Raw genomic sequence first — 72,089 nt, 5'->3', positions numbered from 1 at the left:
GACGAGGCAAAGAATAACCAAGTGCATAAATCTTCCTCCTCTGTTTCCACAGAAAGCAGAGTAAGTTAGTTTCAGTGAGTATTTAATATGACAAACATTTTTTACCCCACATTGAAATGAAAAGCATGCTAAAGGTGTTTTCATAGCCCCTTTACTGGAGACAAGCAGGCTAAGCAGGTAGCGTCCTACACTGCTCTGCTAAGTTGTGACAGAACCAGTTGTCAGTCAACAACAGAGAATCTCAAGAGACTCCACACAGTTGTCAGCCAGTACACACATGCACTATCTTGCTTATGCTGACAGACAGCACTCTGACATGACACAGAAGAATATCGTTCATTGATTTGCTCTGAACTTTCCAGAAAGAGGGAAGACTCCAGAAACATATGTGAATAATATCCAAGACCTACATCATCCATAAGGTTAGATCTGCCTTTGAACATGTCAGTCATAATTGGCTTTAGAAGTCTTTTTAAAATTTGCAAGCATTAAAGCCAGTTGTAATTTAAAGTTAAAGAAGAAAGATAAAAAACATTTCATTCAGCTACTTGTTTTCATCCAGGGTGTTGTTAATCAATTTAAGATATCTGAAATATAAAAATTTGCAAGTAAGCTTTAAATAAGCTTACAGTATACTGTTCAGACCAAAGACCATTGTATCATGTCAGGGTGTCAGTGGTTAGGTATCTTTCCCAGCCACTGCTAACATTAGCATTCAAATATTCAATGTTTTATTTATTTATTTTTAAAAGCCAGATTAATCTCTTTGTGAAAGCCTCTGTAAGTTTTTATTGGGTACAGACAACATTTAAGATACTCAGCTACACCCAAATGGCAAGGAGGACTTCAAGGGTCTGTGGGTTTTTTTCACATTTTTCAGATTGGGCTACAGATCAGGTCAGCTGGGCTCCTTTCAGTTGCAAAGACAGAACTGAAGACAGATTTCTTTTAATCATTCTGGAAAGCACTTTACTAAACAAGAGTTAGGTCAGACACAGTGCTAAAACCTGTCCACACAAACAGAAAAGGCCACTTAAATGTATAGAGAAGTTTCATTATTTAAACAAAAATCATCACAAGTTTATTTTCTAGAGTTTATACAACAAATCTAACAACTTTTTGTACATTGACTGTAAACTGGATAGCTTCACTTTCCTTTTTTTTACAGGCTTTTTTTGCTTACTAACAAAACAACATGGGGGGAATGTTTTCAATATGTGAAGATTTAAAGACATATCTCTGAAAAAGTTTTTAATCCCTACTTATATTCTGAGGAATTCTTCAATTTTTTTAAAAAAATTCTGACAATATCTTAAAATCATATGCTTTATGGTATGAGACTAAGAATTGTCTTGTTATAGTTGAAATAATTTATGATCATCTACTCAAAACATGACCTTTCAAAAGCAACTTCATAACACTGGAAGTAGGGAAAATGAATCACAGATATCTGATGCATTGTTTCAGACCAAGACATAAAACATTCCAATGCTTATTAGGACACAAAAGAATTTTTCTTCAAAACACTACTCAGAGTCAGTCTGGAAACAAGTGATTTTCCCACCCACATAAGTAGACAAGAAAGAATATCTTGTGTTCTCTGGGTCAGAACCTATCCCTTAGCTTGTTCAACTACTTTGATGTAGTTGTATCAGAATTAACAATTCTGTTCTGCAGAGATGTGTTCAGTTCTATCAGAATAGTTTTAGAAGCTATTTCTTCTATATTTAAAGAATATTCTTTTAAAAATTATTACTTCTTGGACATTTATATATAATTATTCTTAATTGCCCTTAACCACTGTAGTATTTTAACACCATTTTATGTCTTTCCATGGTTCAAAGACTCTGGTGGGATTTAATGCTTTAAGATAGCATCCTGTGATGACTCCAACTCTACTAAGTCTTCTTTGATGGAAATGTACTTAAGAAATAATTCATATTGCCATGGTTTTACAGTTACCAGTGTGGTCACGAAATAACCCAAAGTACCATGTGTTGTATCCTTGAGAATGCATAGTGCAGCATCAATAATCTCTCAGTGCCCACAGTAGGCCAATGATTAGTCCCACATAAGAGTAGAAATTAATTGTATAAGTTACTTATAGAGAAGTATGGTTACTCAGCCCAGTTCCTTCTGCATACTTTCTTCTGGGTACTGTTCTTCAGTCAGAAGGGAAGCTGGCAACTTTTTGCTGGCATAGATGGGTACAAAAGTTACAGAAAAACCTTCAAGTTGACTGAAAATATACTTATAAAAACCAAACCAAACCAAAAAACAACAAAAAAACCCAACCAGGCAAAACAATAAGAGCTTTCATGGCACTTACTCCCTGGTATTCCTCCAGTAACATGACTGACATTAAATAAGAATGGATTTGGCACAAAACAGGTCTGAATTAACCCAATGTAAATCAAACCTAGGTTAAAGCTGCTCAGGGAGGATCATTTTCAGAGTAAACCAGTGAAAGATTATGGCATTGACTAAAATGGGAATAGAAGCAAAAGTGTCCTTTGCTTAGAGGCCTACTCTTCCAAAAGAATGCAGAATATGGTTTCTAGCAAACTTAACAGGAAATTAGTAACAAGATAACGTAGTTTCTATATCTTAATATAACTTTATTTGATGACAGCTAAATTGAAAGTAAAACTCTGTTGTGCAATCCTGTTAATACCTTCTTAAAAGAAGGGGAAACAAGGCGGGGGGGGGGGGGAGGATTCTAATAACTTGGAAAGAAAAGCCAAATAAGGGTCAATACAAATGAAATGAACTATTAATAACAGTAAAAGTGTTGTTTAGGCACTAATTTGTCTATTTTGCCAGCTATATAGAAGCTTAACAGACATAATTGTAACTGCAATAAAGATCTCCTGTTTTGGGAATGCAGGAAAATCTTTGACATGAAAGCATCCTTTATAAAATTGTAAGATTATTGTTCAGATTTCAATTACTATTGTAATTCAGTTAGGTAGAGTGGAATATTCAAAGCTCAGAAATAAGTTAAGAGTAAGAACAAGAAGGATAAAGAACAGACAATTGTTAAAGAGGATGTATGCAGAAATTTATAGGAATAGGAGTTACGAATCAATCCTTGTTAGGGAAACAAAACACAAACTTAAATTGAAGATTTCAATATTACTCAAAAGTTTGTTGTTATTCTTTCTTTCTTTTTCTCCATTTTGCTAAAATATAGTTTAATATAAATGCAGATTTATCTGTTTTCCATGGGACTTACCTTAAAACTGCTGTTTCCAAATGCAGTTTGCTTGGAATACCACCAACACCATCACAGAAAAGTTAATTGCCTTTATAGTTGCCTGGCAACTATTTCTAAAATGAATTATATTTATGGCGTTTACAATGCACCATAACCAGACCCACAGTCTTCTCAATTAAAGTAACAATAACGACATTAGTAACACCACCTTTGACATGTATATAAATTATTTACTGACATGTAAGGAACTGTTTCCTACTTCCTCTAGGGAGCCAAAACTTTATGTCTCTCTCTGAAGTATCTAACCTTGCACCGACAGGGATCCTTGGAACAGGAAAGTTCATGCTTGTGCAATTTTTTGTTTATTTTAGTTTTTTTCTGTTTAATAACTTAATGAAAATTGCAGTGATGAACAGCAAGACATGAATACTAAGCAACCTGGACAGCTTGTATGCACCATGATGCCCTGTATTCCTTTCCTTGATGCTGGAGTGTTCAGTGGGTTGTTTGCAGTTGAAGTAGGCAAAACCAAACCCAACAATGAAAGCTGTACTATACACTTCAGAGAACATGCTACATATGCCTTTTTACAGATCCAGTCAATGTACCCTGAATGTCAATGTTAGAATTGCTTTTCCCTTGGAATTTTGCTTATACTTTATTCAGCTGCACTATTGTAGTGACTTCTTCATTTATGAGCAATTGGTATAAGTACCTGATATAGGAAAAAAGGCAGCAAAAGTAGAAAGCACTATTTAAATACAAGTAATACATACTTCATTCAAATAATATTTTATAGGCTACAAAAATATAGCCAGTTGAATTAAAATTTGCACTAGTAATTTTTCCTGAAAGAATGTTGCCTTAAATGTCTATATGTTCTTGTCAGTTGTACTTCAGAGGAAGAATAAAATAAGACTTATTAAATAAAAGTGGTAGCAGACATATTGCGTTATTCTGAATGCTTTATGAATAGCAATTTGGAACAAAATTTTATTTTCCTGTTTGTTAAATTTAGTGGATTCTAATGAAATAGTTATCAATATGGAGCTGTTATTGTGGGTAACTTTTGCTAGCCTCTTCAACCCACAGAAGAGTCAACTAGTAGAATATCAAATTTGTACACTTTGAATGATTCCAAGATCTACCCCTCTTGGTGCTGAGGTCAATGACAATGGTTTAAGTCTGTTCACTATCAACTGCTTCAGAGTATTCATTTTCTAATGATTTATTTCTCAGTTCTACCTGAGGTTAACAGTAATACTTCATATTTAGGGTCATAGAGTGGCATCAATTCAAAACTGGCTACATGCAAATACATAAAAATGACAGACATCTTATCTCACATTTTTCACTAGGTTTTTCATAGAATTCTCTGGGAGGTTTCATGACAGAGTAGTATGACTAGTTCTATTAATAATACCTAATATATTATGGAAATCCTTTCATCTTCTTTGTATTATGCAAACTATTGCATTCAGAAACTCAAGAAAATTTAAATTTTCTAACATCTGTAATCTAAAACAAAAGCCAGACTTCCAGAAATAGGATTATTTATAGCAGAGTTTGCTTTATAAAATGGTTGTAAGAATCAGTGAGAATTAAGACAAAATGCAGAAACCTGCATAGTCAGTAGGAGGTCTGTTAGTGTTATTTGTTATATGTACTTATTGAACTCATCAACGTTACTTTTCAAATTTGACCCTTGGTTCTCATTGGTGATGGATCATCCAGTCAGTCTCATACCCTCAGGGATATCTGCCTTTCAAATAATGAAACCAAGAAACTTTGTCCAGCATCAACAAATCATAGTATCAATATGTTATATTTCATTACATTAGAATAATACCATATAGCTAAGAACACACATTTTTCTTATCCTATTAACAGATATTTTCTGAAGGAAGTTAGGAAGTTATACAACTCATTAGTGGAAATTAAGAAAATAGAAATAATGTGAAAATACTGCTTTCTAACAAAAAATGCAATATGAACTGCTGCAAACTCATAAAAGCATTCTCACGACATGTTCATAATACAAACGATTAAGTTATCAAAGTTTTACCATTTACCCTATTGCAGATGCATTTCTTATTATGATTTTAAAAAGCTTTTCAGTATTGAAACAGTATAATCCTTGAACTTTTTGCATTTATATGGATTTCTAAATAAAAAAATAAGAAAATAAGAAAAAAACCTTTAACAAACTGAAAATTTTGAAAACTTACCTGGTCATGGTAAGCAAAATTCCTACCACATCTGTAAAACAAGCTATGCTTAATAAGGTATTAGAATTAATACTACCCAATAGTAGAGAAAAGGACAGAAGAGAAAAATCTAGCTAGATCTAACTTAGCCATATACTTCAAATACTATCTGTTTTCTGTTCTTCAATACTTTTGCTGGGTATTTCAGGCTGTTTTCCTCCTTACCAACTGCATGATAGTAACTCATACTTTGTCTCTGAAAAGAAATATACACATTAAACAGTAAACTCACAAGCTCGAGACCTCTCAGCCTCTGTTTGCTGTGCTCCTCTTGCTTCTCAGTGTTACAGACACATGTGTAAACAACAGAATTTCCTGCATCCTTTTCTCATCTGCACTATATTGGGACATGGCCAATGGAATTATTTACAGCATTAAGGCCACCCCACAGTAACTTGAAAAAGATTCCTATTGGTCAGGCTTTACCAAAACTAAAACCACATTTTTCATTTAAGTCATTTACACAATATAAAACTTTTTTGCCATATTAATCTTCAATGAGTATTGCTTTATTCAGTTTTTATTTCTCCCTCCCTTTCTAAACTGAAGACTGTGACCCCAGTCCCTCAAATATTATCTATAAGCTTAAATTAATTATTCTAATCACTGTAGTTAAGTTCAAGGTTGGGTGGATTCTTGTCACTACTTGCTTGTAGTATACCCCCTGAGTTTTAAATATCCTACAAGACTAGTCTTTCCCTCTCTATGACTGTATATCATCTAGTTAGTACATGAATTTTTGTAACTGACTCAGTAATTAGCCAGAGGCTGTTGGACATTATTATGAAAAAATGTAGTATGTTATGTTCTTGGAGATAGGAAAAGAATGTGGTGAGGAAAGGTTAAATATATGGAATTTGAAAAGCTTATTTCTGAAAAAATGAAATATCTTTGCATTAAAATTTAGAGTTATAGTATTAAAATAGGAAGCAATAAATATTTCTTTAAAGAATATAAACTCAAACATTTTTGTAACTGACATGTGACAAAGCAGGACACAACTGTCCCAAGGCCAATATCACAGGCCACCTATATGGCAAGTCCTTGAGGCATAAAATTGATACAGACACAGGTGAAATAATTTGCCATAGCTCAAAAAAGCTAAATATTTCTAATTAAAAAAACCTCATCATGTACAGAATACCGACAATTCATGTCACCATCTCAGACTGAGAAGCCAGATTTCCTTACTCATAGCTTTAAGGAACATATCTCTACTTCTGTACTAACACCCCACCACCTTTAGCAGCAGTATAGCAGGCAGTCTTTTCATCATGACTAGTAGCTATGGCTGCAGGACTCTTCACTTAAGTAAGGAGATTGCCTGATACTGGGATTTTATGATTTTTCTTTTAATTCATTTTAAGGAAATGAACAAGCTAAACCTTCCATTCCCATCAGCTACATGGACATTACATGACTCCCATGACTGACAAAATCTATTCCACTACCAAGAGACAAAAGACATTCAATAAAAAAAAGATTAAAACCTCCCTAGAAACTTCTATTAAGAAACAACAAAAACCCCTCACAACCAAAAAAACAAAACAAGGCAAAAAAGAAAAAAACCCACCCAAAACAAACAAAACAAAAAACCCACCCAAAAAAACCCCAACCATAGAAAAAAACCCAACCATAGTAAAACAATACCCATAGAAAAAAAAAAAAGCAAAACAAAAAACAGCACAGCAAAACCAAATCCTAGTCTGTATCAAACTAAAAGCAAACAAAAAAACCACCAAAACCCAAATCTAAACAATAAAATAGTAAGACAACAGCTACTTGATGTGTTTTCCATGGTTTCTTTAGAAACTACATATATTTCACCTTCCGCTAGAATACTCTCTGGCTACATTCTGTTATCCCTGCTGTAGGAAATCAATTCACATTTTAAAAATCAAGTTAAAGACACATCATAACTTACACGGTATGCTATTCTTTTGTAGCTAGTCACATTTAAACCCATTCACGAGATACAGTACTCATTTTCCACCATTCTTAACTTACTGCAATCTCTGAATGTGTCCAAGAAGCCCGTTCCATTGTCCATACAAATTCTCATTTTCTAAAGCACTTGATACTCATTCGTTTTATCTGAGAGGAAGCTGAATAACTTTGATCACAACTGAAAATATCTTCACAAATGAAGATCTGTAGTAACAGATAATTTACCATTCAAAAATAGCAAAAGAAAATAAATAGAAAAAGTGTCAGTACACCACATGAAGGAAGCAGTACTATTGGAACTGCTGCTAAGTGTAGGCTGAATTCTTTGCCACAGAGGTCTTAAAAATCCTGAAAGCCTCTTTTTCAGTTCTTGTCTCCTGAACATCTATTTTAAGAAAAAGGACCACTATCACTGACTGCTTTTTGGGAAGGAAAACTGTACTCATCAGGAAAAAAGGCACAAAAAAGAATTATGCATAATAGGCCAATAGTAAAGCTATAACTAAAACTCAGGTTCTATTCCGTTACCTTTTGCAGTAATCACCAATTCTTGGAGGAATTTTGATTTTATACCATTGATAAAGACATATTCAATTTAATTAAAGAAAATTACACTGTAAATGTAGAAAATCGACATGACATTGTATAGATGAAACTATGCAAATAAGTTTTACAAACAGTAATTAAATATATCATCAACTTCCGTAACAGAATCAAATTAAAAACAAGAACCAAAACCCAACAAAACCTAAAAACCTCATACTAAATAAACCTGTGGATTGCAACTCTTCAAGACGTTAGGGAACTACTAGTGAAAGTATTATGAGGTACTATTAGGGAAAGGTAGAAAGGATTTGATAAGCTATTTAAAATGTTTATTGAAAAAAAAAGTGGAATAGTCAGCTACTTTTATATTTTCACTTGCAAATATATTCTTCTTCAGTCTCATCTGACCATTGACTTTGATCTTAGGGGTTAGAGCTATCACTGTAGTAATTACAGAACAGTTGTTGCCAACATGCAAGTTTGCCAACACATGATTTTCACATAGGGAGCTGAATTGTCTTCCTAGAAGTCTCCAGGTGTAATGTAAATAATTCTAAGTCCATACTAAGAACACCCATAAGCCCATCAAGAGAATGAAACTGTGGTCCTTACTTTTGTAGAAAACTGAACTGAGAAAATATTATAAAGTCTGCAAGTGGTATCAATAATCTAGAACAAATATTTTGATACATGGTGTTAGCTATCAACTGAACTGTTTCACCCCTGACTAGTGTGGGATAGACTCCCTTCTCTTTGAGTGGATTTGAATTTTGGCAGCACTCCTGACCTGCTTTTTCCAACATCCACAGAGAAGCATTAACAGAACATGAAAGCCAAATTTTGAATTTTTAAATTCAAGACCCATTCCTTTAGGGTCACAAAGAAGAGACCTGATCCTTTTCAGGATTATTGAGCTAATAAAAAAGATTATTTAATTTGTCTCAGAGGAGAAAGTTAGAGCAAATCTTTTTCAAGACATAGAAGTTAACAATATTTGTTATATTGATGCAATTTCTTTAGCAGATATAAAAAATTAAATCACATTACTGTGCAAGCCAAAACCAATAAAGTACTTCAAGCTCAAACAGCACTAAATCAGAACGTTCCTATTAACTTAACTGGAAAATAAAGAGGGGTATGAAGCACTAAAATTGTAACCTTTTGAATCTGGGCTTCCTTAAGCATTCTCAAAAAGCATAAATAGCCCAGTTATTCTTTGTTGAAGAAATTAATTTTTAATCATACTATTTTATACTATTCCACACAATTTCACACAAGTGAAGCAATAAACATCACAATACATTTGAAAACATAAGGATAGAAGGTCATCATTTAGTGTACTGCAAGCCCAGACATGCTCTCTTAGACAATGAAAATAAATAGAAGACAGTTTGACAGTAAAAGGTACATTCAAGGCATGAAGGAAGAGAAGATACAGGCAAAGTCATATCATCTTTAATATCAGCTCTGCAGCAGCAGCAAAGCCTAAATTTATGTAAAAAAGGCGCAAACCTGTTAAAGAACAATTAGTTACAGAAGGGATAAGTCAGTAACAAAACCCACCAAAAATAAGACGCCACCAGTCCTCACGCATGGACTAGTCAGTGTGGAAAAACATGGTGCAGTTTTGTTTGTTTGATACAGAAACCCGGAAGAAGACACAGTTAGTACAATTATTTCCTAGAATCTTTAAAATTAGAAATTAAAGAAAAGGATATTTTTATCCACATTTTTTTCTAAGTTATAGCATGTACTAAAAAAAGCAATCATAACAAAGCTTTGCTTCTATAGCTTTTCAATACAGCAGTATTAATTTGACATCATTAATTAATAATACTAACGTAAAAACTTAAGTAATGATCTTTGAGCAAAATAATTATCACATAGCAAGAGCATTTGTCATAAAACCTTCAAAGCAGGCAACAAGGTTATACACTGACAAAACTGAATTACATGAATAAAACCACTTTTGTATTTAACACCTCTCTCCTAGCTACGTAACTTTAAAACAAGCAACACCAAACAGCAACATCATGAGAAAACATTTCAGTTTTATTCTAACATAGTGATAAAGCATAACAGGAAGAAGTTTATCTAGAGATAATACTTTTCTCAGCTTGTTACTCCAATTCTGATTTCACCTGTGCAAGTTGAATTGATTCACAGGTACAAACAGTCACAGCAGATAAACGTAGACAATTTATCTTGTACAGGTCTGTGCTGCTGACTGAAGTTCTTTGTTTATTGGAAGTGAAACAAGAAAAGAACTATATATTACATTTGACTGGTGTTAGGCTATTCAATACTTCACACCATGTATAGCAAAGTTGTGGTGAAACTACTTAAAGATTCACTGTAAATATAAGCTTCACCCTCTGTTGTCAATTACACTGTAGTGAAAATTAAGACAGAACACCTGAAACTGGCTTGCTCATTATAAGTATACTTCAACAAGCCTCAACTTGGCAGAACTACCACTGACTCCCAATATCTAGAAAGGTAAACACAGCAGATTATAAAATAAACTCTAAATTTTAAGATTTCTGTACACTGGAGGTTATTCCTAAACAGTAGCATAATCTGAGTGTTTTAACTTTGAAAAATAAAACAACAACAAAAAAGTCAAGAGAAGCCAGCTGAGTTATTTCAAGTGTTTGTGATATTATTCCAGGTGTCTCCTGACCAGTTGACAGTTATCAAAGAAGTTATAGAAACTGCAAGAGGACAACACTCAGCAATTTTAAGACGAGGAGTGGAAGTAAAAATGTAAGAATAATTGTTCTCCATTTGTGATAATTATATTATTTTCTACTGAATGCATATAGAAGTGTTTCTGCTTTCCATATGTTACAAATAACTTTGCAAATCAGTTTCTAAATAAATTCTCAATAAATGTATTTCTGGTACATCTGATAGAGAAAACCCAAGTGCATCTTCATAATTTATATTTATGACTACAATTTACTATTTAAGTTGTTGGAATAGCAGCAATATACTTTAGAGGATTTTTAAATGGCATCAAATTAAGAATAAAATAAGCTGTTTCTTTTTTTATGAAGGAAAAAAATATTGTTTCTGGTTGATATTTTGATATAAAAAATTAAAAGTAGTTGAGTCAAAGAGATTTGGTTATGCTTGCTCTTCAGTGTAACCAGAGTGTATAGAAAAGCCATCTTGCAAAACCTTTCATTAACTGCACACAGGTGTGATGCAGTTATGAATTCTAGATTTGTTCATTAACACACTGATCAGAAAGACATGCATATGTGTGTGCAAAGACAAAAAAGACTTAGCAGAATTTTTAATTTCATGGTCTTCAAACACAAAAACCTAATTTTTAATAAATCAGTACTAATCAACACATTCCTATAAAAGAAATCAAGTAATCTCTACATATATTTCTGATTAAAAACATTAAAGGTCCCACGCTATAATAAAAACTGTGAAGGCTCACTTTTTTAGGGAAAATATTTTTATTGATGAGTCATTCATATACTTTGATGCCTCAGTTTGTTTTCCTCAGATATCAATTATAAATATTTTAATTTTTTTTTTTTCAGAAAGGGTTGACAAATACTGCAATGAAGTGTACAAGAAGTATGTGTATCTTCCAACCCTACGCTGGAAGGGCTGTGGGAGGAGAGGCTACTTTGCATCCTTAGAATGCTACTGTTATTAATGAGTAGTTTTAGAAACAATATTTTCTTCCCCCCCCTCCTATAACCTAAGAATAATAGTATCTTACAGAAGAATACCTCTGCTTCATACAGACGATTGTAACAGCAACGTGATGTGACTAGTGTTTCATCAGACCACACCTAAAGCAGGGAAAAAGTCTAAAATTGTATTATAAACCACCTATCCCATTCTGAAAAACCAATTATTTCCAATTTTTCACAGTACATGAAAACTCATTTTCCTGTTTGATACAGAAGTAGTTATTTCTTTTACTAGGATAGCATTGCTGCAGGTATTCAATATTCAAACAGCAACAGGGTCTGCCACAAATACTTTAATCACTGTAAATACAGTTACTAAGTTTAAAAGTTATGGTTTATTCACTTTTACAAGCAACAGTATCTCTCTGGCCGTAGGGCAGCCATTTTCAATAATGAAAACATCTTGTATCTTCAGCATTTTAAGTGACAAAATTTGGCAAGATTGAAGGTTCTATGTTATTAATAAAAAGAATGTTTTCATTTAGGTTTCTGAATATCTGGACTTCACCTGTATCTATTTCAGAAAAAAAGCTATCATAATTAGGTCTTTCAATCAGCAGATTATAAATTACATCTGAAGAAATATGTGTCCCTGATTTTTTCCTGTACTCCAAATTGAAAATTACTATCAGCAGCATACTGATTTCTAAGTTAGTGTCTTGGCATCACTTCCAGGTCAACAGAAGTTAATAATGCCATAAAAAGCATGAATGCGTTTAAGACCTTGCTCCACATTCCTTTGATGACTTTGATTAGGTCAGTTGTTCTTACCCAGGATTAAAGAAAAATTAGAACTCAGATCCCATCTGTAGGTAGGAAGTCAAGCATGAGTTTGGTTTTCGGTCTTCGATAGGATCAATGTTATTTGTTTGTTTTTCATACACAACTAATATCTACAACAGAATACTTGTATCTTTCTGCAGTTTTCATTTACTCAAGGCTATTCTGCACCAATAAAGCATGATCCCAAATGTATGTCTTTTGTATAATTCAATAAATAATTTTAGTTAATAAGTAAATTCTCAGTAGCCTAATGAGAAACAGGAATCTCTTCTTGCAAGCTTTTACTTTACTATTTGTTAATCTACCTGTTATTGTAAAAACTAATCACAGCTTCAAAACAAAGACCTAGACTATCACATGCAGCATAAGACAGTAGTACCATGAAGAGATACACAAACTACTTTGAAGAGTATTACTGAAGAGAATAAAAAAAAGATGATGTATTAGTCTGGGTCGTGTCAGGCACATGTCTTGAACTAAGACTGTGGTGCAAATCACTTTTCAGTTGTGACAGCAGGAATAGTATTCGTGGCTGTACTTGTATGTTACAAATAAACTGTAAGTACTACAGCATACCATGCACTAGAAGTCATTGTAAAAGACAGTTGACATTAATCTAAAGACATGAATCTTCATTATGTATTAAAAATACTCTTTTATTAAATGTACTATGCACAATTTTTCTGTCTTTCCATATAGTTTCACAGCCATTTCTATCAACATTTTAAAGTTTACCTGTCAGTAATGGTCTGAACAGATGAATACCCATGAAGACAGTGTGATGCAGCTAAGGGTCAAGATTGTCATAAATGTCTTGCACCTAAGATAACCCACATTTCTTGCAGTACATCTTTTTCAAAAACCTCTTCCACAGCATCCCTCAGTAATGAGGAGCCCCTTGCTAAACTATGCTATTCTAACCGTACCCTTGAGAGCCCTAAAGTTAAAACATATGAAAGTGACTGCTATGGGTTAGCCCGAGAAGTACATTCATTTTTCAGGAAATTATTCACATTACTACTGAGTTGATTGAATGGTTATGTTCAAGGGAACATAACAATAAGAATTCTGAGTCCAGTTTAAATTTATTTTCTATACTAATGAGACTAGAGATTTGATCATGTTGTTTTATGACTTTTTTTAATAAAATTGAAAAGGCCACTGTTTATTACCTGCATTCTGGGCTTGTCAGGGACTGAAATGTCTTCATCTTTTCTAAAGGAGTACTACAGACTGATGTGTATACATTAAAAATGTTTAGTCTCTCATTTAATGATTTATTTTACATTTTAACTTCATCTTTTCAACAGCAAACTGTTCACCACAATCTTGTACTGCTTCAGAGTATTCTCTCAATATTGTATTCCGCTTAATCTAATCCTTTATTTATTCACAAATAAGTTCAGTGTTCTGTTACATGTTTTGTGACCAAATTACCTCTCCAACACAGAACCTACACACACACACACACACACACACACTTCATGCATATATCTGTGGATATATTTTAGTTAAAATTATAGTCTGACTACAAATTATTTTAATTTTTGTGAAAAGGGAAATTAGATAGCAAGCTGATATTCACTGAAATTGGATATGAAACCTACTACGACCTGATTACCATTCCTGATGGTTATGTGTATAAATAAAAGAAGGAGAATATAGAAGTATATCAAGCAGAGATAATTCAAATTAATGAAAAATATTCATAAACCTGATACTAATATCCTTTCATACTCAAAAAACCACTCATGAAATAAGAACATCTTATCTTTGACATGAGTAATTTTCTTCCTTACTGGCCTTAGCAAATGTTAAATCTTAAGACGAGACACATGACAACAGGTTATTTAAAATCAACCACTTACTTTTGGCTTTAAACTGTTCTTTATGGGGACCAAGACCTTACATCTGGGTAATAATTAATGAATTCTGTTTTATAAATCTAAATAAAATTGTAATTTGACATGTTAGTCCTTAGTTACTAACTTTTCCAGTTTCAACATCACATACAGTTAGAACATATTTTATATGTGCCCGGCTGGCTTGTGGCCTCCAAGGCTAAATTATACCATTTCCACATTAAAGATGGAATACCACTTTCAGAGTACATTTACCTTACTTTATTTTATCTAAGAGATTATTATCTTCCAAAGGTTGAAATTCTAAGCAAGATGTGGAAATGGCTCAACAAGATTTAATTAGCAAGCAGAAGGACACAGAAACTGAAAAAAGTGCTTTCAGCAGATTATAATCCTGTAGATATCTGATTTTCATGATGAGTGAGAACACCTGCATCACTATTAGCTTTTACTGCATTTCCTGCTGGGGCTGTCCCTGGGCAGCTGTGGGGAAGATTCAGCCAAGTGTAGATCCTTTCTGGCAAGGAATGCAGAACCACTAAAGGTGCCTAGTTTGAATACCTTGTACTAGAGACCTAGATTTCTCTATGAGCATAGGAAGCAACTTTGTTCCGATCCACTCCCAGTCACTTACTACTTCCCCTTAGTTCTTTGACTTGTGCAATATCTCTATAAGACACATGACAAAATTTCCTCTCCTAAAGTTCATTCCATGTTTGTTTGGATTTTTTTATATACATAGCTGAGCATACAGTTAATTTGTACTAGTATGGTTTACTAGCATATAATATTAGTATAATAATATCTGAGGTATGTTTGATTAAGTATATTTTCTTTGTCAGATGATAACTAGATTTAACTGAAGTCAGAAAGAACATTTATAGGAACATCTTAACTGCTAACTGAGGCTAAAAAGCAGAAAAGATTATGATTATGCTGATATTTTATGCTATTAAGGATTCACTGTCAACCAGTACCAACAGTGCCGCCAAAGAGGTGGTGATACCTTGCTCCTACTTTAAATACAGTACTTTTAATGTTTGAAGACACTGAACAATTTTGCATTTTGCCAACTAGATTTGCTGTTCAAGTTCTCCTCAAAGCCTTGTTAGGTGAAAGATCACCTAAATATATGAAAGAAGTAAGATCTTTGGGAGAGATAACATATCTTCAAAAAGCTTGGCCAAAATTATTTTTTTTTCAACAATGTAAAAATGTCTAATACAAAATGTTAACTACGTGTTTGAATAGTGTCTTTCTTACTCAATATTTATGCATTTATGTGTTTTATAATTCTTCTTATGGCAGTCCAATCACCATACTAACATAACTAAATACACAAACAAACTGAGGTTTATAAAAGTCAAGAGAATACAACCTAGAAAGAGAATAGGTTATCTAATATTAAACAGAACAAGGCTACAATCAGGCTTTCCGTGTGTTTCCTGAAGTAGACTACAGCTAAAGTTAGAAGTTATTTTGGTACCTCTTTTTTTCCCTATGAGCACATAACCAGAGTTAGCTCAGGGTTTTTTCTGCTAATAATATTAATATTCTAGAAGAGGTGAAATGGGGAATTTTAATAGAAATAGCTAATAAAGCAGTTTAAAGAGTATGTTATCTATATGAAATTGTGATGAAATCAAGAAAATCTTTCTTACATAAAATCTTCTACATATGCTATGATACAAGCAATTTAAAACCTTGCAAAACTGAACTCTATTGAGTTATGAAACAACTAGATTTTTTGAGAATATTTTTTGGTTTATATTATTGTTCATGTAATATTTAAAATAACTATTTTCCTATATATTTATCTTTCTTTGTTCTGACAGTGACCAAACATTCTCTAGGAAACACTTGCTTCTGGAGCAATAACTGTGCTTCAGAAGTCACTGTTTATAAATATAATAAGGTATGAAACTACAGATTCAGATTCTGACAAAGAAACCTTAGCTATAGTTGCACTAAAATGATGGCTGTTGTCACCATGGCAAAATACAAAGAGAAAAAATGTAAATGGAAACTTTTTTAACTTCCAAATAAAACTGACTCAGCAGTAAAAATGTTCTGGCACAATTTTCAGCACACGAGCTATCTTTTCCAAACATGTGAAAAACATCGGTTCTGCCACCTTTTGAAGACTGGATATAAGGTATTGTGTTTTCAGATGTTTTTTGCTAACTTATACCACTATATTCTGGGAGGGATACATGTTTACAGATAGTTAGAAACATATTCTCTTTCAGCTTGTGGTTTCTGAATGGGAAAAGATTAAAGCAGCTCCTAAATGAGTTTCAATAAAACTTTTTATGGTTTAGTTAACAGTCCTGATTGGAGCTGACTATTGAAGCTGAGACAATGGTATAGGTACTTGGGCTTCAGAATAACCTGTTTCAAATGAAGGATACCAAGGAAATTTGATAAATAGTTAAGTAACTCTGTAAATTATTTATCCATGATGATGTTTACAAGACTTAAAAATTAGTAACAAAAAATGTTTTGCTGTTCTGTGGAACACTATGTACCTTATGCACTGTGAGTCAGACTATTGTATCCAAACTCAACAGTACTGAGTGATCATATAAAGCATTTGTACTGTCATAATAAGCATAAAAATCAAATAACACAATAAATAACCCACAATTCTTGCATGGTTCATTTCCAGAAATTAACACTGTGAGCAGACACTGAAGAGTGAAGACGAACCATGTTATTCACTGAATTCCACCCAGTCTGAACTTGCCATGATACTGGGACAATATAGAAGTATTTGAATAATAATTCAATCTGTGTGTTGTAAAGCACAATAGATAAGGAAACTGTTTTAGTAGATTTTGGCTGGGGTGCATATAATAGTAGATCTCGGTTCTTTGTCCACAGATTCCAGTTCTTTGTCCACAGATTCCAGCAAGAAAACCCAAATCTCTACAAAGTAGATTTCAACAAAAGGAAAAAGTATCATTATTCTCATCTTCCCATAGAGAAATTAGGTGGCCGGTTACTTGATTTTGTTATACTTACAGGCATCTCAGTAGTAGAACCATAACAAAAAAAAAAAAAAAAAAAAAAAAGTACTGCATTGTCCTGAGTATCAATGCAGTAGTACTAACCAATCTATATTACCTCCCTCATGGTTAAATTTCACCTGCTCCTTGAATCGATACTAATATATTCATTATGAGACTGTAACATTTCTTTTGGACATCCTGTGCCTTGATGAAGTCCTGCACGTAGGATTTTAACTGCTAATATTCTCTGAATACAGTTTTGTGCATGGTGTCGTGGCACCACGGGGGCTGGGGTGGTGGTAAGGGCTCCCCACGGGTCTGTCAGGCCCTGCCCCAGCAAGGAGTGGGGCAGCTGGGGGCAGCTGGGGGCACGAGGCACCTCTGAGGCCGGGGGGCAGGCCTGGCTCAGGGGACCCGCGCTCAGGCAGGGCAGGGCTGTGGGGGGCTGGAGGCCGGCCTGGCTGGGGTGTCACTGGGGCAGGGGCCACAGCAGGGTGCTGGGCTGCGGGCAGGTGGGGGGAGCCCAGGGGTGGGCAGGGACAGGCAGGGCTGGTGGCGCCTCAGGGCCATGGCATAAGGCATCTAATGATGTCTTTTTGTCCAATTCAGTTGATATCAGATATTTTAAAACAAATCAATGTAAAGCAAAAAATGTATTACAGACGTCAACTTAATTACATATATGAATTTAAAAAGATGCAATTGTCTTTGATACCATGACCTCACACTTTCATTCAGGGACATGAAATTCAAAGCTAGACTTTGAATAGATCATACTCGTATGATGAACCCAGCATCTTAAACCATTTATGATGTGCTCTTTTGCCCATTTTTCCCATCTTTGACTGATTTTTGGTTTCACTGGCTTCTTGGCTTCTGTACCAGTACTTTTCTCACAGTAACTTCTCTCATTAATTACTGTGTGTCCCTCTGCTGTGGGGTTCAGCTGTCCAAGATCCACAGCCTTAGTTTGTACAACCCCTCTGCCTGACCTTGGCTCCAGTTCACTGAGAAAATTCTTGTTTAGGTGTGAGAAAGCAGGCGAGCTAAAACTAGGCAAGATAAGGAAAGTAAAAACAGATGGAAGTGCGACTGTTGACGCAGCAATAGTAAACAGCTCCAGGACTCAAACTGAAAAGTACTGATGTAAAACTGTAAGACCTCTCCCTCCTGCCAGCTCCAGGGAATTGGAAGACACTAACTCAGCAGCAAGGCAGGTCAGCCCATTTGGAGGAACCTGGCCCTTCCCCAGCTGACTGACAGCTTGTCTGGCCCAAGAGAACTCAGCTGCTTTCACAAGCATTGCATGCACAATAATACTTAACCTAGGAGCTTGCTAGTTCTAGCCTGTCTTCACACGTGTCATCCAACAAAAACCCTCTTCATACCCCTCCATTGTATCTTGCTACAGAGTCTCTGCTCATGGTGAAAGCTGCCGAAATGGAGAGAAGAGAAGGGTTCAGAGCTTCTAACAAAGGACACTGTGTCCACTGTACAGCTAGCAAAACATTTCCTTGTCCTATGAGAAATTAGACTAAAAAGCAATTATTATCCAGAAATTTCTAACAATCAACTAAAATTACAGAGGAAAAATTTAGAAAGGATAAAATGAAAGCACTTAATGTCTTTATGTAGTAATATCAAAAGTCAAAATTAGTGACTAAAAAAGATCACAGAATCACAGAATAGTCAGGGTTGCAAGGGACCTCTGGACATCAGCTAGCCCAACCCCTTGCTAAAGCACATTCACATAGAGCAGGCTGCAGAATCATGTCCAGGCATGTTTTGAAGGTCTCCAGAGAAGGAGACTCCGCAACCTCTCTGGGCAGCCTTTTCCAGTGCTTCATCACCCTCAAGGGAAAGAAATTCTTCCTTATAACCAGATGGAAGTCCTTGTGTTGCAGTTTGAGCCCATTGCCCCTTGTCCTGTCACAGGGCACTACTGAAAAAAGCCTGGCCCTGTCCTCCTGCCACACACCCTTAAGATATTAATAGACCTTGGTAAGATCCCCTCTCAGTCTTCTCCTCTCCAGGCTAAACAGGCCCAGCTCTCTCAACCTTTCCTCATAAAGGAGATGCTCAAGTCCCCTCATCATCTTTGTAGCCCTCCACTGGACCCTCTCCAGTGGTTCCCTGTCTCTCTTGAACTAGAAAGCCCAGCACTGGACACAGCACTCCAGGTGCAGCCTCACCAGGGCAGAGCAGAGGGGCAGGATCACCTCCCTCCACCTGCTGGTCACACTCCTCCTAATGCACCCAGGTTCCCATTGTCCTTCTGGGCCACCAGGGCACAGTGCTGGCTTATGGCCAACTTGGTGTCCACCAGCACTCCCAGGTCCTTCTCTGGAAAGCTGCCTTCTAGCAGATCGGCCCCCAGCCTGTGCTGGTGCATGGGGTTGTTCCTCCCCAGGGGCAGGACCCTATATTGGCCTTTGTTGAACTTCATGAGGTTCCTCTCCACTCAGCTCTCCAGAATGTCCAGGTCTCTGCTGAATGGCAGCACAGCCACCTGGTGTGTCAGCCACTACTCTCAGTTTTGTGTCATCAGCAAACTTGCTGAAGGTAGACTCAGTCCCTTCATCCAGGTCATTGATGAGTAAATTGAGCAGTGTTCCCCATGTTGGCCTGCCCTTTAATCTTTACCCATAAGCTCTCAACTTGCTCTTCACCCACCCCTAGGCAGAGCTTGATACATTCTAGTTGTTCCTTCACACCTCTCCTTGCTGGCCTGTCTTTCATAATAAGTACACAGCCAGCCATGACAGCATGCCAGTCATGAAAGCTATCCCACCATGTCTCTGTAACTGCAATGAGATCATGGCCCTGTGACTTCACAGAGATCTCTAATTCTTCCTGTTTATTCCCTGGTGTACAGGCATTTCAGAAAGGTAATTGAGCATGCAGGTTTTCCTGGAGGCATGCAGGTGGATCCACTTTAATCACAACCCCCTTGAGGTGGCTGGCCGCCTGGTACTCATCTATGGAGGCAGCTAAGGAACATTATACTGCTGCTCTGGTTGGCCTGGCTTATTCCCCAGCTGGATGCAATGGCATGAGTATTATGCCATTGTACCCCTCACTCCAAGTCCTTCAGTTTAAATATTTAAAGATTTATTAAATATTTTTTTTCATTTCAAAAGGTATTTTTAAAGATATATCAAAGATAATTTTATTAATTTTCAAAGTAGTGCCATTTTTAGAATTTAAGCCCCCTTTTCTTTGCACCCATAAAATATTAATTGAAGATAACCCTTTTTCACCAAGTTTTGTTGTTGATATTCATTTTCAGTGAAAAGCATTTTGCTGAAAAATACTTCTTTGTATTTGCATTTGGTGTGGGTCTTCCATTAAAATAAGGCAGCATAAGGCATGGTAGCTCTAGAAAACTGAAGTTTTTGGAAACCATGTATACATCAACACTATGGAAGAACCCATATAGAAACTAATTTGCTGTTACTGGCACCGATGTTCTCAATTTAAGTAGCTAACAGAAGTACATCTAAATCAGCGTGGAGTGACACAAACCATTCTGAGGAAATTCTGTTAAGAAATTCCTGCAGGTATCTGGAAACGTAAATTTCTCAGAATATCTAATTTTTTGCTAATTTATGTTAGCACACAATTTCCCTTTCTTGAAACTATGACCCTAAGACACAGTGACTGTGTCTTCTGAGAAAGAAAGTCTCTGGGATACCAGGTTATTAAATTCTATCCTTTACATCCTACTACAGACTTTACCTGGGACTCCTGCCTCTCACAGTTTCCTTCATATTCATGGATATTTCAAATTCACCCATACTGTATTATCAGGTTTACAGATAAAATGATTCTTATAAATTATATGTTCATATTCTTCAGGGCTAACATTCTGAACAGCATACATTTTCTCTCATGAGATTTCTCAAAAGAAGGGATTAGAGTGTGCTTTACAAACATTAGCTCTCACAACAACCTTACAATAATAATTTTTTTTGTGCCTTTGGCGATGAAGTAAATGTTTACAATGTATGTCACACAGGAAGTAAATGACAGATGATATGGAATTCAGGCTCCTAGACTCTGTCAGATTAGAATCTTTAAACAAATGTGCAGAAACTCAACTCTTAGATATGGAAGGAAAAGAGTGCCCAAACAAGCAAATAAATTTGAAAGAATATAAATAAAAATGATGGGAGTTTGGGTGGGGTTTTTTTTCAATTCAAACAAGACTGTATGATTTCCTACCAGAACATAATGTTTTCAGATGAGTAAAAGCAGGATAATTTCTCACATGAATGGAAGAATTGGAAGAGAATAACAGCAACCCTCAAAAATATTCTTACCAGTTATCACATTTAGTTCCTTATTATGTTAGCTCTTTGCCTTACGATGTTAGCTCTTACAGTTTCTGCTGCTAATAATAATCACAGGATGCTGACATGTCTACAACTAGCTTCTGCCAATGCAAGCAAACTGTAGTAAGCATGCTGTAATTTACAGTTCCAAGATGTTGACAGACTGGTTTGCAAGCCAACAAAACATTACTTTCTTTTGCAGCTTCAAAGCCTGAGAGGAGGACATAAGAGTTCTGTGAAAGTCAGTAGGATGCTGGAAAGCTAAGGCATAAAATAAGCTGTTCGTTGCAAAGATGCTGGCCATCATTCCAGAGGGGTTATCACAGATCTAACTTCAACAAAACATCTGTCAACATGGTTGTTTTCTACACAGACTGAAAAAAATAGGCTGAGAAAGTTTTTCTTAGGGGCTTAGCCTGGTCTCCAGCTGTGTGTCGGTTTTGTGTACTACCAGTTAGTAAAACAGTAATACTTTATTCATGTATATTGTATTGTCTATCTAATTCTGTACCTTGTGCAGGTATCTTCCTGACAAGACAAGTGTGTCCTTTTGAAATTTTGGTATTTTGGGACAGCATTTAGAAAATTCTTCTGTAATTATACTTCTGACAATTACATGAGGTTGGAATCCTAAAAACCTCTCTAGTCGCTATTTAAACTCTTGACCGGCAAATGCTGAATTTTTGCATGTGTAATTGTGTCGCAAACCCCAAAAAGGATGGATAATATATATGTTAATACTTTCAGATTAGTTTAAAGAAAAATAAATCTTACTTTTGCACCATAGGATAACATTAACTTTAATTCTAAGCCTCTAACCTCAGGGCAATAGGAAATTACAAAGCTAGGACAAAGCAAAGGTCATCCCAGCCCGGTACTGAATGTCTAGCAACAGAAAATGTCTGGCTCTAAAAGACAATTCACAGTATTGTTATGTTCACTTGGATGTTTAAAATACCAACAGAGATCTTTGTGGATTCTGCTATATCCTTCTATTCAAACAGAACAATCCCACTTGCACTCTGCAGCCATCAGACCCTGACACCCCAGCAGGGCCAGTCCCCAGCTCCCACAGCCCTGCCCTGCCTGTCCCAGTCCCCAGGGAGGTGCGCGCTGCCCGGGGCTGGGGCTGCCTGGGTGCCCCCCATTGCCCTGCTGCTGGCTGGGGTGGTAGGATGAGCCCTGGCTGCCAGCTACCAGCCAAAGAGGTCGATTTTCTTTAATACAGTGTCTGTTTTTTATCACAGCTATTAAATTAGTACCCCACAATCTACATGCATCCTGTTGGTTCTACAAATAGAGTTCTGCAGATGTTTGCTATTATGCACAATTTAGAAACTATTTCATCAAAGAAAAAAGACTTGGGAATTAATCACCCTCTATATCAAAGGGCCCTTGAAGAAGCAAAAATGTCAGAATCATTGCAAACAATAAAAATTTGCTTGCATGTCCATCTAAAATATTGTAACATTGTTCTTATTAAATAAAAAATTATTTATTTTTCTTTGGTTTTTTTTTCACCACGCAAGCATATTACAGCCCATGCTATGGTATGTCTATAAAACCTTTCCATCAGAAGGAGAAAGAAAACACTTAGGTATCTGGTGATACATGGACATGTGCAGACAAAGAGTTAACAAGTTAACCTATTCAAATTCAAGAACTTGCATAACCTAAATGGAATTATTCTTGTGTGGTTAATGAGATTTATAGGTACTGAAATTACAGTGGTCAGCATCAGGAGGTTATTTTGCTCACATTTAATCTATTACTAGCATAATAACTTACAGTAAACTATTTAATAAAATAAATCTGAACATTTTTCTTTCTTTGCTTTTGTTTACAATTGTTTCCTTCAAAATATTTCAGTCTATTTATCCTTCACATAACTAGAAAATTATATCTATGCAATTTCTAATCTGCATCGTAAGCATACACTTAATGGTGAATAGTAACTGACTGCTTTGGCTGGTAGGATCAAATAAGATTAAAATCCAATTTCTAATACAAATGCTTGTTTATTGCATTTTATGTCAACAGCTGTCATAATTTATGTAGATTTGCTTACTGATGACTAATTATGAAAATTAAGTTGGGCACATACAAGAATCCAAAATTGGTAGAAGTATATTATAAGCAAATTGATTAAAAATTAAAACTATTAGCATCTCATTATTTTTTTTATAGTGAATACAATATTTAACAATTGAATAATTAGAAAATTTTACTAGCTACTTAGTTACTAAAGCTGTCTTCTTGATTGCACAGGCATAATTAATTTCTTCAGATGAAAATTACATAAAATATTATTATTATTATTAGATGGACTCTTAAGCAAAATGTCTGTTACAGATTACGTGCAATAAGAACAAAGTCATATATCACAAAATGCAATATTTCAAACTAAAAAATGTATTCTTTATACTTCAAATGTGTTTGTTGCTAATTTTGAGATACAATATAGGTAAGTTCTAAATGTATGCTGTGACTATTTTCAAGGCAGTGTAGTTATAACAGGACACAAGACCTTTGGCATCATTTGTAGATTTCTCCCTTTCATGTAAAACACCCCTGGTTCATCTGCACTTCTTTCCTTGACCAATGCAGTGTATTTCCCAAACATGTAGCTGAATGGCTACCTATTAGAATCAGTGATTTTGCACTCCAGGTGCTAGTTTTGGCTTTTGATGTGGTTTTGTTACAGGACTCTGGGTTATCTTGCAATGCTGCAGAGCATTAGGCATGATAGTTTGGTGGGGGTTTTGTGCACCCCAGTTTTCCCATCTCCAAAACAGGAAAATGCTTTAAGATTTTCTAAGACTTTTGCTTTATAGAATCTACATATTGTTACTTATATGGGAACAAGGAAACAGGGGAAGCAAGAAACTTGAAACTCTGAAACTCTGCATCTAAAGAACCGGGTAAACACGTAAACTTTATTTTGTCATCAGAGGGCAGCTATGTTTTGATTCATGAAACCTTTATATGGAGGTCCTAAAAATAAACAAACAAGGATGGTCTGCATCATGTCCAGACAGAGCATTGCTATTCTGTAAAGGCTGTATCTCAGCACTACCTGCTTGCTACTGTAGTGCCATGTGTCAGCTGTCTAGAACATGATTTAGCCTAGAAGGAATTCTTGGTCCCTTGGTGGCACTAGTCAAGGTAACCCTCTCCATCTACTCGATTTGTCCCTAGGCCACAAGTGGAATTTGTATGTAACCTGCAGTGTGCCAAATCTAGTGTATTTGGTTTGTGACCTCATGATCAGCAGTTACATATCCACTCCGGTGTGACTGGTGAAGGACACTCTCGGTCAGAGGATGCTGCCCAAGGAGGCAGCCAACAGACAAGGTAGCTGGCACAGAAGGGTCCATAGAAAGAGACAGATGTTCTGCCAAGAAGAGCATCCCAGTGCTCAGCAGTGGTGATTTCCCATGGGGCATAGTCCCCAACCACCATTGGAGGAACTACACACACACAGCAGAGAGCTTGACCCAGAGCAAGCTCCTGAAGGACCTGCAGTTTTACCTGCAGGACCTGCAGGCAAGGAGCCCACCTGCTCAAATTGTGACCAAGTAAAGGAGCTGCAGGAAGAGGTCACCAGGATGTGCAGCATCACAGATGAAGAGAAATTGATCAGTGTAAGGGCACATGGAAAGTGAGAGCACCTGCTTCATTAGGGTCATCATCTGATCAAGGACCTTTTCAATGCATTCAATGCATTCTTTACTCAATAATGAGTAAAGGGGAAAACCATAAACAAAGGCCCACAGAGACACAAATCTGGTAACAAACAAGGAATAACAGAGACAATGGCAAGGACCAGGAAGCCTCCAGCTGTTAATTGATGAGCAGCCAAGAAACTGTAGGCACACCTTTAGAAAGGGTCAACCTGGACCTTGTAACTGGTAAGAAGTAGGAAACAAAAGGAACATGGGTATTTGGGATATTCAAGGGCAGCCTGTGCGACCATGCAAAACTTTTGAATGAATGTTTAGGGGAAGAGGATTGGGGAGAGGCAAAGTGGGAAATAAGCAGAAAGGCCTACAAAAGGGGCCAGTCACATATAAAACATGACCAGCCAGTGCATTTCTGTGTCCAAGCCCTGCACCTGATCGCTGTAGTATACTCTATCCTTCATTAAATCCTTTCTTAACTATATTTCTGTGGAATCTTACTATCTATCTTATGTATGTGAGTGCTGTAATGGCTAGGTGACAAGTACAGGTGAGACAGGTGTCAGTGGGTTTGTTGCCACTACTGGAGCAGGCGAGGGTCTTAGCATCAGTAGCTGGAGGAGGACCATAGCTCTTGGGAGCATCTTTATGGGTCCCACAGACTTTGTCCTTGGTGTGCCAGCTACTGGAAGAACCAGTAAGTGCAGACAGGGCCAGCAGCTGGGGTCAGAGTGAGGGCACAGGCACCCCTGACCCATGGTGTCAGGAGCTGGAGTGAATGGGGGTCTCAGCTTCAGCCACTGGGATGGGACTAGTGGGTGTCCCAGGCACATCTACCGGGGTGACAGGGATGAGCAAATTGAGTGGGAGGCTCAGTGACAGCAGGTGGAGCAGGACTGTGGGTCACAGCCCATGTGCATGGTGCTGGCTGCTGGGGGTTATTGGAGTGTTTGCAGCTTCCCCAAACCTGGTGTGCATGGGAGTGTGCCTGTGCAATTCACTAGCAAACTTCAAGCTGAGTAGGAGGCCCTGGGTTTGGGCACAGGGTCTGTGCTGGTATTTGAGGGGAACTCATGAGTGTGGGGTGCCTGTGAGATGCCTCTGTGAATGCATGCATGTTTGCTACTGGGCACAGGGCTGGACCACTCAGTGAGTACAAGACCTCTGGAACAGGTAAGGGGGGCTGCAATCCAGACGGTGGTATTGGACAGACAGAGGGACTGCACTGATACTTAAGGGATCTATGACTGTACATACACTTCTGAATCTAGAGTGGTGTGTGCTTTCATTTATGAACTTTTATCTCTAGCAGCCAGAGGAAGGAGAACCGCTCATCTATACTTATGTTTTACGTGAGTCCTGTATGTCACACAGGAGTTGAAGGCAGCACCTTGCCTGTGGCAGTCTGTGTAGCCAGCCTTGTCAGCATCCTTTGTCATCTGTGTGTGACTGGGATACACACTCAGCTTTGCTGCTGGTTGAACATGCAAACGAGAAAGCAGCAGCCACAGCCATCGGCCTGGGATGGAGATCCCCATCTGTCTGGGCACACTAGGCTGGGTGCCAGTGGCCAGGCAGGAGCAACCCATGTGCCCAGAGCTGATGGAGGTTATGGTCACTTATAACATCCCTTAACAACTGAATCTTCCCCAACACCTTTCATCTTCAAGAGTCTGACCCTTCAACAGTAATGAAGGGGGTGCAGGTAGATGGTGATTATCAGGTGTGAAAATGGAGCCTCCCATGAAGGTAAAGGCTGGAAGCTGGTTACAGAGGTTGGCTCCTGCTCTGCCTCCAGATTTGCAACTTTTTGACAGACATGCAAATGTCGTTCACTTATATGACACTGTCTAATCAGGTAGTCATTAAGATAACACAGAAAAGCTATGTAACATTGTTTATTGGCAAGCAACCATTGCTTTAGTAACAATATTATGTCAGATACTGATGTAACTGAAAAGTCTGAAATGGGAAAGATATAATGGGAAAGATAAGCCTACTTACTAGTGCTAAGGAACAATTCTGTATTTTTTTTGTAAACTGATAAAACCTGATGGGAAAGTGTATTCTACTTTAACTTTACATCTGACGTGGGTTCAGAGCATATGAGATCTGTAAGTCATCCACTCCATACCATTGGGAGCCGTACCCTTAAGTGAATGACAATAATGGAAACTGGCCCTCAGATCCTGGATTCTGCACAGTTCCATCAAGTTAAAGAAGAACTTCTTGTCAAACGAGTTGATGTAAATTCCAAAAGCATTACTTCTTTGGCTGCAACCATCTTTCTCTGTTAAAAAAAAAACCATGCAAGTACAGGCATTTAGTTTTCTAGCTAGGTCTAGAAATCATCAAGATGTACAAGTAATATCTGTTTTAATTATTCTGAATCAGGTCCTTAAGAATTCACTAATAACTTCTGTCTGTGTGCCATTTTGACTTTTTGCCTATTTACTGACACAGATTCCAAGGTTCCTATTTGCCAGGTAGCATCTGATGCACACCAAGAATATTTTTAAATGTAACTTCCCACACTATTGCTAATGTATTTTGACTTAAATTACACCACCAGCTATGTTAACCAATATTAATTTAAAGCATATTTTCTTATGTTTTATTGTCCTTTCCTCCTATATGCTGAATATTTTGCTAGAAAATGATGTAGATAAGTTGGGGACAACATACTGTTGAATAACTTTTTACATTTCCTCTGGGTCTCCCAAGAATACAATGGATCTGTTCAGGTTCCTATAGTCAGATGGACAAGTTTTCTGGCAATCAGAAAATTGAAGTGTAATAAATCTAAATAGAAATCTTGATAGGACAGCTCCCTAGAGTTTCATACATTTCTTTTGCATTAATTATTCTCTTGGAGTTTCAAACTATATCCAATCAGTGTTGTAACATAGAGAAAATCACTGCACTAAGCATAACAGAAATTCAAGTGTGAAAACCACTCCTCAACTGAAGTGCAATTGCAAGCATTGCAAAAAATCACTTCAAAGTGTCTGTAAACTTTTCTTTTTTTTTTTTTTTTTAAAAAGACTGCATTAACTAGCTCTTAAAGACTGTCAAATGACATCGTGGGCACAGATCTGATAACTGCCAAATGAAAAAAACACCACCAACAACAAAAAAATCCCCCAAACAATAAGAACACAGAAAGATTATTTCCAATAAAAATAACTGCAATGCCAATTTTGTTTCACCAAGGTAAAAGCTGTAAAACCACATTCTAAATTTGGATAAGAATATTCCTATATTACTTGTATTTCTTGAAGTGAATCATGGTCATCTTAGCTGCACAAATTCAGTTTCACTCCTACCCTGAGTAAAATATAGATACTTAGCATTTAAAACTTATTTTGCAGCACATGCCTATGTGGAAAGAGTGGATGGGCATTTTTTTACCTAAAAGCTAAGTGTAGCTGCTGGTTAATAAGGCCATGGCTGCATGATGGCGCCTGTCCACCTGCTTGTGGCCATGCCAAGCCGCATTACAAGGAGGTCATGAATCTGCTGGAGCTGCACAAACAGGTCCCTGCTGCATGTGGGTGTCAAGAGGTGCTGTGGCAGGATGGCTGCAGGGATGGAAACTCGCAGAAGCTGCTGTCACATCACAGGCATTGCTCCAGGATCTGCCCGACAGTCTGGGCATGGTGTGAGAGGAGAGCTAATGTTAGTATCCCATGTAATTACATATTATGCTGTGTAATTACCTGTAATTGCCTATTATTTATAAAATGCCGTACTTATGGAGTATTATTAAAACTTTTCTATGGTAGCATAGTCCTGTTCTTGTCAATGTTTCTAGTGTAGAAATCACATCCTTTATGTACTAACACATCAATCTGGACATTAAACTGGCTCTGACATAACTTTTTGGTCATCATTTCAATCTCTTAAAATGGACAAATCAGAAACAAAACGTATGAACTTAATGCCGGAGACACGAAAACCTAAGACTGAATATTCTAACATTACATTTTTGAAGAAATATATTTTTACTTCACTTTGCTTATATGCCCAAATTTCTCCTCCATATAGCTCTGATAGGGAGGATGCAAGAAAAATACCTATGATCAGCCATGAGAATCAATATTCAGTATATACTCGATAATATGTAAATTCTCAATTTAATTTTCAGATTATGTAGTACCAAAATATAGTAGGTTCTACAGTGATATATTATAAATGTTAAAACAAACTGTAAAGTAAACCCAGACAAAAAAGGAAAATGTTATTTTTGTAATACACCCAAGGACCACCAGGTGCCTCTGTAATAAAAGGAATGTAAAAATGTAATGTTTCAAACAAAAATTCAATCTCCAACCCACCAAAAAAAACCCCAACAACTCAACCCCAAAAACAACCCAACCCCTAAGGATCAGTTGAAGCTGTTATAAAAACTAACATTATGTGGAAAGGTGAAATGTTAATATAAGATCAGCCAAATTCTGCTGCCAGTGTCAACAGTATTAATGCCATCACAATTAAGTTCTCAATTCAGATTCTACTTCATCTTGCACCTTGCAAAAACTGCATTCTCATGCAAAACATGTAAAAACTCCCCAAAGAGTACCAGATAACATGCAATCATCTGTTTTTCTAATTAGACATCAAATTATTCCACTACAAGTTTATCACTACTTTGAATTTAGCTATGATTAATGGCAACCGTATTACCAGTTAATTTTATGAAACAGACTTAGGCTGTATCTATAGGAAGGTACTGACACACTTAAAGTGGTACAAACCCAGAATCATAAATGCAGTCACAATAGGGAGATACTACATAACAGTACAGCTTATTCCTGTAATGGAAGAGAAATAAACAGCACTAACATAAACTGTTTATAGCAGCATAATTTTGCACATTATCTATTACAAAATTCAATATTTAATGATACAGTTACTGATATTCTTGCTTGTAATACTACCTGTATTACATATGAAGACGCAAGAAGAGTGGACAATGTGTATAAACAAACTGAAAATCTTGCAACAGCAAAAAAGCTCTGAAAAGCAGCCTTCAGCAGGCCACAAGGTGAAGCTTGTATCTTGTCTTTGTTGAATCTCCCCATCTACCAGTTTCAAAAAGAGAACTATGTAGGACAGCAGGACCATTAAATCTTCCTAACATTATGGTCTGGGAGGAGCCTTTGAAATCTTGTATGTGAACTTGTCTGTTTCATTTCCAATGTTTCATTGATTGCTGACCTTCCTAGAATTCCTACCTTTTCCTGCTGTATCTCCCAGGATTTCAGCAATATTCTCTGTGCTTTTGGCTTCTTATCTTTCTCTGTCTTTTTTTTTTTATACCTCCTGCTCAGTTCATTTACTAGTCATCCCTCTTCTTCTTAAATTATTTTTCTTACACTAAACTAGTTTTTATTTTTTTAAACAATCTATTTAATATAATAAAACAATATTTTATTAAACAATCTATTAATAGCAATTTATTAATCCCATATTTTGTTTCAAATTAAGTATTCATAGTAGAAATAATATAAACACAAAAATCCTTGAGATTTCTCTAGACCTCATCTATCATTATCCTATTTCTTTTGCATGCCACATGCCTTTCCCAAAACATTTTTCCTACTTCAATTTCAAATATTGTTCAAGAACAGTGTATAGGTTTGCAGAAGACAACCGGCTCACAAAACGCAAAAGTTAGAACAATTGTATTCAATTATCTGCAGAGAAAATAAACCTCAAAGCTGACAAATACAACTTAAGGGATGTGCAAATAGCTTTATTCAAATCTATACAAAACTATACAAAATATTCCTTTCACTTTAAAAGTTATTAAAAGCCAACCATAAACTACCTGAGTAAGAGAACAGGATCACACTGATTTAGCATTTACTTGTCTGTTCCCATTTTCTCCGATATGGATTTTCCACTAAAGGATTGATGGAGTAAATTGTTTTCATTGTCTCAGTCTAGACAGCAGCCAGATTAGGATCAAAACAGATGCCAGTTCTCATTATTTGGTCAGGCATACAGACACCAAGTAGTAAGTATGGTACACAGAAAGTGAAATGCTGTGGAAAAGAAATTCTCTGTATTCAGTGAATAGTTTTCCTAGTTTATCCAATACAGATATTAGCAACCTAGTAGTTCTCCTATTGATGGGGGCAGGGGGAGGAGGGAAAGAAAATTCAAATAATCTTATCAAGACATGTAAAGCTGCATCATCTTTCAGTCAAAGGCAGGTAAGAAAGAGATTTCTACCACAGGCCAGAGTCAGGTACTTTTGAATTCTAACATGAGCTGTGGCAAACACTGTCATGTCTTGACCTGTATCTCAGCCAATAAACCTATGGTATGGTAGTTGGCTTTTCCAAAGGGCTGGACAACTCTGGGGATCATTTGATGAATCCAACATGCTATACTCACAAAGCATTAAGTGAAGGGGAGGTCCTTACCAGGCCGGGTACAGCCTAGTGAGGAAGGTGAAATCCAGTTATTTTTTATTGCTAGAGAAGAAGTACCTACATATGTGTAGGTACAAGCACACATGCACACACACAGAAAGCAGCCCAACAGTGAGGCAACTGCAATGTCTGCTGCTTGTACACCCTATCATTAGAAAAAGAGACTTGGACTCTTAAGTCAAAGGAACTGAACTGTCACTGGAAAGAATTTATCCTTCTCCAGCAAACACCTCAAACATTTGCATGTAAAGCTGAGAAAAGTAACTCCAGTGTAGGGGAGAAAGGCGTGTGTTAAGAACTTACACTGAAGTAGTCAAAACTGAAAAGGAGCCAATCCCAGAATCACAGAATGGTTGAGGCTGGAAGGGTCCTCTGGAGGTCATCTGCTCCAACCTCCCTGTTCGAGCAGATTCACCTAGAGCTGGCTGTTCAGGGCCATGTCCAGGTGGCTTGTGAGTATCTCCAGGGTGGGAGACTGGTGGGGCAGTGCTGGGTCAACCGCACACAGAAAAAGTGCTTCCTGATGTTTGGAGGGAACCTCCTGTTTCAGTTTGTGCCCGTTGCCTCTCGTCCCGTCACTGGGCACCACTGGAAAGAGCCTGGCTCAGTCCTCTTTGCACCCTCCCTTCAGGTACTTACACAGATTAATAACATCCCCCTTGAGCCTTCCCTTCTCCAGACTTAATAGTCCCAGACCTGTCTGGGACTCTTTTAAAAAGTCTCTCAGCTGGATTATTTGCCCTTCTAGGACCTACAGATCTGTATTGAAAGAAAGACAAGCTAGCTGAAAACAGGAAAGATTGTAAAAGGTTTTAAAGAATAAAGAGAATGATACAGACATTATGCAGCAGGGAGCAAGCCCGTATTTTCCTAAACGTGCATAAGGAGAGTTGCTGACATAGCAGTATCAGTAAGTGGTATGGCATGCGCTCTACCCATGGAAGACAGCTGGCAGCATGACAGGTGGTACGCGCTTTTCTCCTGAAACTCACTTTCAAGGAATCAGAGCATTGATTTCAGTGAATGAGAGAGGCTGGTGGGCCCCAGCTCTGGAAACCACTCGGGAGATGACAACGGCCACACGCGCCGAGACCGTCACTGCGTCAGGGCGCCACAACCGCCCCCTCCCCGCCTCCGAGGGCGCGCTTCGGCGGCGAGGAGACCCGGCCGCCGGCGGGGGCGCACCGTCCCGCGGCCGGGCCGTGGCTGCCGTTACTCCCCTCCGGCGGACCCACCGCGCCCGCCTTCCCCCGCCCACCCCCCGCCGGCCCGCGCAACTCTGCCCACGGCCGCCGCCTCCGCGCCTGCGCAGTGCCCAGGGGTCCCGCTGCCGCACGCCGCTTCCCCTTCCGGCCGTGCCGCGGCTGCTGTCAACATGGCAGCGCCGGGCGGGCGGTGGAGGTGGCTCCTCGGGGCGGCAGGTAACTGCTGGGCGGCCGCCCTCGAAGGCGGGAGGAGGGCTGGGGGAAGCGGTGGGCAGCGCTGCGGCGGCCGGGGCCGGGTGGGAGGTGCGGGGCGGCGGGAGGCCTGGGGGGGAGCGCTGGGGGCGTGAGGGGAGGGGGGAAGGGCGCGCTGGCGGTGAGCCTGTCCGCTGGAGTGGGTGAGCACCCGCGGCTGGGCCTGGAGATCACTCACGGTGCGCTTTTCCTTACCTCGCAGTGGTTGCACACGTGTTGGCATCGGGTGCGGGTTTTGTGGAGGATCTAGACGAGGCGTAAGTACTAGGCTGCCTTGCCTTTTTGCTTAAATATCGTTTATCTTTTTTGCGGGGGGTGACCCCAGACGGACAGCTTTGTGCAGAGTGTGGCTGTCAGGAGACCTACCCTGAAAAAGTTTGTCTTTTTTCTTAGCAGGAATGGCAGAAGGATTGTGGCCTGGATAAAGTAGGTGCAGTTAATGATGCTGAGGAAGACTTTAATTTTGCAGGTTTTTTAAAGCTGTATTACAGATGCTGTTGCCAAAAAGCCTTCTGGGGCCTCCTTGTTCTTTCTTTTTGGTAGAGCAAATATATTGGTGAATTGGTGGCTGCCCCAAGTAAAAGCTGCTTGCGTTTAACCAAATTCTTCATTAGAGGTTGCTGCATACCTGCTGCAGGGAGTTGGGAGAAGGAATATAAGTGCATTCATGCATGACTATAAACAGTAGACGGAAGGAGGCCTGCAGGACTAGTTCATGGCTGCTTGAGGTGCCAATTACATTCCAGTGTAAAAGTGTGCTTTTACAAAAGGTTAAACCCTGAGACCGTGGAGGTGTTTAAATGGGTAGTCCTGCCCCTTAACTTGGTTGTGTAGTACTGTTCGGGTACTGCGTTTCTTTAGCAGCTTGATGGCTATGTAATTGCTGTTCCCAGTAAAAACTAACTTTACAAACATGAATTTATTTATTTTTTGCCAGAACAGTAAGTTGATCTAAAGTGCTACAAAGTTGCATGATTATTAGAATTGAAATAGAAGATACAGAAAATACTAGCTGGTAGGAGAGGAGAAGGTGGCATTAGATGGCACTTCATGATAAAGTTAAGACTGTCAAAAGTGATGTTTTCATGAGGTTTTGATCCTTAATAAATTGCATCATAGAGCTAAACAGTCAGAAAACCATTTAGTTTTTTACCATATTGCTCATTCAGCTACAGCAGATAATTGCAGGATCAAATGAGGTGCAGTAGAATTACGGGGTTGGGAATAGGAATGTATGGATGGAGGGTACTGAAGACACATCAGATACATCAGCATCCCTGACTGGTGTTTTAAGTGTTGTGAAAAAGCAACTGAAGTACGGGAACTGCTTTGACTTGATTTTTTTAAAGCTTGGTTTTGAAAAAAAGCCTCATATTTTCAAGGACTAAAGGTAAAGAGGCTAAGTGAATAAAATAGCATGTATTTGTGCTCCAGCATTGTGTTCCCATATCATGTTTTCACAGGTGTAAATTTAAATGTAGTTGCTCTTTTGGAGTGAAGAAGCATAATTTTGTCGTCACATAATTTTTTATGAAATAGCTGATAAAAGAAAATTTTATTTTACAACACTTGGGTTTTTCAGCTACAAACTACACAGATGTCTGTATTTGCAATTGGGAGTAAGAATTAAATAGTGAGTTGTTCAGGACAGGTTTGGTTGTAGGTTTTTTTTTTTCCTTCTTAGATAATTGGCAAATAGTCTAAAAGGTCAGGAAAACAATTTTTTAAAAAATTGGAGTGATAACTGGTGAAAGTTTCAAGTTTTCCATTTTATAGATACCTAAATACAGAGGTTTTGCTGTTGCTGAAAACTTTGGGGTTTATTTGAGTTTTGGTAGTTGCAAACAATGCCTGCTAGCACAAGGTGCAGGTCCTTTTCCCAAGCTTACAATTTATAGGAAAACAAGTAGCAGGTAAGAACTAACAGAGGTGCAAGTTACTCAGCATCACCCAGCAGGGTTGTGGAAGGGATGCAAAAGAAGAGCTACAGTTCCTATCAGCTTATGCTGATCTAATTGCTGTCTGCCTCACAAGATGAGTACTGATCTGGTATTTGCAGGCTTGTTCCAGTATGATAACAAAGGAGACTGAAAAGGGAAATATTTTTCTGTCTGTGAGGATGTGTTTCAGGATCAAGGCAGGATCAGAAGCATCAGAAACAGTGCAGGGGGGGTGAGAAGAGACAGGAAGGAACAGAAACAGCAGCTTGGTTGGTTTAAGGCCCTTGTAGTTGTGGTCTTGGTCTTCAGTCTTGCTTCATGCTTGTTTCTTTTAGCCATTAGTGAAGAAGTGGGGTGCACGGATTAAACGGAGGTTGAGCCAACGTTTGATCATGTAGTGCCAGATGTTGGGAAGGTGTATGTATTTGAGACAAATAATTTTGGTTCAGGGATGTGCAACATCTGTCATCTTTCCACCAGTATGATTATGCCTGTGTCAGCTGACAAGGGAGAGGATTGTACACAACAATTAAAAAAAGGCACTGAAATTTTATGCTTGGAAATGTATTTATAGGGCCTAGAAACAGCACCTTCAGAAAATTCTTAAATACCCATTTCCATTTTCGTTTAACAGTATGTTGAACTTTCATAATACTGGCTAATAATTTATTGCTTGATATTACCAAAACTAGAATGAGTTTAGATAGTTGGTTTTTGTCACAATTCAGATTATAGTTTCTGTGGAAGTTGATTAAATAAGTGCGTGTAAATGAGTGGTATAACTTGAAATTCATTATAGTAAAAGCTACAGTATTTTTTATAATATCTTCGGCCAAAGTTATTAAATTGCATTGGAATGTCTGCTTCCAGATGTTTCTTTTCTTTCCCCCTTTTCCTTGCTGTCTGCTGGTTTTGTAAGATTTCAGTCTACCTTTCTCAGTGCTTTAATGCTCTTTGCAATCTCCCATAAAAATCATACTGTGGCAGGGGGACGAGAAGTCTCATTGCAAATCCTTTTACAAACAAACACTAAATCATAGCACGGGCCAGGATCTGACAATTCATTAGCTGCTTTCTGCCTCTTGCATCATAACCAATTATGTGACATTGGTTTTGGAAGTTAGCTGGAGCTTCGTTAGAGTTCTCAAGAGATGCTAGGCTCTAACTAGTTTTTCCAGTAGTTCTGTAGCACTTAGGGTGGTGAAGTAAATTTTTAGCGAGGTGGTCAGCTAGGCAATTTTGTGACTTAAAAATGCAGCTTTCCTATAACAGTTCTGTGTTAGTTACTGCAAATACCTTTTTCTGCTGTACAGGCTTTGCAACCTTGGTATGCCATCAATAAAATAAAAAAGGCTCGAATCTACCAGTGAAAAGCTGCAATTCTAAGTTTCAAACACCCGGTGCTGTAATTAGGTTATATTCATGATTTCTGAATTATTTCTTTCAAACAGTAGGCCAGCATCAGCATTAGTATTTCTTCAGGATCATTATGGTCCATTACAAATGATTTAATTTTAAATAAAGTATAATAAATGTTCTCTGATTCTGTTTACTGCCTATGAGCTATTTATAGGCATGCAGCATATTGGGAATTGATGACTTGGGCTATAGCTTCTATTAATTGGATCTTGAAGTGTAGATCACACACTTACTGTGTAATTATATATATATATATATTCATCTCCTTTCACAGTAAGTGTTACAGTAAGAATGTTGTATACCGTATTTTACAGCATGTGACATTACTACCAGTTCTAGTTACTTTTACAAAGCCCATCTTACAAAAACAAACCTTACATTAAAATTCTGGTTATGTAATTCTCAACATAGAAATAAAATAATACAATAATTTCTATGATCTTGTAGTGACAACAGTTCAGTGAAATGTGTAAGCAACACTTCAAGAGGTACCAAGGAACTTTGATTTATCATGTTGTATTTTGTTTAAGAGGGTTTAACATTTAGTGACAGATTTAGGATTAATAAAGCTAGTCAGTTCATGAAGATGTCATTAGCCAAGTGTTTGGTACTACATGTATATCTCTGTTATTGATAAAAACTTGAACATTTTTATTCCATTAAGTTGGTTTCTTGTGCACACCTTTGATAAAAATATAAACTGACATACCTATAGCAGAATGTTGAAGGAGGTTGAACTAAAATTGCTTTGCATGTTAAGATTAAAGATCATTTGTTTAGTCTACACTCAGTAAACCTAAGATTAACAGCATAAACCCATGCTGAGTCTCTATTAGTTGATCTATAAAAATGCAACATGTTCTAAACAGTCAACAACAGTATTTAATATAATTAGAACAGCTGCAAAATATTACATACCCTAATCAAATATCTTTTGTGTGTTTTGGTGTTTTCAGATTCCTTACTGTTTTCCTGGGTGGGTTTTGTGTTGTTTGTTTTGGTTTTTTTTCTTGTCTTGGCAAATAGTTAGAGAAACCTAATGAATGCAACTGTGTAGGTAGTATCACATGCAGGGACAATCTTAATACTGAAAAATAACTATTTCCTCCTTATTCCCGTCCAAAAAGAAAGAAACAAAAGAGAAATCTTGTATCTGTAGTTTTATACCAACTTAATTGTAGGCTTTGTCTGTTTCACACACACTTATTTATTTTATGATATATCATATATTGATTTAATTTTTCCCTTCCTAGGTTTAAAGAAAACCGTAAAGATGATATTTGGCTCGTGGATGTGAGTATATGAGAAAAATTGGAAACCTCTTAGTAGAAATCAAAACAAACTGTATAATGCTGTACTCTGTAGTAAGGTTGCTTCTTTGTTTGGAAGATCATTTGTACATGGTGCAGAAAAATTACATAATGGTAATTCTTCTGACAGGATGGATAAGCAATCTGTCTATTGTTCAGGATGAACCAGGATTTAGACGGAGTACTGCATGCTGACAGCCTTCGTTCTATATTTTATAGTCCTTAAAAAAGAAAAGCAGATTACCTGTCACTTACAGTCAGGAGGTGATAACCTCTGTTCAGAAATTTTATAGTTCTGTTCTCTAGTTGTACCAATTAATTTGTGTTCTAATATTTAGCACTCTCAAGCGTGAGAGGCTGCTTTTACTTCAAATACGATAGAAAAGTAAAAAAAGCCTCTCACACTTGAGGCAGTGGTCCTTATTTCAGAGGCAAAGAGTTATTAGATTGAGCTTGTTTGGGAATGAGATGAAATTTTTTTCTAGCTAACCTAAATATGAACTGTAATTATCAAATTGTGTAGTTCAGGTTTGTGGGTTTTGAGTCATGAAAACTATATGTGCTGATTCAGAATTGATCGGTAATGTATAGGAAAACAAAATCCAGCTTTGTTAAGTAGTGATCTGATCTTGTTATACCAAAACATTGATATCTTCGATAATAATTTCACTGAGGTGTTGCAGCAAGACGTAGGCAGAAAGATGAAATGAAGTCTTTCAGCTCTGACTGACCCTGAGAAAATGGGATCAATTTTACAGTGTGCTTGTGTAAAAATAGTTGCTGGAAAATAAGGCTTGCTATTTATTTGGGACTTAATCGTAGAATCAACTTCTCTTATTATTTCTCTTCATTAACTTCTCTCTCTCCTCCCTTTATTTATTTATTAAATCAAATGTATTTGCTTCTCAGTTTTATGCACCTTGGTGTGGCCACTGCAAGAAACTGGAGCCTGTGTGGAATGAAGTGGGTATAGAAATGAAAAACATGGGCTCTCCAGTAAAAGTTGGGAAGATGGATGCAACTTCCTTTTCTAGTAAGTATGATTTGGTTAGGGGTAATTTCATGACATACACTGTTTTGAAACTGTTCTTCATTTCTTAAAGTCATTCTTCTGTATCATAGCAAATGTATGCAAACAGTCATTGCAGAACAATTTCCTGATCTTTTCATTTCTAAAAGTGACAACATGCTGTAGTATGTGGGTTTTATCACGCTTGTTTCTGCTTGTGTAGGGAATTCTTCCTGACAAATGGAAGGTAAAAGATTTTTTCAAAGATCTGCTATTGATACGCTTCTCGGAGTACCATTATACAAGCATCTTTGTGGTGTGTGTCTCTTGACAATATCTGATTTTAGTGTTTGTATTGCTGTTGGAGTGTCCTTGAGCTCTTGCTGTTACTCTCTTCAGTTATCAGTCCTTAAGATGTTAGACCAAAAGCCTGCTGAAATCGCTGAAGTCGTTACATCAGTGTTGAGCCAATTTCTCCCCATGTTTCTCTGTAAATGTCTTGAATCAATTTCAGATATCTTAATGCTTGCTTTTTTGATGATGCCTTACATATGTGCTGACCTTTTCAGGGAAAACCCAAAACCTTAGGTATTCAGAGAAGTGGTTTGGGTAGACATGAGAGAATTGTTGCATGCTTCGCAGTATTTTCTTAGTTTTAGGGTACTTGTTTATTGTCATTTCACTTATGTCTACATTGAACATAGGGAGCAGTGGGACCAAGTGAGACCTGTATGTAATAAAGCTCAGTTAATAATGTAATGTTTTTAATTAATACCCATTAATCCTGATCATTCAGGATTGTCACATTTACATAAAATATTATGCAGAATGCTTTTTTTCAAAGATACTCCAGTTTTTCGGTGCTTACATGTAGCAGAGTTTGGCCTTTTGACATCAAAATGATTTTTATCTCAAACACTAATTTATTGTATGTAACTGTTTCGTAAAGCCATGTAAATCTGACCTCATGTTTCATCTTAAAGATACCTATTTGCTAAAGAAGCTAAAGAAAAATAAGTCTGGGGAAGAATTTAACTTCAAAAGTGGGAATAGATCTGGTGGATCTCTAATATTCCAGTCGTGTATAAAATTTTAAATCATACACATTGTATAAACTTTTACTCTGAAATATTTGCATCTGTCATCCTGATACCACATTTTGTATTTGATACCTGAACAGAATTGAAACATTTGTTTTGTTCTAGAATTTGGTTTTACATGTTTAAAAATTACTAAAAACTGCAAGGGTCTCTTTGTGCCCTTGAAATGTTTTTCTTCTCAGATTTGTTACCAGTTTTATGAAGAATAGAGTCCAATAAATCTTTTGAAATAGTTTCATGCTTTTATTTTGAAAGTGGAAATTTTACAACATCTGGATATGAAAAGCTCAGCCAGCTCTACTTAATGTCTTCTCAGTCATTCAATCTTGAGAACATCAGAAGGAAATGCAGCTGGGCATACACATGTAACTAAGAAGGAACTTCAGTGGTTGGCTCTGCATAGTTTGTGTTCCTAATAAGAATATGAAATAGCGTGAAAAATCTGAACTCTGGGTGGCTTGTCATCAGAGAATTGACATCCTAGATGAACATATAAAGCATCCAATACCTGTTGCCTCTGGTAGCTGTTAGGGATGAGGATACAGCAGTTATATCAACCTGGCATGTTATCAGTTGAATTTTCACGGGACTTAGCCTCAGAAGTTCACTGAATGTGCTCAAAAGTAGAAACACGTCACACTGGAGGCTACCATAATTGCTGCTGTTTGCCTATACTGCGTTCTTCATATCAAGAAGTGAAGGTGATGGTAGAAATAAGTCGCTTCCGTGATGTTGAGTGGATTTTAATAATCTCCGTGGCTAGGCTGTTTAAAAAAATATATTAAAAAATGTCTTTTTTGGGGTTCTTCTGACTGCTGAAGAGCTATGCAAGGAGAAATTAGCTGCCTGTCAACAGCTCTTGTGATTGAATGTTCTAATACACATTTTAATGCATTCTAGTTCTGTGTAGTATAACTGTGAGAGAAAAGGATCAGAATTAAATTGATTCTGTACACATATTTCTTAGATCAGCCTCCTTTGACTAAGATATTGGTAGGTGAGCCACTAGTTTTTATTTAGTTAGTTAAGTTAAGTTTAGTTAGTTTGGTTAAGGTTTTGCTCCAGGCAAGCAACCTTAGGGTCATGATTTCTAAACTGTTATTCAGAGCGCTGCACATAAATCCTCCCATGCCTGCTGCTTTTGCATGTGGTTGGTAGCTTCAGAATGTTAATGTTAAAAGTATTGAATCTTGGTGATTTTTGTGTGCAGGGGTTGTTTTTCAGTAGGGAATTGCACAAACATTGTCAGAATTTTAGACTTATTTTAGCTTTTTTTGAAGACTACTTAGTTTAACTTTTGGGAGACACTGAACTGACTGGCAAGTGTAGTTTAAGGTGGCAGTTGCTATGTTGACAGCTGGAAAGGTGGTTGCAAATTGTACTTCTCTAATTAACGGGAGCAAGATACAAGGTTTTAAACAAATGTGAGGTGGAGGAAAAAGTTCTGCAGTTGTCTTACTTTTTACCACTTCAGTAAGCAGCAGGTAACTGATAGCTTAGAAAGTGTCTGTTTCTGGTGAAGTTGATGTCTGTTGATATTTACCTCTGCAGAATATGTTTTAAAAACTTGACTTTTTTGTAACTACTACAGTATTTTACTGCACTTTTTTTGTTACCCATTACTGTAGCCCATGGGTAGTTATTTTTATTTTATATTTCTTATAAGAATTAGTATTTACAATTCTACATCCGTGATACTTAATTCTTGCCTCTGATGCTTTCAGCCAATTGTTTGTACATATTAAAGGCATACTACCTGGTGAAAACTGACCAAGCATGTCTATTTAGAGGATTCTCCTGCCATTTGACTTGTGACATATGATTTGAGAGCCAGTGCTGGGACCCTGCAGTACCTCTGAAAGAGGTCCAAAATTTAATGATACTGCTTCATAACAGCAGCTTCTTGAAAGCAAGTTAAAATTCATACTGAACTAAATTGTAAGTTTTCTCACTTATTTATGTGGCTTGCATAGTAAACTGTGTTTAAAGATTAAGGTAGGAGAGCAAGAAAGTCTTAGTTCACTTTGACCTTAACATGTTTCTTTCAGGTATTGCATCTGAATTTGGAGTGCGAGGCTATCCAACGATTAAGCTGTAAGTTAATGCTTCCCATTGGGTTTCTAACAGTTACCTATCCTACCACTTAGTGTTAATCTTTAAGGATGAAAACTTTGATGGCATAGAGATGCTTTGAAAACTGGGTTTATGTTTACTTTTTTCCTGTGAGTTTCCTAAACCTATAAGGATTCAAAGAAAGTCTGTTAGAATTAGGAAAGCTTACTTGAATATTCTTACAAAGTGAGTGTGCTACATCCTCTATCGGCAGAGTACAGTAAACTGACCAACACTTCATGGAAGCTTAACTTAATAGGTAAATTCAGATGGTTTTGCAGGTCATTTGATACTTTTCCATTATAAAAAAGCAGTAAAGAACTTTATATGTTTGTCTTTTATGACTAAGCCGTAAGCAGTATAAATACCAAATGTTTGGGGTTTGGGTTGGGTGTGGAGGGTTCTTTGTGTGGTCATAAGCAATGTTCCAAATGATCTGTGTGTTTAAGAAAGTAAATGATTGCTGTGCGCTAGAAAAAAAAATAATCACAAAAGAATGTTAATTCTTATTACTCCATAATTGAATTGTATTGTATTATTGAGTTTTATATTTTGCTGACCACTTCTTTTACTTGATTATTTGAAAAATTACCTGGCTTACTGCTTGCTAAAAAGTGACTAATAAACACATGAGGATTAATTCTACATGTGCAGATGTAGTTTAATTGATTTCAATTCCGTTCTTCTTTTGTCTTTCTTATTTATCTAGCTTAAAAGGTGACTTGGCATACAACTATAGAGGACCTAGAACCAAAGATGATATAATTGAATTTGCTAATAGAGTGGCAGGGTAAGTATACTCTTCTGTGAGACTGGTTTTGGTGACTTAAAACTTCTGTAGGATTTTTGGGATGGGCCAAAAATTGAATTATTTAAAAAAGAACAAGACATTGACATGAAGTTAAAACCTATGATACATGCGGTTGTATGTGAGACTGGTGGGGAGTGGCATGGAGAAGATAAGTAGGGACTGGATAGTCACAATGCCTTCTTTACAGTGCAAGAACCAAGGTCTTTTCAAAGTATCAGAACGTATAAACAATGAAACTCATGGAAACTGGAATCAAGAATACTGACCTAAATACTGGTTGATAGACATCAGTACTAGGGCAGAATCTGTGTAATACTCAAAAGTTATCTTAGAAATCGGTTTAATATGTGCTTAGACATCTGAAAAGTAGCAGCATTTGGCAACATAAGGAAATTACTGTTACAGAATTATTCATAACAATTTCTGCTGGCTTTTTCTCCCTTCCCTACAGTGGCCTGTGGCCTCAAAATGTTATAGACTGTAATCTTTGGGGAGAAAAAAGAATCACATTTCTTTCCTTCGTTCTTAAATATCATTAAGAAGCATTCATATAGGTATATAATATTAATTACTGTTCAGACTTCTGTAGTTTAGAAATATCAGTGATCTCAATTTGCCAGAATTTTGTAAGTTTATTTATTTCTAAGACCACATTTTCTAACTGCTGTGCTTACATTCAGAATTTTATCTCTCAAATGATTGAGACCTTATTGTAGCTGGGAAGACCATGTTGTGGCCTTTCATTATATAAAAAGAGCTTATAAGAAAGGTAGAGAGAGACTTTTTATCAGAGCTTGTACTGACAAGATAAGGAGTAATGGTTTTAAACTGAAAGAGGATATATATAGATTAGCTGTTAGGAAGACATTCTTTACTGTGAGGGTGGTGAGGCACTGGAACAGGTTGCTCGGAGAAGCTGCGGATGCCCCATTCCTGGAAGTGTTCAAGGCCCGGTTGGATGGGACTTTCAGTAACTTGGTCTAGTGGATGGTGGATGCCCATGACAGGGGTAGGGGTGGTTGGTTGGGCTAGATGATCTTCAAGGTCCCTTCCCACCCAAACCATTCTATGATTCTGTAGCCAGTAAATGGCATGTGTATTTACATCACAGCAGCAGCATTTTGTACTAAGATGTTAATTTCAAATTTAAGGGTGCTATTTGAGGAATATAACAAGTTTATGTGGGGGGGATTTTTAGGTTTTTTGCTTTTAGTTGAAACAAATAATAATTTGAAAAATTAAATGAATTTGCATTGGGGAACTTGTTAAAAGAAAACCACAAAAAAACAGTATGGCATTTTCTTGGAGATTTTTATTTGTTTGTGTTTTGCAGCTTGCAGCAACTGAGATTTTTCTTTCTCCTTTTTTTTTTTTCTTCCTGCCAGACCTCTTATCAGGCCACTTCCTAGCCAGCATATGTTCGAGCATGTACAAAAGAGACATCGTGTACTCTTTGTGTATGTTGGTGGTGAATCTCCTTTAAAGGTGTGAAGCTTGGTTGAATAAAGTTGCTTCTTCGGGCTATTCACAGATGTAGTTTAAAATATTTTCTAAGAGAATTAAGTGCTTCCTTGTAATAAAATCTCTTTTTTACGTTTACTGAACTGTATTTACAATCTTGCATCATAACCATATTTTTTAATTACTGTTTGAAGATAAGGTATGACACAAGACTTTTGTTTGAAGCATACTAAAAGTTCAGAAATTAAAAAAACATTGTTTGTATTTTTGCAGGAAAAATACATTGAAGTTGCTTCAGAACTAATAGTTTATACGTACTTTTTTTCTGCCTCAGAAGATGTGCTGCCTGAGGTAAGCTGTTTCAGTTTCTACTATTTTCACAGAAATGGTATAGTTCTCATATATGTAACTTTGCTGTTTTGATGGCACAGAGATGGCTTCTTACAATGTATTTGTCTTTGATAAATTTCAGACTAATTACTGGTTGAGTCTATTTGGGGAAAGAATATAAAACAGGTTTCAGTCTGTTGTTGCTTTGTGTTGGCCAAATTACTTGTTCAGTCATATTAATAAAATTAAACAAGTTAAGCAGAACTCAACGTGGACTGTACAACCTGCTCAGGAAGGTAGGTACTTTGGATTTTAGCTAATGCAAAGCTCTTGTTGCTCCTGACAGCCATTTCACCAACCACGTTTATAACTAGTCTGGGGGTCTGTGGTATGGAGTACCACTGATACCCTAATAATCAGAGAAGTAAGTGAAAAGATAATTCACCTTGTGCAATACAGCTAATCAAAACATTAGTCTACCCAGGGATCAACCAGTCCAGTCTACTGGCTGCAGAATTCTCATATGTTTTTTTGGAGGATTCTGTAGCAAGGAAGTTATTCATAATTAGTCACAAGGGTGGCAAAAATTGCTGCCACTGTTGTTAGTCTAACCGTTGTTGCTTACACGTTGGAGCAAAATCAAGAGGCTTTTTTATTTATTGTTATCTCATGAAGCCTACTCCATGCCTGATTATGCATGACTTTGAAATTAGTTTAGGATTAACAGGGTGAGAACTAGCATAATTTAGTTTTTTAGGCACCTGCGTTTTCCAAGATTGTAAGTAGAACTGACCTCATTATAAATAGTGTATTGTTAGATTTCTGGAAGCCTTGTATCAAAGGCTACCTCAATCTTAATATTGCTCTTTGCACTTCAGCCCCAGATGAGCAAGAAAAGTACTGGTCACTCGTGCAGTGGAAAGAGTGTAAAAAGCTGGAACTCTTTGAGATTGTGTGATCAGTGATGTAAGCCATGAGCTGTTTTTCCTACTAAATGTAATTTCCCACAAATGTCATTTAAACTTGAAGTAGTAACGGTATGCAATATTCTACAGAGAGAAGCAAAAATGTTACGGTCACTGGTTGTAAGTTGCAGTGAGATTTTGCATGACAGTATTCACTGTTAGGCTTAGTTTTGTCACCTTAGGTAATGTTTTTCCAAGCTTCAGACATTTTTTGCAAGCTGTAAGTTGCAAATAGATTGAATTGCCCTTTAAAGATGCTAAACTGTTCTGGGCAAACAAGAGAATAAAGCATCATCTAGAATTGCCACCTTTTTGCTCATTCATATAAGCTGTTACATTATAAACCTACTGCTTTTATGTTTTATTTCCAAGAAAAGATAATGCAGAATAATTGCAGAAGGCACGCAATTTGGAAAAGCACTCACGATACTTTTGTTGTTTCCCAAACATCAGTAAATTAGACAATTCAGCCAACATCACCATCAAAACTAAGCTCATGAGACAGTCCTTTATTAACCACAAGTGCTGTGAGAATTTTAACTTAGAATGGTAGCAAGCAGTGAGAAGTAGATGCAGTATTGCTTCTGTGGCAGTTTACTGAAGACATGAACTGAGTAAGATTCTTTTAGGTTCCAAGGGAAAGATTTCTACAGCCTGTAATTTTTTTTTTTAGTAAGTTGCTGACCATCCTAAATATAATGTAATGGTATACAGGTGGTAATGCAGGCATTCATTGTTCTGTTTGCCTAAATTAGGGCTGAAGCTATGCCTTTATATTCCTGTCAGCCTGAACTACAGGAATTAGCCCAGATTTAGTAGAGCGTTTTACATGGTAGCAATGTTACTATTTTACTTTACAATATTGACTGTCCATTTAATAAAATTAATGGTATGGCAGGTATACTGACAACAGCACAAATTGGGAACAGCATGATTGATAAAACTCAAGTTGTGATCTATCTGAAGTTCACATCCAACCAATAAAATATTCTTCATGCTACTTCAGATACTAGTAAAAATCCTGCTTCATTTATACTTTGTGAGACCTACCTCTCGAAAATGTTTGTTGTGTTAATTTATCACCTTCTGCATATTAGAAAGCTATTTTAGTAAATGTAGACAGAAAACATTTAAATCTATGTTGAGATTTTCCCCATGGACTACACTTCCACAATTTAAGATTTTGTTTGCTTGCTTGTTTAAAAATCATCATCTTCCATGGATTAATTGAAAAACACCTCTTTTAGTACGTGACGCTGCCTGAATTGCCTGCTGTTTTGGTCTTCAAAGATGGAACTTACTTTGTTTATGATGGTAAGTAAAAGTGGACATTACCTTAAGACAAGATATTTAAAGTACCTATGGAGAAAACTGGAACAATTGTGATTTTTTTTTTTTTGGAAGGTTGTCTTGGTGTGCCGGGAAATTCCCCAATTTTATGATAAATAACAGCTTCTTCATGAAGGACAAGAGAAAAAACTAATTAGTTTTTATGAACAAAGTGCATTTGGTTTTAGCAATACTGAAGTAGGAGTGATGATATTTGCTTTGTGTTCTCAGTAAGATGTAGCTTCTATTATTATATTTTTTGCTGGCATTAATGGACATAAAAAAGTTATCCCTTCACTCACTGTCCAAATTCATCATATACAAAATAAAAACTGTTACTGAAGAGTCACACACAAGATGAATTTGCAGTTCCAAACAGTTAATCAGATTTTCTCTGAAGGCCTCTTCCTGACAGTCACATCTCTGTCTCTTAAAGTTAACTTGATTTTTTTCAAATGTGTACTCTGCTCAGAGATTATGTAAAAGAGTCCAGTTTGAGCTTTTTATGCCTTGGCAATACAGGCTGTATGCTTTGTTAATGCAGCAAGCCTTTCTTCGATAGCTGTGAAGGAAGAGGAAACTGATTCGGCCTTTGTTCTTTGTTTAAATTTGGAGGGCCTTGACTGATACCTTTGAGCATATGTGACGTTCACATTTGTGTTACTTGGATATTGGTAGTGGGAAAGGATCAGATGGCATAACCTCTCCCTATATAACTGATGGAGCATACTATGCATACATAGGACGGTTGACCGTTAGGTCTGTTTTTCCTTGCTGAAACTGTCACTCACAAGAAGTAGTTAAGGAGACATGGACTGTTGTCACTGTAGCAGTTAGTATGTAGGTTTAGGCTGCATAAACTACTTTAAGTGGCTTGTCCAAGCATGTAAACTAGTAGTGCTTCCTAACATCATTAACAGCAGTATACCAGCCATTTATATAAAAAGTGTATAGCCGTATTTGTGGATATCCATGTATAAGTGCCAGGTTATTCTCAGACTATACTGTAAAGCCCATGCATTACAGTCTGTTAGGTGCACATACACACATGCACTTACATTGCGTATCATGGTTTGGCTTATAGATACACTGCACTGCTTATTTACGAAAACATCTAATCTTGATAAAGTTGTTTTAAATATAAGTTTTTAAGTTGAAAACATCACTCAGATGATTATTCTGCTGTTTTAATTTCTGAGGATCAGTAGTACCACAGCAAAATATTCCAGATGGGCCATCAAGGATATTCTTCATGATTTCATAGAAAGGCTGTAGTTGTGTTAGTTGTGTTCTTCTTCAATCTGTTGCCTTACTAATCATCCTACAGATAAAAATTCACTCTACAGACTCCTTGATTAGCCTTTTTTTTTTTTTTTCTTTCTCTTTAAAACCAGGCCTGGAGAAGGCAAGCTTGTCAAAGAGAAACACTTCTGAATTACGTTTTCCTGTGTGACTGCTTGCTTTTCCCAAATCTTTCAAAACAAGCACAAGGCTCATAATAATACAGGCTTCTGACTTCCTTTGTAAAAATTTTACTCTTCTGTAATGTACTGGAAACAATCAAACAAGTTAGGAAGATGCAATATAAAAGACTGGATAAGGTTGTATGGGCAGCTGTTATGATTGGGCAGAAATTTGAACTCACTGTAAGAAAAACTTGGCAAAATCCATTTCAATGCTCTGGCCTTGCCTAGTGTTTTGGTTTGGGTTTTTGTCTTCCTCATAGCAGAGGGAATGGGATGCAGATCTATGGGAAGCTTTATGCTTAGAATTGCTTGCTGCAATCTTATGACAGTTTTTAACCTGAAGTTATTGCTAATTTACTCAATACAATAAGATTTAACACAAATTTATTTAATGTGCATTATATGTGTGTATGTATATGCATCATGTATGTTTATGTTTTCCTGTTTTACTTGTGATTAAGATCTAATTGTAATGGTGTTGATGGTGTGTGTTAGAATTTGATTCTTTATGGGTTATAACATCCAACATCTGAAACTAGCCCTCAGTATAACTGATTCTGAATCATACATAAAAATTTGTTCATTTACGTTCACAATGCTATTAATGCAAAATATAATTTTCCTTGTTTTCTTTCTATTTCATTAAGGTCTCTCACAAATACTGCTTTCTGTATTTTTCTATCTCTACTTTCGTTGAAACTTGACCCCCTCCATTTAAAAACAGGGATTGAAACTGTTCCTTTGTGCACTCAGTCACATTTATCTTCCAGAATAGTATTGTTTACCCTTAATTTGGGAAAAATAATCATCAAAACATCTTTTCATGCTTTGCGTTTGCCTCTATAGTACTGAAATAAATCTGATTGCCTACCTTTTTTTATTTTTTTTAATAGAGTATGAAGATGGTGATTTGTCATCCTGGATAAACAGAGAAAGATTTCAAGGTTATCTTAATGTAGATGGCTTTACGCTGTATGAACTTGGAGATACAGGTGAGATGCTCCTACCACTAAACTCTTTGGCATCCCTTGTACTTAACACTAAAGAAAAAAATAGTACTAAGAATGTGGGTTTTTTGACCTCAGAAATTAATTAAGAGTTGGTAGTGCCAATCTTTTTTTGATATTGGTGAGACCTGTTTTGTTGACCAGAGGCTTCATCCAAAGCCTATCTAGTCCTTTTCTCAATAAAAATTAGTGTATCTAATCCTGTAGTCCCACATCTAATCTTTTTGTAGTCCCAAAAAAGATTAGTGGGACTTTTGATTTAAGAGCAGCTTATGTTTTGCATAAATTATATATTCATTCTTGGAATATCTGCAGGGAATTTTATGACTGCATTTAGAAGTAACACATATCTAAACACATCCACATTTGATACATCTAATTGATTCAGATATCTTTAAATTAGATATGGTAAGGAAGTGGGGAGAAGGAGGTACCAAAGTGGACCTGTACGGGAATACTTTAGCTTTTTTCTCTAGTAAAATCTTTTGCAAGGCAGATGAAAACTTTGCAGCCAAATGACTTCTGGAATAGGCAGATGACTGGTGCCGCTCTTAAGGGATACATACTTTGAAGTAGCAGAAGAAATACTTTAAGTGCAATTTTTTTCCAGGTCAGGACACCTTATAATCTGCATTCTGTTTCAAAAGAATTTATACTCAATGCAACTTTTAAGTTCTTTCAGGTTTTAAAGGTTAGGAAATATCTAGGTTCTCTAAGTGTTTGTGAAACTAATATTGTTAAACCTACATTTTAAAAGGTTATTTACAGACATGCTGTTAGAAATTGTTTAAATATAGCATATTTCTTCCTGTTAAATTTTTGTCTAATAATTCCTCAAATTACAAAAAAAAAATAATCTATGACTTAATACAATGGAGAAACAATCATTTCTTTTAAGAGCTTTATGTATGAATACACAGTAAGTACCTGGAATTTATCTGCATCTTCTTTTCCAGTCTAAAAAGTTGTTGTCTCTTAGTATATTCACTAGGTAGTGTATTAGGGTATGAAAAGGGGTGGGGAAAGTGAGAACTGAGGTACAGAAGAAGTGGGACGGGAGGAAGCTATTGCTATTCCCTAAGAAAGCCTAGGTTTGAATGATTGCTCTTGCCCTAAAAATTCTTCAGTATTGCTTGGTTCTTAGAGGGGAGTGCTTTCTGTGGTGTGGTGATTGGTAGGCATTGAGCAATAGATTGGCTTGGTGGGGCAGGGTTTGAGTGGATCATGGCATCTAAAGAGACTTAACAAACTGTTCTTCTGCACTCTAGAGGCTTTAGTTAAGCCAGCTGACGACTTACACTTAAGATCTGCTTTCCGAACAGGATATACTTGATCTGGAGAACCTTTGGCCAGCTTTCTAAACATATTTTGATCTGGTTCATCTTAGGAGGCTTTGGGGTTTTTCTTTCTTTTGATCAGAAAAACTTCCCAAAGTGAATCCTGAAAAAGATCAGCATATTCTGGTGTTTGGTCTTTAAGCTCCTCTGTCAGAGGTCTGTGAAATAAGTTTTGGGTTTGCTTGTTGGTTTTGGGTTTTCTCTGATGTAATGACATTTACTGGCAGAGTCTAGAATTTCCATGTTTTTTTGCCATAAGAGTATTACTGCAAATTTTCAATAGTGTGAAAAACAGTCATTAATGAATCCATACAATAGTGATTCAATCACTTACAAACTGATTTTAATTGCCATTATATAATGAATGTTTCCAAACCCTCAGGTATATGCAGATGTGCAGCTTGAGTAGGGAGTTAAGTTTTATCTGTGTTTTTCCCCATTTAAGTTCTTTATCTATAGATATTCTTTTCATAGACTGTTAGTGGTGTGGCATTAAGCCACGTATTTATTTTCGGTAGCATTAAGAGTACCACAATTTGGACAGCTGGAAGAGGATATTTGGCAGCAAGGTTGGTTTATACTTAAAACTAATTCTTGTCCCTGGAGAGTATCTAACCTTCTTAAGTTGGAGTATTTTCCGTCTGAGAATGTGTTTCTTTTTAAATGCTTTCAAGTATTTTATTCCTTATTGTAGGAAAACTTGTGGCTATTGCGGTCGTTGATGATAAAAACTCTTCACTGGAACATACCAGGTACAGAATTGAGCATTGGTGACACTATGGGAGAAATGTGCTGGCATGACGCAGAGAACTGGGGAAGTTTCTTAAATGTTAAGAAACGCTATGTTAAGTGAATGGTTTTAATGGTGGATGTTCTCCAGTTTCTGACTTCAGCCTACTGAATTTACTTAATTTGTGGCTCTGTTGAAGCACATGTGAGTTCAGTGAGATGATGGGAGTTCCTGTATCAATCACTCTCTGCCCTTCGTTAATGAGATCACGGGAGCAAACAGTGATGACATAGCTCTTTAAAGCTATGGTGTCATCTTTTAAATATAGATGAAAGTAATTGAGTTCAGATTATTTTTGAGATGAACTTAGTAAGTTTAAGCAAATGGCTGTCCTTCAGCTCAGTTGCTTTAAAAATGAGTTTAGTGGTGCTTATATATTAGTTGTCTGTGGGACTTCCATTAAGGAGGGGTGTTTTCAGTTGAGTTGGTGTTTGCTGAAGAGACTGAGATGAACAAGACCTTCCTTGTCCCTTTCTGATTGCATGCATAATTAGACTAAGAAAATACTGTTCAAGTACTGTGTATGCTGTTCTCCCAGACTACTTTGGATTTTCTTCAGAGTCACAGTCCTGCATCTTCAGAAGGCAATAGATGGAGCAAAGCAGCCTGACTGTTTTATCACATTGAGACTGTGGTAGATAGTCTTTCAACCCATAGGAACCAATCAAGATGAGCAAGGTGGTTTTTGTTAATGGCACAGGGAATACTTATTACTGATGAGTTACTACTTGTTGCTTACTGGGGGAATCTTAAGTTTATTGTTTGTATTTTGACAAGGTGTATCCTGGATTATCAGTGTCACTTTTTCCCCCCCCCCTCTAGACTGAAATCTATTATTCAGGAAGTTGCTAGAGATTATCGGGATAACTTTCACAGGTGGGTACACATGGTACTACAATATCTTAAATGAACTTCTGCTTTAGCCTTTCTAAGACATCAGTCATTTTTTTTCTCCATGAAATGTGTTGTAGTGCCTGCTTTTGTATTCATATTTACTAAGACCATTCCCTTAACTGAGTGTGTTTTGGGATGCTGACTGTCTTGTAGATTGTCAGTTTTTGAATTATATTACTGAATGTGTGCTCTCATCTTCAGCTGTCGGAAAAATATTTAAGGAAGAACTTTTGCTGAAACCTACTATTCTGCTTTCTTTTTCATCCTGTGTTTCACTGCTGCTCTTACAGGGATTTCCAGTTTGGCCACATGGATGGAAATGATTACATTAATAGTTTACTAATGGAGTAAGTAAATTCTTATTTGAATGTTCTTTCTTCTCTTGTACTTGTTGCTAAGTATATTTAATTGAAAACAAACTTACGAAGAATTACCACCTTTCATGAGTTAAAAAAAAATTCAGCGTGTAGTATAGTATTGGTTGTTTGTTAAATTAGACTGCATAAATATTAAATGTTTGGTTTACTGGTAATGCTGATTGACAAAGTATATTTCAGGTCTATTTTGTTAAATTAATTAGTCTACTAGAACTGTGTTGTTTTGGGGGATTTTTTTTCCTTTATTAAAATTACAGGGCACTAGACAAAAGTTATGTCAGTTTGTAACAGGAAATATAAATAATGGTTATGCCTTATCTGTGGTTTTAATTTCTGAAGTGGCACATTTCATTCCTGATACATTTTTAAGACATGCATAGAAATACGCTTCTTCAGAGAAGAACCACAAAATGTAATTAATCATGGAAGATGTCTGCACTTGATACGTACATGGTACATTTTGAAATATATAAGTAGTTTAACAAGACTCCTGACATTTGCCCTTGTCTAAAAATGCATGATTAGTTAAGTTGCTTGGCCTTTACAGTTGACTACTTGTTCTCCTCTGGCCTTTTGAGTGAAAGAAGGGAAAAAGCTATGGTCAATATGCCAGCTCATACCTTTCTTGGGCATCAAAGCATGTGTTTGTGCCCCTAAAGGTTCTAGGAGCTTCACAGGGACTCAGGAGGCACTAGGTCTGTATTTCTGTGGAATGTCTGTGATTAACACCTGAATACAGTTAATTTAAAAACAGCTGTGTCTCAATTGAAATTAAGTGATGTGACTAATCTGGTGCTTTATAGTTGCCAAAACTGAGACCTTCCTCAAATAATTGCTTCTCCTGTGCAGGCTTTTATGTCTGAGTACTGAGCTGTTTCAGCCTGTTTATCTGGCAGAAAAGTGCTTTTTTTGGCTAGGGGAGTGGAGGAGATACTTTGCAGATCCAACAAAACCCTGAAATGTCTTCCTGTGTATTTTGCCAAGTACCAGAACCAGTGCAAAGAAGCGGGGGAGGGATGTAAGGTCCCTGGGGGAAGAAAATGAAGGGGAGGACAGAACTGCCATTTGCAGCAGTAGTGATTTAGTGCAAGATCTGTTCAGCTGGATTGTTTAACTTAATCAGCAAAATGCCTTATTTTATCATTTGTAGTACATGTGAAATTGCTGTTAAAGTACTCATAGGCTTTTAATTATTTTGTAACTACAGTATATACATTTCCAGCGTAAGTGGAAAGCATCAAAAGAATGCAGAAAAATGTTCAGTGTTTTAAGTAGCTGCTCTTCATTTGGCTGCTTGAGTAATTAGAGTAAAACCGTATTGCAAGTGGTCCAGTTTTCCACTAGATGGCAGCAAGTGGAAATAGAGTAAGCCTCCTGAATAGCAAGAAAGCTGTTGCAGAATATTGTTCTACTATGCTAGATGGACACAGGAACAAATTCTGTTTCTTCACAAAGGACAAAATATTGTATGATTCGTGGGGGTAGATGTAGTAGTCCCTGATAGAAGTACACTTATGAACTTGGCTGTAACTCCATTAGCAGACATCATAATTTCTTTCTTCACCAGTGAATCTCTGTATAGCGTGTAAAATTTGTGTGGAGTTTATCTTTCAGCTGTGCTGCAACCAACTCCAAGAACCTCAGTTACCAGACTGTTAAATGCAGTAGAAGCACTTTTTCTTTTTCTTTTTCTTTTTCTTTTTCTTTTTCTTTTTTTTTTTTTTTTTTTTTTTTTGCGGGGGGGGTGGGGGGGATGACACAGGGTGGGAACAGATATCCTCTACATCAGAGTAATAGAATTTATTCTGTTCTGGCTGGGATGGGATGAGGTGTTTTGACAGAGGTTGATAACTTTTTACCAGGCACTTGCAAAAACGCCTGACTTGGTTTGATTTCCTGCTATTTACATTTCTTGTTTGTTCCTAATAAATAGAGAATAAAAATGTCAAGGTAAAAATTGTATTTAGAGAATCTTATGTTGCAGGTTGTTACAGTAGACAGTTTTGTTGTTTAGCTGTGGGGTTTTTTTAAGTTCCTTTGAAAGCGTGATGTTATTTTATTATCTCTGTAGTTGGTCTTACATTTTCTGAGGTGCCACCATGCTTTCTACTTGACTACTGAGAATGTGGTTTGCACCTTAAGTCTCAAAGTAATTAGCTTTCTGAGAGTTTGGAAAATTTTCATGTGTCAGTATTAAACTTGTTCACCTGTAGGTTTGGAGTTGAATTTAAATTAAAAAAAAAAAAAAAAAAGCCTAAATTGTGTTAAGAAAATTTGGAATAATTTCTATGACTTCAAAGAATAATGAGAATCTTGAGTAAATACTAAACAGTATTTTCATGAAATAATTGATTACGGATTGATAGCCACAGTTAAGGTTGAGATCATCATCAATATTACATGGATTACAATTGTACATGAGTTGAGGCACTATTAAACAAGAGTAAAAATGTGGAAAACCAAGGTTTGTATTGCTTCTGCTCTGGAGGAAGGCCACCTAGTATTTAAATTCATTATTGACAGAACTGTAGAAAATTGGCAAAGAGTACAAGAGATTTTTCACCTTACCTAATGTATTTTTTTAAATCTATCTTGTTGGACAATGCACTTGTGCAGTATTAAATTTTGCTAAACCTAATCTAATTTTGACTTTTGTGTTAGTTTGAATAGTAATTGAATACTGGTTTATCTCCAGAGATAATTTCTAATCTTTCTTTTTTTCTTTCTTTCTGATTCTGTGATATGAAACAGTGCTTGTGTAGGTTAATGTCAACTGTTGTGTAATAATTGTTTAAAAGCTCTGTAGCTCATCTGCCATATCTAAAAGAGACATAGAAAACCTTTGGTTGGTATGGCCTGTTCTTTTGACTTGACACAGGTAGAAATTGATTGATAGGCCTCATCAGCTGGACCATGGCTGTATGGGATTGAATTTTTGGATTATGTTTTTGCTGTTGTGCACTAAAACACTTAATGTATTCTGCTAATAGTATGTCATATACAAGGCTACTATCTGTAATCTTGTACTAGCTGGTAAGTCATAAGGTATCTGATTTGCAGTCAGTGTGGGTATGTAAAATGCAGTAAGCTTCAATAGCACCACTGGCACAGTTTTGAAGGAAAAAATATCAGTGAGAAACATACTTCTACCATTCAGGTGATTCTCTTCCCTCTAGAACTCACACGGTGTGAAGTTTAATGGATACCCTTTTGAATGATGTAGGAGTTATCTGAATTGCAATGTTTTACACCGTAGTTCTTTAAATGTATAAACGATCTCTTTTATGTTTTCAGTGACTTGACAATCCCTACTATTGTTGTATTGAATACGTCCAATCAGCAGTATTTTCTACCAGATAGGCACATTGAAAACACAGAAGACATGGTTCAGTTTATTAACAATATCTTGGATGGTACAGCTGAAGTAAGTCCTCATTGTGACTTGGAATATGTTGGTTGGTATTTATTTCCTTAGGTCCTGAAGTAGGGAAAAAATTGGTTACTGTTATTGTTATACCATGTGTTTTGTCTTGCTCTCCTGTCTGTCTTCCGGTCTTGGGTGCTGTCAGTGAATATGTGACTGAATCCTTGAGGTGTGCTGTTGCTTGCTGTTCTGACTGCAGAACCTCTTGTGGAAAGCAAGCTTTTTTTTGTTTATAGCATAATGTTAGCTGACTTCTCTTGATATTCCTTTTACTGCTCTCACTGGTAAATTGAGAGCTTTTATTCATCTCCTGGTTTGCTTTAAATGTATTTGTTTAAAATTTACTTTATAGTGAATACATAATTCAACTTAGCTTTTATTTTGGCAGAAAATTAATAAATCCAGTAGCTTGATGTATAATAGGTTCAAATTCAAAAACCATAGTATACTTGCTTTGCATATTACAGACAGACACAAGCTTACCCCTCTCTCTCTGCTCTAAAATTAAAAATGAGCTGGCCTTTGTTAAAACAGCAGAATTAATAAATCCATCTGGACTTGATGGCTTGGACATTTTTTTAGTGCTGGGAAAACACACTCAGATTCCTTTTTCCACTCAGTATACTGTTAAGTTGAACAAAAGGCTACGTTGTGTGAATTTGGAAAGAGATCATGGATCAGAGCTTTCATTTGCACTTAGAGGGCAAGAAGGCTTTGCCATGAAGGGGGTTAGTGCTAACAAATCATTTGACTGCTTTCTGGGAGAAGCCTATGTTGGTTTAAGCCCCAGTTTGCTGTATATTGGATGCTTACTGTGTTAGCCAAATCCTACCTTACGTTATACCAGCAGTTTTATGTCATTGGGTGGTATGCTGTAGATAGTTTGAGTCAGAAGAGGTACTTTGGATTATTTAATCTGACAAATCGATGTAGCAACGTAATATAGGTATATTTGCTGTTGCAAGGTGAGGGGTATTCTTGTAACTTATTTGGTGGGTCTTTATTCTTCATTTGTAATTTTTTTTAATGTTTTTTAATTGCGCTGAATTATGTTGTCAACATCTATTTCACTCTTTTAATACATCATCCTGGTTAAAACAACAAATGAAGTTGATTTCTCTGTTCTTTAAAGTTGAGGAGGTTTGTTTGTGATGCCTTGTTTTTTGCCATAGTGTCACTTAGAACTTTCTACATTCTGTTTGCAGTATTTCAGCTAGAATGATTAAAGAGCTGTCTAAGTTCACATCTCTATATGTATGTGAGAGTGCTAATACAAGACAGACAGCACAGGATGTACTTCATTTAAACTAAATGGTGTCTATAGTCATAAGATGGCATGTCTTTGGCTATATTCAGGCCCAAGAAATTGTGCAGCTGTTGAGGAATGACAGTCTTCAAAGCATGCCTGTAAAAAAGTAATAGGATGAAGACTTTCAGAAACACAGTGAAATTTCTGAGAAGCATAACATTTCCCCACACCCTCCACCCTTCCATGGGAAGTCTTGGATTATTCAGCTTGACTTTCTTGTAGTTTTCTGTAAGGTGATATAGGTAGCCTTCTGTGAGTCTATTTCATCTCTGTGGATTTTTTTGTAATTTGAGGGGGTTTGTTCAGGGTCAAGTGCGGATCAGTTGACTTCTAAAATGTAGTTTTGTTTCTCTGGCAACTTAAGACAAGTGAAAACTGGTCCTGTTAAACAGACAAATTGCCTTCAAATTCATGTAGCTATTTTGAAGACTGCTGAATTAAGTGCAATGTAGGTATAGTCTGTTACTGCTTGACTGAAGTTTTATGATGTTTTTTACTGTACCTCCATATCTTGTTGTTACTACTTAGATTTTTCTAGCTGCTTCTGTCATAGTCCATAAATAGATACCATCAGGTGCAGGGAAGTTTGGAAGATCTCTGCAACTTTATAGTTGCTACATCAGGACAGTTGGTAGTTTCTGTTGGTGTTCCTCTATGATGAGAGAGTGGAAAGCCAGCCCACTGTTGAAGCATGCACTGATTTTTTAAAACGTTCTTCGTGAGACTGTTGAAATGTTTATCCGTGCTTGAGAAGTTGGGAGTGTCTGGGCATCATGAGATGCAAGAATAATTACTTTTCATTTCCTTCTAAAGGGACTTAAGATTGCAAGGTCTGAAGAATGAACTTTTGGAATCATAACTGAAAGTGTCAGCAGTTTTGACATGGTTCCATTTGAAATTTCAGGCACAGGGTGGTGATGGACTTCTGCAACGAATCAAGAGAGTAGTCTATGATGCCAAGTCTACTGTAGTAGTAAGTTTTATTTTTCATAAGATTAGATGGTGCCCTTGTCAATAAAGATGTAAATATTTTCAGAGAGTTTAGAAATATTTTTAGGTGTTTGTTTATAATGTATATATTGTGTATCTGTTACAGATATATATACTTTATATTCAAGCCAAATTAACTTCTTGATTAAAGTTTTTAATATTTTGTGTGTTAAATATTCCACATACGTTCGTTTCTTCACTTTTCACTCCTTTTCTGTATTAGCCTGACATGTATTTTAAGAGATAGAATAGGAAAAACTCAAAACCTTCTCCTTGACCCTTCTGACATGCTTTCACTGAAATTGATAGCACTTCTATGTTCTGAGAGAAGTTACAATTTCAGTCTAATAAGGGGATTAAATACTATGCGAAGTGTAGTTTTAAAGCAGATATTTTAATCATCTTTCTTACAGGTTAATTATGCTTAACAGAATTTTGTTGGGAAGATGTACGCAAATCCATTTCTTCACTTGTCCTACACAAGCAAAAAACCTGTGCTGTGAATTTAAATTGAAACATGTTTCTGTATGAGTGGCTTCCAAATTTCGGGAAGTGTGCAGTGTTTAGCAAACACTTTTTGAAACCAAAAGTCCTTCCTCTTGTGCCATTAAACTACTCTTCAGTAGGAAGCTGTCTAATAACAGAATGTTTCTGCGGATCACTTATTACTCAAACTAATTTTTGAGAATGAGGCACAAATTAGAGATGGACTGTCTCATTTGAACACTTTTAGAACAGTTGTTTCTCAAGCTTCAAACAATTAATAGGATATACAGTTGGCATGCTAACACTAGCTGTCCCAATGCAACATTGTAATATTTGAAATTCTGAGTCTTTTTCTATAAACTTATAGTAGGAATTGTTAAAATGAGGATTCCTTCTTTCTGGGGGAGGGGTAGGGAACTTAAACGAAACAAAAAGAAAGAACATCCACCAAATCTAAACAACAACAAAACAACAAAAAAACCCAAAAAACAAACTGGCTGTCATTTTGGATGTTTTTGCATAAATAGACAGAGTAATAAGTACTAATGTGGTAATTTTTGTATATTCACTGAAAGTGTTTTTTACTTCAAATTTGTGTTTCAACAGTCTGTTTTCAAGAGTTCACCACTTCTGGGATGCTTTCTCTTTGGGTTGCCCCTGGGGGTAATCAGCATTATGTGTTACGGAATCTGCACAGCTGATACAGATGGAGGGATAGATGAAAATGAGGCAGCTAAAAAGGAAAACGGTGATCGGGAGCTCACGGATGAAGGCAGTGAGGAAGAACAAGAGGAGGAAAAGAACGGAAAATATACAGAACTTTCAGATGGAGAGCTTAAACAGAAAGACATAATGGAAAAGAAAAAAGACTAACTTGTTTAGCAAATGAATTCTCTGGAATTTCTAAATAGACTTATTTATCGAAGGTAGTCATTTATTGATGATCTTCATGAAAGAGGACCTTTTTGTCTGCATTATGGTAGTTTTGACTTGCATGTATTCAAATTTTCTCAGAAATTGACATAAAAAAATATGGATGTTCTCTTAAATGTCTTGAATAGATCAACAAAGACAATTTAAACTGAAGAATTTTGCAGGTACAATTCTACACCATTTTTTTAAGGAGTTTTGAATCTTTCATTTCCAGAACAGTGGGATAAAGATGTTGTTACTTGACCTCAGTGTATGTGATGAACTACTACTAATATAGCCCAGCTAAACACTCATTCCTATAAAAAGGCTGAAACCTAAGAAAGATTAAGACACCTGTAAAGTCTTTCAGAGTTTGATAGCTAAAGACAACTTTCAAATTTTCCAAGAAGTTACATGTTCTACCTGTTGCACATTAATTTGGGGAAAAAAAAAACCCCAAACTTTTCTGTTTTCTCAAGTTAAATGTAAATTGTTAGGAATTAGAGGACTGGTTTACCTTGTAATAATACAATTATTAGCAGTCAGGAATGTTTACTTCATATAGGATGTGGGAGTTATATGCTAAATTCTTTATTAGTGCTTTAGCAGCTAAAAATATTCCAAAAGTACATTATAAACTTTTTAGAATGTGATTGCCTGTTAAATTGTTTTGTACAAATGCTTACACAAACTTACAGTGCAAACGATCATTAAGTTTTCTGAATCCACAGTATAAGTTGATAAAGGAAGAAGTAAATATAAATACCCTCTGATAATTTTGCATAACGCTCCAATGACAAGGGTTTTTGAATGGTGTTACATGTTTAAGGTACTTTTGTTTGGGACTGTTACTTATGCTGGAGGAAGGAATTAATGGAGCGTAATATTACCTTACCATTCCTAGAGTTTGGTCAATATAATGCATTTTTGTTACCCATTTAACCATAAGTCACTTTTAATACAACCCTGTGACTGTGAGAAGGACTAATTTGTGTCCAGGGTTAAAATCTCCAGGGATAAGCTATAAAGAAGCTTTTGGCATCAATGTCAAGCAGAGTACCACAGAAACAAAACCTACGTGCTCTTCCTCTTAGTATTCATGCTGGGTTTTTTTCTTTTTTTTTTTTTTTTTTTTTCCCTTTTTTAAGGGTATATTACTGTATAATACAGATCATGATGTCCTTATTAGGCAGCTTGATCATGTAATAATTTACTATGCTATTGCACTAAATTAAGGAATTTTAAATAAAAAACATTGGTAAGCTTAAACAGAGAAGTTACGTGTCTCAGTAAACCTGATGATGATATAAATCAGAACCAGGGAAAATGTATTCTATCCTTTTACCTTGTAGGAAAGAAACTTGTTTCTTCCGTTTAAGTAGCTTGGTAACAGCAGGCTTCATGTTGCAGTTCTGAGTACAATAAGTAGTTCCCTGACCTGAAAAGCTTTTGTTATCAAACAATATAAACAATATTTGAGGAGTTCAGGCATCTTTTTCAGAAAAATTCCACATCTGATTTTGAGTCCAACCTTTATTTTTTGGGAGGACAGTCAAAAAAGTGAGTTTATAGAATACTGAATAGCAGGTGTCTGATACTTTTTTTTTCCCTTTTTGATTTCTCATTTTTCTTTCAATGAATTGTCTCTTCTAATTTTTGTCATTATAGCTAATTGCACATGTCTTGAGTTTTCTTGCTTTTTGATTATTTCTTTCAGAATCTTTGAGGTGTAGTTTTAGCATATATTTGAAGAGTGAGATGTTGCTTTAGAAAGTTTTTCATGTGGCTGATGCTTTTCTTAAAAAAAAAATAAAAATAATAAGCCTGTAAATTTTTTTGGACTTTAGCCCGACTCAGTGCTGATAGTCAAAACGTAGGACTATTAAGACAGTAATATGTTTTCTTGATTTGTCTCTTTTTTGTTAAGATTTCAAATACAGATCCATTACATATTTAATTTTAACTCAGGCTGGAAACTTAGAGCAACACAAGAACTGAAGTGGTCACTGGATCGCTGCTTTTCCTTCTATGGTGGGTAGTAAAGAAGAAAAAATAATTCTGAATTCTGCTGCGCTACTAAGAACTGTTTCAACTATGAGCTGTTATTTTTGTTTGTGTTCATAACCAGTAGTAACCAAATAACTTGCTGAGAAATCTTCTGAGATACGAACCTGAATATGATAAACGCGGTGAAAGAAACAGATCACACTGGGATCTGTTAAAACTGTAACGCTTATTGGCTAGAGTTAGGAGGAAAGCATGTGTCTCAGTGACTTCTGAAATATAATGTCAATCAGATGTGTACTGAGCTGTTGAAAATTAAACTTTAAACGTACTGCCATTTTCATCAAATCCTTCTCCCAGTTGTATCCAACAAGACAGACACATGGAGAAGAAAAGCATACAAAAAGCATAAAAGTTACAAACTGGGTGTCAGAAGTGATAGGAATCTGAGGGGCTTGCTGTGGTCATGCAATGATGCTGTCTGAGGGGGGATCTGGCATTTTATTTTTTTTCTTCCACCTCTGAAGGTTTCTTGAAGCAACTTCACTGTAATAACTTTGAATTCACAAAATAATGCTGCTTTTTTTAAGTCAAGTGTAAGCCTTTTGTTTTTCTGTAATAAAAACATTTAAAAGAGCATGTTTCCTTTGCTTAATTTACACTGTTAAGCCTAGGTATTACACATTGTTTAGGAGGCCATTTTTCCTGGGATGATTGTTGTAAATGTAGTTTAGGCCTCAAGTAATGCAGTACAGAAATGCAGCTGGTACATTTAAAAAAAAAAAAATGGATTCATCCTGTCTGATGCCTTCTTATCAATATTTTGAAAATTCTCTCTAGCTGTAGGAGTTAGTGTTTCCTTGTCTTTGAGTGGTCTAGCAGTATAAAATGAATGCATTTCTGAAAAAGAAATTTTAAAATACCAATTAATTCCATTACTAGAGTTTCAGTAGCAAAGGGAACCTGAGGCAGACTGTTGTAGTATACATCTCCTCTGAAAGAACTTGAGTAGCCTTGACACTTGGACGCGTGCAATCTCTTACTGCTTCATTTATCTGGGCTGTTTTGACAGATACTGTCCACACTGTGGTGCTCACTGCTTAAAGGAATGAATGATTAGACTCCGGTAGATCTGATGTGTTGAAGGCAGCCCAGAAGTGCTTAGTATTCATGAAGTATTCAAGTGAAAGGTTTAGCTTGCTCGGTTTTGGCCCAGAACTAATTTAACCTGTTCCTGTTTTGTCAGCAGGTTTGAAGAAGTGGTTGTACTTGCAGGAGTAGGAGGGTGGAGAGTTGCTCTGATGACAGCCAAATCTCAACTCGGTAAAAAGGGTGCAAAACCAGAATGTCCTCTTAAGCTGCTAAAATCTCATGAGACTACAGATGTTTCAGGTTGTATTACTGTGTCAGAGTGGTATGGGCTCTCAAATCTTCTCAGAGACCAAAGCAGCTTTTTCCTGTTTTGTTCTCATCACTGAGTACATTGCTAGCAGATTGAATCACATGAAGCTGCCACATGTTATATTGCTGTAACCAACAAAGACAATTTTGACAATATTGTGTTGAATGCTCTGTTGAACTCTTAACTTGCAAGGTTTTTGCAGTCTGCCTAGGCACCACATGCATTCCCAAAACAATTCTCTTTCTCTGATTTCTGAAATTTTAACTGTATTAAAGGATTACTGCTACTATCCTGTATATAGCCATAAAGCACTATTTAGCAGCTGGTGTGAACTCTCCTGTTGTTAGCAGACTCCTACTTACCCACCAAAGAGTACAGTAATGTTTGCAGTTGTTTAGCAAGGATAAATAGACTACAAGTATTTTATATAAAGCATTTTTGAATGGAGTATTGTGGCTTTTAACAATAAACCCTGAAAGATCTTGAAAGTCCTTTGAAGAGGTAAAAGGAAACCAGTAAGATGATTACTAATGAGAGGAATAGTATTGTTTTGTAGTTCAGTTTCCACATAAGTTTAGGTTACAGAAGAGAGAAAACTGCATTGGAGGAAAAAACATCACTTAATGAGTTTATATACTTGACCAACTTGTGTTGGTCAAGTGTTGAAAACAGTTGACCAATACCCTCAAAATTGTGTTGAAAAATTGTGTTGAAAAGAGTTTTGCTTTTCTAGTCTCTGCTTCTTTCACTTCACCTTCATCGTGTCACTTCTAGTACTCGGCAGCCCCTGTTGCAAGGTTGGTGTAGTCTTCAGCTGGGTTAATGACTGTCCTGACCAAAATGGTGGGTGGTTTTAGGCTGTCTTGAGTCAAGAGACTGAAACTTTGGTAAGCACCAAGGCTGACATATGAAGGAAATAAAAATGCATAGGCAGGAGAAATGGGAATGGGAGAAAGGAACAGAGCAGAGCCATGTATTCTTATATGTGTCATGTTTTCATATGGATGAGCTACGCCACATGCACGCATGGCTAGTGAGAGTTTAAGACCTTTGAAAAGAAATCTTGTGTTCTCCCGATTTGCTTTACAGAGAACCTTTGGCTGGGAAAGTTTGCCTGATACAGAGCAAGGAGCGTAACTACCCAATCAAGATTTTTATGGATGTTTTTTGTTGTTTCTCCAAGTCACTCAAAATAACATATTTTTGTGTTCATCACTTGTTTGAAACAAAACCAAAACCCACCTTTCTCGGCTTAGGTTGCTGCACTGTTACTTTAAAGAAGTGATAACTTAGAATATATTTAAATTTTTGCAAGGGTGGCAACTTGTAGTCTTAATGGTTCCAGGAACTGGAGATCTAATAAATAATGTAGGGTTTGTATTTTCATCTAGAACATGTGGGGGTTTAAAAAATAAATAAGTTATTAAAGAAACAGTTGCTGCAATTTCATTCTTTTTACCTGAATAGTAAATGTTGACTCTTAATCCAAAGCAGACAATGTACTATTCATAGACTGTAAAAGCTTTAAGTGACTCAATAGTAAAAGAAAACAAAAAGACTTAGGGACTTAGGTACAGAAGTTTTTAATACCCTCCCAAAGTTGTTTTTTTCCTTTTATCGTTGAGTCATTTTGACATAGAACTGACTAACTTTTTAGTTAATCTTTAATTTTTTTCCTTAGTATGCTTCTCTAAAAGAATTAGATTACTCTGACAGCACTTGTACGTTAAAAACTGAAATGCAGCCTGGTGTTTTGGATGGCCACTGCCTAATTTTGTTTATTTCCTCTTTGCTTTTGTAAAATATGTCTGTTTTGATCTTACCTTTGCACATCGAGCCAGCTGAGCTTCTTCTGCTTGGCACTTCTTGGAGGATTACACAACTCCCTAAATGTATGCTGTTGTCTCCATGTGTATGTTAAAATTTCACACGTGCGCGCGCACACACACACACCCCTATCACGCAGAAGCTATCAAAATATCAGCATGTTTTTGTAAGACCTTTTTGGAGATTCTTTTTTTCAACAAACATTTAAATCTTCAAGTATCAGAATACCTTTCCTGTTCCTAAACAGATCATTAGTTAGAACAGGAAGAATTGCAGAAAAAAGGTGGTCCTATGGCAGACTGCTTCTCAAGTAGGGGAAAACATGTAGATGGTCTGTGTAGAAACAAAGTTTCTAGGAACAATATTCCCCTTTGAAGTAAGAGATCTCCTTTTATCTAAAGTGGAAGAAAGCCAAGGCTTTCTTCTTTTCAGTCACTATGAAAATGAAATTTGAGGGTATTTCCTGCAGAAGATGAGAGAAATACTTGGCCCAGACAAGTCCTTGACAATACATTAGTTGCTCCTGAGCTGGAGAAAGACATTAATTGTCTTCAGCAGATCTACCGTTTAATAGCTGTGTCCAAGTCTCAGTGGAGAAAATAATTATAAATTATGTTGTGCTTTCATGCAAAATTATGCTTTATACAAATAAAAAACACTTGAGAATTGAGTTAAACATTGAGATGGTAATGCTATGGTGCATATCTTCCCCTTTTTTGACCCCATCTTAAAAATACAAACTGGAAAAAAAAAAACCCACCAAAAAAACCCCCAAAACATGGAATGCATATTTTTATTCTTCGTGGCTCATTGAGGCTTTTGGAGTGGGTTGAAGGAGAAAAGGATTTATTTTCTAAAAGATAAATGGAAGTATTGTTCTGGGTTGAGTGCCTCTGACAGGCAGATGTACCAGAATTTGAAAAATACAGTTTGGAACAAATGCTTAAGTAGCTGGGAACTTCTTGTATCACATTGCCATGATTTAAAATAGAAGGATTTCTAGCAGAGTGAAAGTAATACTTGCAGTTTAGAACAGAATTAAATGCAGATATGAATCTTGATCTGAACGCAGTATACTTCTATTTTTACGCTTTGTATCATGTGTTGTTATAATTTAAGTGGTCTGTCTTCAAGAGGAAAGCTGTGAGTGAATTCATGTTAATCTGTTAGGGTTTAGTTTCCAGAGAGCACCTGGAATTCAAGCATAATGCAGAAGCACATTCTTTCAGTGGGCTTTAACCCTGTGTCAGCTTCAGTTGTCAGAAATCTAAATGCTAAGATGTGCTAGAAATAAGTCCTCAAGTTGCTCACTTCGCTTTGCAGAGGCTCAAGCCATGTATGGGAAATTAATCAAACATAGGTGTTGGCTGTTAGCTAATGGAGAATGATTATCTGTGTCCCAAGAAAGAAGCTGCAAGCCTTGTTTTAGTTTTGTAAATAATGGTTATGAGGTGGGAGGAATTTGTCATACTGACATCCTTAACTGTTGCATCCAAAAGGTGTGATCTTGGCTAAAAACACACAGCAAGTCTCATAAGGGAACACAGTTTGCAATGAGGGCTAAAGGCATGATGATCTTAAAGACTGCTCCTCATGTTGCAGTGGACGCTGGGAAAGAGTTACAAAGGCAGTGCATGATAAAATAATGAATCTTGTAATATTCACATTCAAATAACATGCTACTCTATCACACCACTCTTAAAAAAGTGTTAATAAGCCTGAGTTTATATCAACATATGATGCACTGTGTTGGTAACAAGTGGAAAGTTTCTATAGCAATGGCAGCTCCTCTCACTTCTCCCCTTTAGGTTAGAAGTTAAAAATGTCTCAGTGCAGACCCTTGGCATGAACTAGCAAGGCTGAGCTCCAACACCAGATCTTTTCCCACGCTTTGTCCCAGCAGAAGAAGCTCAATTGCACAGTGCAGCATCCCTGATGGGCGGTGGCGGTGGTAGCCTCTGTCACACGTATGTTAGCTAGCCCCAGCGGCTTTCAGAAGGAGTTGGAAGTTGGCTACAATGAGCATGAGTCTGAAAAACGGCAGTAGCAGAGACTTCAGCAGCCCTGGCTTTGACACGTAGGATGTGCGCTGCTGTGGGTGGTTTTAATGACCTTCTGAAGACAGGGGAGAAAAGACTCCCTAAATGCTTTAAAAAGTCATCATTGCATTGCTGTGATGAGCTGTGATGATGTATCATAAGGTGAGGAAGAATACGTGAGGTATAAAGGTGAGCAGAGAGGAAAGCCTGTGGGGTATTTCCTCTGCTCAGGCCCACATATGCTCTTTGAAGCTAGGACAAGGCCACTCTGCTCTGGGGACAGCGAGTTTATGATCACAGATGTAGGCTGGCCTGTGCCTGTTGGTCCTTGGGCAGTGAACTTGCCCTGTCATGTTTAAATTAGAGTGTAGACAAGCCATGGAGCATTACATTCAGTTTCTGGCCATCTTCCTTTGACTTGGAGTGCAGTTTTAGGCAAGTTACTTAGGCCATACTTTCATTATATTGCACCTTTAATGACAGTGCTGGCTTAAGGAATTTCTGTCCTCATGCCTTTGTATGCTGCCCTTCAAAATATGGCTATGCAAGCTGTTGGAAAAACAATGCTGTAAGTGGACAAATGATCTGATCCAGGTCAAGACAATATTTTGGACAGAACAGCATGCCAGGGTATTAGAGAGCAGCAAAGGTTTGGAGGCAGCAGCAGAGCGGGAGACTTTTTAAGGATATTTCATGACAAGTATGCTGACTTAGGTATATTTTGTCCTTTGCTTGCTTTCTCCAGAAAACAAAGGTGACTTGGCTGAGTCCTTACAGTGAAGAAAGCATGGGTGGCTGTCCAACGATCCCTCTTTCAGTAGTACAGTAGCATTGTTTGCAATGTATCCTAACCTCTCCTTGCTAGAAGATGGTTAAAATGGAAGAGGAAAATTCTTCAGCCTTGTCATGTTAGGCAAAATGCATCTTGCACAGGATATAACTAGCTAAGGATGGGAAGGGTACACTTCTCAGACTGTAACTGTGGGCAATCACTGTCACAGTGATAGGATGACTCACTAGGTTATACATTTGTAGATAAATTCTGCTTTACAGTTCTGTATGTGCATTTAAAACCACTGAGTGCTTGAAGTCTGAGTCCAACTCAGCAATCCTTTTCATTTGTGCATGACTTACTTATGGAAATTAACTAAGAGAAACAGGAGCTACATTATAGGAAGGGACAGGGATTTTAGGCTTGCATTTTGGGAAATACATTTGTTTCATGTATAAAGAAAGATAACTATATGAATTTCAGACTAATCTGTCTGATATGTAACGATTGCAATTTTTTTGGTAGAATTTTCCATATGAGAACCTAAGAGCTTTATGAGGTAGATTTAAGAACTGTTGCAAGAGAAGGTCAAATGAAAATATCAGATGTCTACCGTGCTTTATTTTGGAAACACTTTTCCCAAGTTAGATGTGAACATTGTGTTTGTAACCTTGGCAAAACAGAAGATACAGTACAGAATACTATCTATATGATGTTCCTAGTAACTTGACAGAAAAGCAAAAAGTATCTTTAACCAGCAGTGGCCAGAGATGTATGCTGATGACTGGTGATAGCCTTGACTGCTCCTCTTGGCCAAAAAAAAGACTGCTTTCTTCAACCAGTTGATCACTTGCCTATTGTATCTATTAACTTACTCTTTTTTTGCTTCCCTTCTCTTCCCCTTTCCTCTGATTTTCATTGTCTCTTTTTCTTTTGTATTGTATCCTCTTTTTGACTGTCTCAGTTTCTCCTGTCCTTTTCCAAACTTCTTTTGTTTCTTTCTTTCCTTCCCTGTATATTAGCAGTCAGAAGTATACAGAAAGTATCAGGCAATGATGAAACAATCTGTAGTTAAAAATCTTCATTCAGGCTACTGCGTGACCTCTCAGGCTGTTACATAATGATGTCGTTTCCTTAGTGGACCAACATGCTCAGCATTTTGGTATCTTACATAGGCTTGATTATCAGTTTTGACCAGCTGAGTTGAAATTAATAGGCTATTTTATTATTAACATAAGGGAAAGCTTGTTACAGACAACTTAGAGATGTGAAATTTAACAGATATATATAGAGCGCATAAAATGCCTTGTCGTTGAGCCTTCCTCTTCAGAGTTGTCACATTTCACTCCTATATTTAGAAAACTGGAGGATGTTAGATTTGCCTTTTTAAAAAAAATTGCTACAGTTAATGAAAAGTTTAAGGCTTCTTTTCAGTGAACACTATACAGATAAACCTTTCCTGATTAATTTTGTCTTGACCTCAGATGATAAACATGGTCTTGCAAATTACTTTTTTCCCTCTAGTCAATTATTAATTTCTGTGATTGAAATACAGTAGATAAAAACTTATCTGCTGCTCCTGGTTTTCATCAGTAACTGATGACTACTTAATTAAAACACTGATGCAGAGCATATATTTTTCAGATTGAAAAAAAAAATAATTTTTTTTCAGAGGGCTTTTCTTTCCTCCTGATCTCCTGTTTTTATACTTCTGAGTGAAATCTAGAGAAGGTAGATAATAATGTGATCTGGAAGTAAGTAATTTTAATGCAATGACACAATGTCTGTGGAAAATGCAATGGTTACTGTCGAATAGCAGTTGATAAGTTTGTTGTCTTGGCAAAACAATTTTAATGGAGCATAACTAATGTTCTTTGTTTTTCTGGAATGCCATAACAGCACTCTGATTCTCATCTAGCCAAGGTGTATTCCTGAAGACATCTTCCTCCTTCCCCTTCTTTGTTAATGTAAATATCAACATAGAAACAGACTACTGGGTCCTGTGCAACTGCTAAGCTGTGTGGGTAGTTCTCATAACAAAAATATCTCATTTTGCTTTTTTAGACATGACCAGTGCTTCTGTAATATTCACAATAATAATTCCTGATTAGCCCAAATAGTTTATGCTTGAGCAGAACTAACAGATCTCTACTGATTCTTCAAAGCTTTCTATCACTGTATTTTATTTCCTTTTTGCAAAGTAATTTTTTTCTGTGAATTACTTGTTTGCCGATGGCATTATGTTAGCAAACTTCCAGATGTGCAAGTTCTAAATTTCTGTGGAGCCTATAGAAATGGAACAGGAAAAATAATATTTTGGCAAACTCTCTCTCTTGTAAGATGCAATATCTAAACATCACAAATTAAAAGTTAATTTGTCTGTGGTTATTAAAGCTTACTGTCTTGGTTGCAGCTGGGATAGAGTTAACTTTCCTCTAAGTAGATGGTGCAGGGCTGTGTTTTGGATTTGGTGTGAGAACAATGCTGATAGCACACTGATGGTTTTGGTTGTTGCTGGGTGATGTTTATACGAAGTCAAGGATCCCTCAGTTTCTCAGGCCCTGTCAGCGAGAGGGCGGGGGGAGCACAAGACATTGGGAGGGGACACAGCCAGGACAGCTGCCCCGAACTAGCCAGAGGGATATTCCATATCATAGAACATCATGCTCAGTATACAAACTGGGGGGAGTTGGCCAGGGCTTGCTGATCACTGCTCAGGGACTGGCTGGGCATCGGTCAGCAGGTGGTGAGCAATTGTATTGTGCATCACTTATTTTTTGTCCCTTTCCTTTAGATTTTATTCCTCTCCCTTTCTCCCTCCTTTTCATTATTATTCTTACTATTAGTATTAGTATTACTGGAGGGTGGGTGTGGGGTGTGGGTGTTCCTCTATTTTATTTTATTTTAATTATTGTTCTTATCTCAACCCTTGAGTTTTACATTCCCTTCTGATTCTCCTCACCATCACTCTGGGGTGTGGGTGGGGAGTGAGTGAGTGGCTGTGTGGTACTTAGTTTCTGGCTGGGGTTAAACCACAACACTTAGACAGTAAGAGTGCTAGTTAGTGTAACTTCTAGTATTTATGCCTGCTGCAATGAGCTGAAATGTTTGAATTTTATATGGTGCCATTTAGGCTATGCCACAGCTCAGGTCTCCCAAAAAAAAAAAGTATTAGTCTGGTCCTGCAGCACCATAGTTGAAATCTGCTAAAATGTGGTTCATTGAAATATTTGAACCATGGTCTCTGGAGATGAAATGGTAAGATAATACATAAGTTTAACAGAAGTCAATCTACAGATTGTTCAAAGCAAAATAACCTCTCCCTGTCAAGTCTCTGAAACACACCTATAAGAAACAGAAATCTAAGGTAATTTACTTCTGTCTCATTGCTCTTGCATTCCCTTGACTATTAGGTTGTTCAACACCTTTATACTGTTCTAGAGTAACTTGTTGTATAATGGTAAGTAATTTAAATTTGTAATTTTATAGACTCCATGTATCTACACAGTTGCTATGAAACATCTCTAAATGTGGACAACGGAAGTATAGAAACAATTGAACTGTCTCTAAAACTGCGGATCCCAATGAGAAACAGAATATAAAACTTCAAAATAATTTATCATTAATAAAATAAAATTTCATACATTAATCACCTAGGTGTTACTAGATCACACAGGTAACAATGATGATATGATTATTAAAATTAATAACTATGTCGTTCCAGTTTCATATATTCACATGAGGGCATATTAAATAACTGTTTTATTATCCATTCTTTAAGTCTTCTGAGATTCAGGAAAAAGCCACACTAATGAATAAATAGATAAAAAGATTATAACTGTCAATCATTTGTATAGTTCAATTTTTTAACAGCATGTGACTCAATTACTTGGGAGGTTAATAAAGAAAATATAGATTGTCTTCCCTGAAAAATAGGTTTAGAATACCATGGGTGGTCTGTTCCACAGAAAATTAAAAGAACATCTCCATAGTTAACACTA

At 36.7% G+C, this 72,089-nt stretch overlaps 1 protein-coding gene and 1 long non-coding RNA gene across 4 annotated transcripts; one reads left to right on the top strand and one right to left on the bottom strand.

The window, feature by feature from the left end:
- Window positions 1-27,257: 27,257 nt before the first annotated feature.
- Window positions 27,258-32,979, bottom strand: LOC114012692 (uncharacterized). Its single transcript, XR_008746473.1, has 4 exons — window positions 31,772-32,979; window positions 30,124-30,180; window positions 28,902-29,016; window positions 27,258-27,650 (listed from the first exon to the last, which is right to left on the bottom strand). It is a non-coding gene; the product is annotated as an uncharacterized LOC114012692 (long non-coding RNA).
- Window positions 32,980-33,088: 109 nt separating this feature from the next.
- On the top strand, window positions 33,089-62,685 carry TMX3 (thioredoxin related transmembrane protein 3). 3 transcript variants are annotated; one of them, XM_055799696.1, is made up of 15 exons: window positions 33,089-33,230; window positions 33,469-33,523; window positions 37,879-37,918; window positions 38,845-38,968; window positions 42,093-42,138; window positions 42,866-42,946; window positions 44,353-44,452; window positions 44,702-44,779; window positions 46,971-47,037; window positions 49,412-49,510; window positions 51,557-51,614; window positions 52,475-52,528; window positions 52,837-52,893; window positions 56,218-56,347; window positions 58,470-58,603. In XM_055799696.1, the coding sequence occupies exons 1-15, from the start codon at window positions 33,185-33,187 to the stop codon at window positions 58,497-58,499; spliced, it is 1,065 nt and encodes a 354-aa protein (XP_055655671.1). In that variant the 5' UTR covers window positions 33,089-33,184; the 3' UTR covers window positions 58,500-58,603. The 3 variants fall into 3 exon arrangements, with proteins under 3 accessions (XP_055655671.1, XP_055655672.1, XP_027645141.1); XM_027789340.2 differs by lacking the exon at window positions 33,089-33,230 and adding an exon at window positions 59,739-62,685 and having other exon boundaries at window positions 33,465-33,523; window positions 58,561-58,629; XM_055799697.1 differs by lacking the exons at window positions 49,412-49,510; window positions 51,557-51,614; window positions 52,475-52,528; ... (1 more) ...; window positions 56,218-56,347; window positions 58,470-58,603 and having other exon boundaries at window positions 46,971-47,045.
- Window positions 62,686-72,089: the final 9,404 nt, after the last annotated feature.

This window comes from Falco peregrinus, chromosome 3, assembly GCF_023634155.1.
Source record: "Falco peregrinus isolate bFalPer1 chromosome 3, bFalPer1.pri, whole genome shotgun sequence".
Lineage (NCBI taxonomy): Eukaryota > Metazoa > Chordata > Aves > Falconiformes > Falconidae > Falco > Falco peregrinus.
The sequence above is the reverse complement of the archived record's forward strand: the minus strand, read 5'-3'. Positions and strand labels throughout refer to the sequence as shown.

Bases quoted from the DNA above. Each gene is read 5' to 3' on its own strand.
- TMX3 (XM_027789340.2), top strand. From the start codon at position 38,911: ATGAAAAACATGGGCTCTCCAGTAAAAGTTGGGAAGATGGATGCAACT. The intron at 47,038-49,411 runs GTAAGTAAAAGT...TTTTTTTAATAG, and splicing joins AACTTACTTTGTTTATGATG to AGTATGAAGATGGTGATTTG. The intron at 51,615-52,474 runs GTACAGAATTGA...CCCCCCCTCTAG, and splicing joins TCTTCACTGGAACATACCAG to ACTGAAATCTATTATTCAGG.